The 72,089-nt window shown below is 48.8% G+C and overlaps 1 long non-coding RNA gene across 1 annotated transcript; it reads right to left on the bottom strand.

Annotated features, from left to right (window-relative positions):
* Positions 1-40,948: 40,948 nt before the first annotated feature.
* On the bottom strand, positions 40,949-46,768 carry LOC143935632 (uncharacterized). Its single transcript, XR_013263564.1, has 3 exons — positions 46,494-46,768; positions 43,188-43,280; positions 40,949-42,199 (listed from the first exon to the last, which is right to left on the bottom strand). It is a non-coding gene; the product is annotated as an uncharacterized LOC143935632 (long non-coding RNA).
* Positions 46,769-72,089: the final 25,321 nt, after the last annotated feature.

The following is a 72,089-nucleotide window of genomic DNA, read 5'->3' as shown; positions in this document are numbered from 1 at the left end:
GCTTTCTTTTTTTTTAATGCACAATAAAAAAAAAGTAGAGAATAATACTTGGCTATGTGTTTTACATCAAATGACAGTTTGGGAGTAGGCAGTTAGATTTAAAAAAATACAATGTAAAATGGACAAGGCACACCAACATAGTTGTATCTTTGATCTTAAAAACTACAGGATAATGGTGTTGTGGTAACTTGCCCCAAAAAAAAAAAAAAGAAAAAAAAAGCATAATAATATTATTCTTGATATTACCAGAAAATAAAAGCCTTTTAAAATCCGTTTAGCAGAACTCCGTCAGTATCAGCAGCAAAGCAGCTTCATTATTATCCCATTAAAGAAGAAAAGAATTTGCGCTGCATTTTCAAGATTTCATAATTTGAAGCGTCACAAATCTCAATTTCCAATTATGAACGCTAGTTTACAAGACCAACCTCTTCTGGACGTCCTTGCTTCCGAGCATGTGTGTTTGTACTTTGGACTTGTGTCCGACGGACTTATGTGCACACACTCAGAAAATTCGACAACAGACATTTGTCCACGGAAAATTTTAAAGCCTGCCATCCAACATTTGTCCACGGAAAATCCGACAATTCTCCGATGGAGCATACAAACAGTTGGATTTTCCGCCAACAGCCTGTCATCACACAATTCCCATCGGAAAATCCGATCGTGTGTACGAGGCTTTAGAGTCTCTGAGAGGCCATGGCAATATTGATATTTAAGGACGGCCTCATTCCACCTAGTGTCAGCGGACCACTTTAAAAAGTCCACAGTCTAGACCTCAACCGGGCATTTTCCTTGGAAGAGCGTATGCAAGATGATTTCAGCAGTAGCTGTATGATGTGGATCGTCATACAGTTGAGCCATAAATTTAAAAAAAGTATCCACAGAATTTAACAGAACTCTTTTGCTCAAGAAAGTTATGGGCCCATGCGTGACGTTCCTCAGACAGCAAGGAAATAATGAACCCCACTTTTGCAGTCTCTTCAGAAAAAGTTCTGGTCTGGAGGGCTAGATACAGCAGGCAAGCATTCTTGAAGGCTCTGAACTTCCTTTGATCACCCCAGAAATCGTTCATGCATGGGAACCCTTGGTTTGGGGGGAGTCATCACTAAGGTAGGTCCTGCGCTGACCCGTTCTTATGAAGAGGAAGCTAAGGTCCCACTGGCAGATGATGGGTCCAGGTCTGTAGGAGCAGGTCAGATACTGGAGACGTCCTTCTAGTTGGAAATACCCCCCTTGAAGACTCTGTACTGCCTGGGTGAGGGCAGTGACCTGCTGGCATAGGGCCTCCAGCAGGGAACCAATTTTGTCAGCCTCTGACATGCCTGGGTTGTACTGTCACATACCTTATATGAGGCCAAGATGTTGAGAGAGACTCTCCTTACAGCTGAGTGCAGTATACCCCTGAAGGTGGTACAGAGGGTATAATGCTTAAAGAAGCACGGGTTGCCAGCAGGATGTGTAGGACTTGAGCAGGTGATCACTTGAAGACTACTTGAGGCTGTAGCAGGAGTGCAGGAGGAAGTCATTAGTGGTCACCAGCTTGGAGCATTCAGGGAGCTCCGTAAACACCGGCAGAGGATCCAACACTGATGATCAGCTGGGAACTTCTTCAAGAGGAGTTGGTGTGGCAATCCAAGGGTCATACACAGGTAAACTGGTGGGTTCAGGCAGAGACAAAGTCCTTGAGGCAAGCCGGGGCCATACACAGGTAAACTGGTGGGTTCAGGCAGAGACAAAGTCCTTGAGGCAAGCCGGGGTCATACACAGCTAAACAGGCAGACAAGCAGAAGAGAAGTCCTTAAGACGAGCCGGGGTCAGAGCCCATTCCGTCATGCACCCGCAATCGCCATTCTTTCATGCATGCACGTGGGAACCTGCCGATATTACCTGTTAACAGTTCCGCTAATGATTCTATTGCCATTTCCCTGACACCATCCATGCTGGAGGAAGGGTGGTCTGTACTGAGGGGTCTGTACTGGGGAAGGGCAGACTGTACTGGGGGAAGGGTTGTCTGTACTGGAACAAGGATAGTCTGCACTGGGGGAGGGGTGTCTCCATCTATGCTGGGGGGGGGGGGGGGGGTAGTCTGTACTGAGGGGTGTGTATTTGGGGAAGAGTAGATTGTACCAAGGGGTCTGTACTGGGGGAAGGGGACACTGTGCTGAGGAGTCTGTACGGGGGGAAGGGTAGACTGTACAGAGGAGTCTATACTGGGGGAAGGGTAGTCTGTACTGAGGGGTCTGTTCCTGGGGAAGGGTAGACTGTACTGAGGGGTCTGTATGGGGGGAAGGGTAGACTTACTGAGGAGTCTGTGCTGCGGAGATGGTAGTCTGTACTGGGGAGATGGTAGTCTGTACTGAGGGGTCTGTACTGGGGAACAACAGTCTGTACTGAAGGGTCTGTACTGGGAGAAGGGTGATCTCTACTGAGGGGTCTGTACTGGGAAAAGGGTAGTCTATACAGAGGGATCTGTACTGGGTGAAGAGTAATCTGCACTGAGGGGTCTGTATTGGCTGAAGGGTAGTCTGTACTGAGGAGTCTGTACTGGGTGAAGGGTAATCTGTACTGAGGGGTCTGTATTGGGGAAGGGTAGTCTGTACTGAGGTACTGAGGGGTCTGCACTGGGGGCAAGGGTAGTCTGTACTGAGGGGTCTGTACTGGGGCAAGGGTAGTCTGTACTGAGGGGTCTGTACTGGGGGAAGGATAGTCTGTACTGAGGGGTCTGTATTGGGGAAGGGTAGTCTGTACTGAGGTACTGGGGGGTCTGTACTGGGGGGAAGGGTAGTCTGTACTTTTTAACTATGTTTTAAGCGCTTTCCCTTCAATTTGGCCACACATGTTCATTACTTCATAACATTTTTGGGAGGAGGCAGGTGTTTTAAAAATGTTCAGCCCTGGTTGCTGGGTATCCTAGGTATGCCATTGAGAAGCAGGTGCCGCTTCTACTGCTTTCTACGCTGCATTCCTACATGCTATCTGCTGCTTACTCTATGCTTGCTACCTGAATCATCTGCTGCATAGCCCAATTTGCACACTATCCCATGGTTTATTTCTATCACATAGGATTTCTCCTCTATGCGAATATCATGGCCCTTCAGATTGGGTCATTAGCCTGGTACGCTGAATATGTGTGTCGTCAGTAGCCCAGTCCACTGAATATGTGTGTCGTCAGTAATGTCCAGTGGCGATCCATCCACTCAGCAATATAGCCATGGGCGTCCGCAGAACTTTTTCCAAGGGGGGGCATCATTTTAAGGCCACTCATGCTGCACCCCTTTTCGACAATCTCATGAAAATCTTTCCACTGGTAATACATATGTGTTATATAACTCATAATTCATCTTCACTTTGTATTGGAAGTTACTCAGGCGGCTGTGTTCCATGCCCATATAGCCTAGAGAATGTACATCTTTTTACATTGCAATACATCTGTTGTGGCCATATTTTGATCTCATACTGTCACTGTATAGGCTATTTTCATCAAGATAAAAATATGGCAAAAACAGATGCATTACAATGTAAAAAGATGTACATTCTCTAGACTATATGGGCATGGTACGCAGCCACCTGAGTAACCTTGCGAATGCCCATGCTTTCAAAAACCAGCCCTGGAAAAAATTTCATACCAGCCTCACAGCATTATTATACCAGCCCAACAGCATAACATCATTATTTTCTTGTTCATGAAAGGGAAAACCATACATTTTACCAGTTAATAGTGGTAAGTGATCAATCATCAAGGGGGACCCCAGGAACTCAGAACGTGGGGGGGGGGCCACCTTCTGCAGAAAGAATACTCAAAGGTAAGGGGGGTGGGTTACTAATATAAGGAGGAAACCCTTTATATCAGTGCCCCTTACATTATCGTATTCACTCCCCCCTTACATCAGTGACCCCCCCCCCCCCCCCTGACTGACCTGGCGGTGCTTTCACTGACCTCCTCTCAGGTGCACTTTGCAGGGCTCAGTCAGTCAGCTCCAGCTTGGTGGGTCTGGTTTTATCCTATAGTTTCCTGTCCACAGTCCACACAAGTCTGACTTTTCCCATGACCCCCATCCCGGCAGTGCTCCCACTCTTGACTCCTCTCCAGACTCCCTCAGAGACTGCAGACATGCTACAGGAGATGGACAGAGACTGTAGACTTGATGCAAGAGCTCAATGCAGCCTCACCAGTGCCCATCAAATGCAGCCTCACTGTGCGCACCAAATGCAGCCTCACTGTGCCCACCAAATGCAACCTCACTGTGCCCACCAAATGCAGCCTCACTGTGCCCACCAAATGCAGCCTCACTGTGCCCACCAAATGCAGCTTTACTGTGCCCATCATTGCAGCCCCTCCTGTGCCCCATGTCCCAGTCTGCAGTCCCTGTCTGTGGGAAGGTGTGTTGTTGATGCTTGGTACGGTACCTTGCATGCCAGCAGGATATCCATGATGGGCAGCAGCAGGCAGGGTCTGTTCTCGTTTTGGATGGGGACAGTGTTCCTTCCAGAGGATCTGTCTGCTGTGAGATGGAGTGGTCCCTGGCCACCTGCACCTTCAGCCATCCTTATTTTCTGGCCCCAGTCAGCCTGTCCTCTGGTCCTGGGGAAGTGGAGAGCACTGGGTGGGAGCTGGAGAGAAGGGGGAGCGTACTAGAGAGTAGAGAGTACTGGCGGGGTTGGAGAACACATGGGTGGGGGCAAAGAGCGAGGGGGAGTGGAGATCACAGGGGTGGGGAGCAGAGAGTGCTGGGTGGGCCAATAAGAACAGGGGTAGAGAGCACGGTAGGCTGAGAGCACTGGGGGGGCTAAGAGTGTGGGGTGGCGAAGAGCAGGGGAGGAGAGCACGGGGGCTGGAGAGTACTGGGGGGGTACAAAGAGCAGGGGGTAGTGGAGAGCACCAGTGGGGGCCAGAAAGAACAGGGGTGGAAAGCACTGGGGACTGGAGAGCACTATGGGGGGGTGGAGAGCACTGGTAGGGTTGGAGAGCACATAGGTGGGGGCAAAATGCAGGGGTGAAGAGCACGGAGGGTAGAGAGCACTGGGTGGGGGCTGGAGAGCACCAGGGGGGCAGAAAGAACAGGGGTGGGGAGAATGGGGGGCTGGAGAGCACTGGGGTGGGGGCTGGAGAGTGATGGGGAGAGCTGAAGAGCACTGGGGGGGGGAAGAACAGGGGGGAGAGCACGGGGGGAGCACTGGGGGGGGAGTGGAGAGCACTGGGGGGAGAAAGAACAGGGGGGAGAGCACTGGGGGGAGAACAGGGGGGAGAGCACTCGGGGGGAGAGCACTGGGGGGAGTGGAGAGCATTGGGGGGGGAAAGAACAGGGGGGAGAGCACTGGGGGGAGAGCACTGGGGAAGAGAACGGTGGGAGAGCACAGAGGTGAGAGGACTGGGGGGAGTGGAGAGCACTGTGGGGGGAGAGCACTGTGGGGAGTGGAGAGCACTGGGGGGGAACAGGGGGGAACAGGGGGGAACAGGGGGGAGAGCACTGGGGGGGGGGGGAGAACGGGGGAGAGCACTGGGGGGGAGAACAGGGGAGAGCACTGGGATGGTGGCTAGAGAAGGATGGGGAGAGCTGAAGAGCAGGGGGGCAGGAGAGTGTGGTGGTGGAGGAGAGCACGGGGAGACAGGAGAGTGTGGTGCGGTAAAGAGCACTGGGGGAGCAGAAAAACAGGGGTGGAGAGCGTGGGGGCTGGAGAGTACTGGGGGGGTACAAAGAGCAGGGGGGAGTGGAGAACACCAGTGGGGGCAAGAAAGAACAGGGGTGGAAAGCACTGGGGACTGGAGAGCACTGGTAGGGTTGGAGAGCACATGGGTGGGGGCAGAATGCAGGGGGAGTGGAGAGTACAGGGGTGGGGAGTGGAGAGTCCTGGGGGAGCCAAAAATAACAGGGGTGGAGAGCACTGGGGGGGGGGGGGCTGGAGAGCACCAGGGGGGGCAGAAAGAACAGGGGTGGGGAGAATGGGGGGCTGGAGAGCACTGGGGTGGGGGCTGGAGAGTGACGGGGAGAGCTGAAGAGCACTGGGGGGGAAGCACTGGGGGGAGTGAAAAGAAGAGGGGGGAGAAAGAACAGAGGGAGAGCACTGGCGGGAGTGGAGAGCACTGGGGGGGGAAAGAACAGGGGGAAGAGCACAGGGGGGAGAGCACAGAGGGGAGAGGACTGGGGCAGCAGAGAGTGCTGTGGGGGGGGGCGGGGGGAGCACTGGGGGGGGGCATAGGGGGAGCACTGGGATGGTGGCTAGAGTGTGGTGGTGGAGAGAGCACTGGGGGGCAGGAGAGTGTGGTGGTGGAGAGAGCACTGGGGGGGCAGGAGAGTGTGGTGGTGGAGGAGAGCACTGGGGGGGGCAGGAGAGTGTGGTGGTGGAGGAGAGCACTGGGGGGGGCAAGAGAGTGTGGTGGTGGAGGAAAGCTCTGGGGGGGCAGGAGAGTGTGGTGGTGGAGGAGAGCACTGGGGGGGGGGGCGGGAGAGTGTGGTGGTGGAGGAGAGCACGGGGGGGGAAGCAGGAGAGTGTGGTGGTGGAGGAGAGCACTGGGGGGGGGGCAGGAGAGTGTGGTGGTGGAGGAGAGCACAGGGGGGGGGCAGGAGAGTGTGGTGGTGGAGGAGAGCACTAGGGGGGGCAGGAGAGTGTGGTGGTGGAGGAGAGTACTGGGGGGGGCATGAGAGTGTGATGGTGGAGGAGAGCACTGGGCGGGGGGGGGCAGGAGAGTGTGGTGGTGGAGGAGAGCACTGGGGGGGGCAAGAGAGTGTGGTGGTGGAGGAGAGCACTGGGGGGGGCAGGAGATTGTGGTGGTGAGGAGAGCACTGGGGGGGGCAGGAGAGTGTGGTGGTGGAGGAGAGCACTGGGGGGGGGGGGCAGGAGAGTGTGGTGGTGGAGGAGAGCACTGGAGGGGGGGCAGGAGAGTGTGGTGGTGGAGGAGAGCACTGGGGGGGCAGGAGAGTGTGGTGGTGGAGGAGAGCACTGAGGGGGCAGGAGAGTGTGGTGGTGGAGGAGAGCACTGGGGGGGCAGGAGAGTGTGGTGGTGGAGGAGAGCACTGGGGGGGGCAGGAGAGTGTGGTGGTGGAGGAGAGCACTGGGGGGGCAGGAGAGTGTGGTGGTGGAGGAGAGCACTGGGGGGGGCAGGAGAGTGTGGTGGTGGAGGAGAGCACTGGGGGGGGGCGGGAGAGTGTGGTGGTGGAGGAGAGCACGGGGGGGAAGCAGGAGAGTGTGGTGGTGGAGGAGAGCACTGGGGGGGGGGGCAGGAGAGTGTGGTGGTGGAGGAGAGCACAGGGGGGGGCAGGAGAGTGTGGTGGTGGAGGAGAGCACTAGGGGGGGCAGGAGAGTGTGGTGGTGGAGGAGAGTACTGGGGGGGGCATGAGAGTGTGATGGTGGAGGAGAGCACTGGGCGGGGGGCAGGAGAGTGTGGTGGTGGAGGAGAGCACTGGGGGGGGCAAGAGAGTGTGGTGGTGGAGGAGAGCACTGGGGGGGGCAGGAGATTGTGGTGGTGAGGAGAGCACTGGGGGGGCAGGAGAGTGTGGTGGTGGAGGAGAGCACTGGGGGGGGGGGCAGGAGAGTGTGGTGGTGGAGGAGAGCACTGGAGGGGGGGCAGGAGAGTGTGGTGGTGGAGGAGAGCACTGGGGGGGCAGGAGAGTGTGGTGGTGGAGGAGAGCACTGAGGGGGCAGGAGAGTGTGGTGGTGGAGGAGAGCACTGGGGGGGCAGGAGAGTGTGGTGGTGGAGGAGAGCACTGGGGGGGGCAGGAGAGTGTGGTGGTGGAGGAGAGCACTGGGGGGGCAGGAGAGTGTGGTGGTGGAGGAGAGCACTGGGGGGGGCAGGAGAGTGTGGTGGTGGAGGAGAGCACTGGGGGGGCCAGGAGAGTGTGGTGGGGGAGGAGAGCACTGGAGGGGGCAGGAGAGTGTGGTGGTGGAGGAGAGCACTGGGGGGGCAGGAGAGTGTGGTGGTGGAGGAGAGCACGGGGGGGGGCAGGAGAGTGTGGTGGGGAGGAGAGCACTGGGGGGGGGCAGGGAGCACAAGGTGAACTGGGGACAGTAAAATAAGTTGGATACCCCCCCCGATCCTCCTATCCAGGCACTGTGGCACATAGGGCGGGCTGTACCTGCAGCATCTCCTTCTCTTGATCATAGTGCTGGATGGCTCTGTGTACTGCGGCTGCTCTGTAACATTGCCCCGCCCCCCCAGACCGGCTCATGTGATAGGCGGAACGTTGATTCTCTTTACTATCACACGAGCCGGTCTGAGGGGGCGGGGCCATGTTACACAGCGGCCGCAGTAAACAGAGCCATCCAGCGTTCTGATCCATAGGAGTCGGAGAGGGCGGCCAGCGGACAAAAAAAATGAAAAAAAGTGAAAAAAATGCAGCATGGCTACGGCAGACACCTTGGGGATTCCGGGGGGGGGGGGGGGGCACTTGACTCCCCTTGCCCCCTGCTGCGGACGCCCATGAATATAGCCATCATGGTTCAGCTAGTTTAGGCTATCCTCCCCTGGATTGTTTTAGTGTAGTTCACCTCTGTGGTGCATATCCCACTTAGGCTTTTTATGCACCCGGAGACTCTTGATATTGGCGCTGCGGCATTTACGGACAATTTATTAGCCCCATGCTGACTTGTTGAATGTGTCCTTGGGCCTTAATCCCTATGGTCCTGTCTTTGCCGTACTGTCATATCTCTGAGTCATGTCAGGTGGCCTCGTGTATACACTGTTCCTCACAGTCTATTGCTATTGTTAGCTTTATTGCATATGTCTGAACTGTGGAGATGAGAGTGTGGTGTCCGGTGCAATTTTTGTAAATATTAGACAACGTTGTCTTTTTTACTGGTGATGGAGGGTGGTTTCTCTTTTTCCATTATATTGTTGTGATTTGGATTATTTTTACCAATATAAAGTGATATTTTTTCTAGACAATCTTGTAGTTTCTTGCACTAGCAACCATACCCTGGTGACCCATATGTATGGTCCTTAGGCAGGTCTGCTAGTTCTGGCTTATTTTTATGCATTGTTCTTTTGGCCATAGAGCCCCACTTTATTATAGTTAGTGGGTAGATTACCTGAAATTTCATGCTGCTTATTATTTTGTAATTTCCCATGTTTTTTACCACTAAAAACAGGCACCTGGTAAAAAGCCAGTCACATATTTTTCCCCAACCTCCCATTCTGGAAGTTTTTCCTTTGCTTACTTCCTAAATGACAGCGGTTACCAGGGTCAGAGGGGGTGAATCTCCTCTCTAAGGGCCCATTTACACTTGGGGTCAGTGGGCTGTAAAAGCAGGCATTTGAATTGCAATTTTACCACCCCTCTTATAGGCAGCTGTATGGGGATATACACATGCTGCAGTTTTGATGCAATGCTTTGCTTTGCAGCCTCTGCAAAAATTGTACCCCCTGTCAGGTTCTGGTTCTGAGACTAATTAAATGCAGATAAGGCACCAAGTGAGTTTAATTACCACCTTAATCAGCCACAGAACCTGTGCAATTAATATGTGTTCGAGTTTAAAGGGATGAGATGGCAACCATAGACATATTGCTTCCTCGCTGCCTGTTAACCACCTCTGAAAACTGATCCTCTACAGCAGGGATCTCCAAACTATGGCCCTCCAGCTGTTGCAGAACTACACGTCCCATGAAGCATTGTAACATTCACAGACATGACTAGGCATGATGGAAATTGTAGTTCCTGAACAAATGGAGGGCCATAGTTTGGAGACACCCTGCTCTACAGAATCAGCTTCAGATGGGAGATAGATTTCAGGCAACATATACCTGTTATAAACGCAGTCACAAATTTAATTCAAATGAACATATAACTGGTTGAATGCACAGTGGTCACAATCCATGGATAACTCTGGAATAGATATATGTAATACAGAAGGTCATAAATCCAATAATAATCAATTTAGTGCAAAAACTAGGCATGTATTCCAAATAGGGCTCATATTGACTCTCCAATTCCTGGGAAAACATCCACTATTTCATTATCTAGTCTATATATAATTTACTAGCGATGTTAACCACTTCAATACAGAGCATTTATACACCCTTCCTGCCCAGACCAATTTTCAGCTTTCAGCGCTCTCACATATTTGAATGGCAATTACTCAGTCATGCTACATTGTATCCAAACAAAATTTTTATCATTTTGTTTTCACAAACAAAGCTCTCTTTTCATGGTATTTAATCACTGCTGTTTTTTTTTATTTTTTTGCAATATAAGCAAAAAGAGAGAGAACATTTTGAAAAAAAAAAACACTTTTTTTTAGTTTCTATCTTAAAAGTTTGCAAAGAAGTAATTTTTCTTCATAAATTTGGGTCAAAATTTATACTGCTACATATCTTTAGTAAAAATAACCAAAATTTGTGTATATTATTTGGTCTCTGTGAAAGTTATATAGTCTACAAGCTATGGTACAAATCATTGAAAATTTACCACACCTGATGTACTGATGGCCTATCTAATTTCTTGAGACCCTAACAAGCCAGGAAAGTACAAATACCCACCAAATTACCTCTTTTTGGAAAGCAGACATTACAATGTATTTAGTAAAGGGCATGGTGAGTTTTTTAAAGTTGTAATTTTTTCCCACAATTCTTGAGAACATTAAGAAATGTATTTATTTTTTACCCAAAATTGTCATAATAACAAGTTAGTTTTCTCACACAGCATATGCATACTTAAAATGACACCCCGAAATACATTCTGCTACTCCTCTTGAGTATAGCGATGCTACATCTATAAGCCCTTGTACACACGGTCGGAGAATCTGTCGGAATGAGTCTTATCGGACCGTGTCGTCAGATAATCCGACTGTGTGTGGTATGCATCGGACTGATTCCGTCCGAATCTCCGTCAGACCCAATTTTCCAACATGTTGGAAATATTTCCCGACCAACTGGGCCGGACGGACCTAATCCGATCATGTGTAGAGCATTTTCATCGAAACAAGTGCCATGCATGCTCAGATCAAATTCCTACATCAAAGCTATTGGCTACTAGCCTGAATGTAGTCCCATCGTAACGAAATTACGTCATCACGTTCTGAAAGATCGGATTTTTCGCCAACTTGGCCCGACCGTGTGTATGCAACAGTTTCGGACACAATCCGTCGGACTAAATCCGACGGGCAAAATCCGACGGATTTGGTTGGCAAAATCTCCGACCGTGTGTACATGGGCTAAGACTTTTACACAGCCTGGCCACATACAGAGGTCCAACATGCAAGTAGCACCTCCAGGCGTTCTAGGAGCAGAAATGACACATCTCATATGATGACACCTATCATGCTTTTGAAGGCCCTGGAGCACCAGGACAATGGAAACACTCACAAAATGACCCCATTTTGGAAAGCTAACACCCCCAACGTATAATCTATGAGGCATAATGAGTTTTTTGAAAGGTACATTTTTTTCCAGAAGTTTTTGGAAATTGTGGAAAAAAAAATTAAAAAGCATTTTTTTACACAAAGTTGTCCATTTATAAGATATTTCTAACACACAGCATGTACATAGTAAAAATGACACCCCAAAATAAGTTCTGCTACTCCTCCTGAGTATGGCAATACTACATGTGTGAGACTTTTACACAGCGTGGCCACATACAGAGGCCCAACATCCAAGTAGCACCTCCAGGCGTTCTAGGAGCATAAATTACACACACAAATTCCTGCCAACCTAGAAGGCCCTTTATATTTCTAACCCATAGAATGTACTGTACATACCAATTGCAAACCAAAATACATTCTTCTGAGCGAGGAGTAAAGAAAAGATTACCTGCGGTTTTAGTAGTGCAGTGATTCACAGAAGAGAGCATTGGTCCAGGTAGCAGGCAGGGATGTGGTCAGCGAAAGGATCGTCCATGCAGCAGGCAGGAATACTCTCCATAGTACAGGCAGCAGGCAGAGATATGGTCAGTGCAGCCAAAGTATTGGTCCAGGAAACAGGCACATGGTCCATGAAAAGTCCTGGGGCAGTGCAGGTAGAGTTATTGTCAGCACAGCCAAAGTATTGGTCCAGGCAGCAGACAGCACCATCGAGTTTAGGGCCTCGGTCAGGGAAGAATCGGGACAGGGGTAGAGGCTTCTCCCACCCAAATCACTTTGAAGCCTCTGGACAACCAGACCCTGTTCTGGGAATTACAAAACAAAGAGAAAACCAAAAATTGGTTTTCTCAACTCAGAACACTATTCTGGAGCACCTCACATATGTGAGACCCCTGTGTAGCAGGGTGAAAGATCAGTCCAAGGGGCAGGCAAAAGTATGGCTAACAAGCCAAGGTCAGTGCAGGTAAAAGGCAGAAACAGACAGAAGGCAGAGGCATTGTCGATAGTCCAGGATCAGGGTCATGTGAAAGGCAGAAAAATGGGCGGATAAACAATGCAGATGGCAGGCAGAGGCATAGTCAATAAACAGGCCAGGGTCAGTTGAGTTGAGGCACTAGGTTGATTGGTTGGTTGAGGCACCAGAGAAATAATCAGCACAGAAATTGAAACCGGGGAAATGGCAGTCTATTTGAAATTTGGGCTAATAGTTCACGACAGTGTGATAGCGCTTGAAGCATTCTCCGATGCATAGGCCAGGTTGGGAGGGACATCGGGGACAAACTGGTGTCTTTCCTAACTCCTCTTTTGCTGCTGATGGTGGAATATTTTCAGGAAAATGGCGCTCATGCAGTCTGCTGACACAATCGGAGCAAATGCTTTCTGGGGGGGAGCCTTGCTGATAGATCAGGGCAGTGACAATATTTTCGATAAATTTGATAAAGGGGTTGGGCATTTCTCTTGATTTTTGAAAAGTTACATGTCACAAGAAGTACTTACAGAGGCCGAGATGCCGAGGGCGGTTTACCCTTGCAACTACACACACCTCGTCCCCCAGAGGTGGTACAGGGAGCGGGTGGCATTCAGAGGTACGGGCCACCAGCTGAGGTTCAGAAACTGGCTGAGGGTCCGATGCAAGGTTTAGCAGACCAGAACACAGCAAGGGGTCAGGCACAGGAGACAGTAAACAAGTCCATGAAACAAGCCAGAGGTCAAATCCGTGTAAACAAGTAAGCAAGTCCGTTGGGCAGGCCGAGGGTCAAACCCATGTAGGCAGATCGAGCGTCAGATCGAGGAGAACAGCAGCGTAATCAAGAACAGTCTGGCTCACAGCAGGTAATCAGATATGGCAAAAACAGGAAGCAGGTACAAACAGGAAGCTGACAACAAACCAACAACCTGTTTGGACGCCAGAGCTGTCTGAAATAGCCACGCCATAGCGTGTGCACCACGGTGCCATTGCACACACTCGCAAGCCACTGCATAAACATGTGCGCGCCTCACCATCGGGCCACGCACAAGCATGCGCCGGGGGACCAATCCGCCGCACATGCGCACAATAGCATGGCGAGCGTGGGTGGAAAAAGTCCTTCTCTGACAATGCATTATAAATGGCCAAATGGAAGAAGTATATTGCGACTTTTTTGTACCAAAAGAGGTACTTTCGTGTTGAAAGATAGGGCTGCAGGATTTGAGCATTTAAATCCACCCCCCCATGAACTTATTGTATTCGTTGATACAGCAAGGCTTTTGAACGGGACCGCGTCTTCTGTGAAGTTCCACCAAGGTGTCATTGTGGATGGTGAACCTGATGTAAACATCTTTATTATCCCTCTGTCAGGGCTGGCTTAGCCCTTCCTTCTCTGGGCTGGATCTGGAAATTGAACTCTGGCCTGGCTGACTACCGGATCCGGTTACTGGACTCTGGCTATGCTTTGACTACGCATTCTCTATTTATCTTTTTATTTTTATTAATAAACAAGTGTGATTTAATTGTACTTCTGTCTTGGTCTGATTCATGGTTTCTGACAGTAGGTGAAGGCCATGAATTCAGAAGATATTCAATCCACTTGTTGGTAATATTTTTCCCAGATTGGATGAGCAAGATCACCGCATGGATCAGTTTGCCATGGCGGTACAAACTCTCCTGAGTCGCGCGGCTCACCTGGAAACCCCCACTGTGGCTGCTCCGGTACAACCTGAGTCACAGGCCGTCCCTGCTGCTACGCCAGTCTCTGTGCAGGCACCCTCCTTGAGTATTGCCTCTATAAGAGGTATGTCTGGTTCCGCTCTGCTTCCCCAGCGATTTGGGGGTGATCCAGTGCAATGCAGAGGTTTTCTCAATCAGGTTGAGATATACTTTGAGATGCTGCCCCAGGCGTTTCCCACGGACAGAAGCAAAGTAGGTTTCGTGATATCTTTGCTTTCTGAGAGAGCCTTGGCCTGGGCTAACCCTCTATGAGAGACGCAAAAACCTGTTGTCTTGAGGCACCCTCAGTTTGTGGCCTCCTTTAAAAGGGTATTTGACGTTCCCGCACAGACTACGAGAACTGTTGCCGACTACGCCACTGAATTCTGTGCTCTGGCAGCTGAGGTTGCTTGGAACAATGAGGCCCTCATGGCTGCTTTTTCTCATGGTTTTTCGGATTCCATCAAGGATGAGATAGCAGCCCGAGATATACCTACTGAGCTGGAGAGCTTGATCCTCATTGACTCCAGACTCAGAGAAAGACTTTCTTTTAAGGAGGGCTTGCTGAAGCCTACTGTACGTTTGCCTCCAAGCTTTGCAGTTCCACCCCTGCCTCCCTCACCTCCCATGCCTCCTGGTACCGAGTCGGTCAGTGAAGATGAACCCATGCACCTGGGCTTCACACGTCTCTCTGCGGATGAGAGAGCCTTTAGGAGGAGGGAGAGTTTGTGCCTTTTTTGTGGCCAGACAGGTCACTATTTGAAGTCTTGTCCTTCCTGTCCAGGGAATGCCCGAACTTTGAGGTGCTGTCATGGACAGACCTTAGGTGGCGTTGTTTCGTCCCCAGTTATCCAGAAGGATAAGCCCCTAGTTTCGGTCACCCTTTCTTGGGCTAAGTCTTCCATTGAGATACAGGCTCTAATCAACTCTGGGGCTGCAGGCCTGTTCATTGATGCTGCATTTGTTTTGCAGCACTCGATCCCGCTGCAGCTGCGTGACACTCCACTTGCCATTGAGGCTCTTGATGGGAGACCTTTACAACCTGCCCATGTGACTCATGAGACGGTTCCTTTGTCCATGGCCGTAGGGGGCTCTTCACCATGAGATAATCCAATTCCAAGTTATTTCCTCACCCAGGTTTCCGCTGGTTATTGGTTATCCTTGGTTACAGGCACAACCCCTCTTTTGATTGGCTCTGTGCTGAGGTTCTCTCCTGGTCACCACAATGCAGTGAGACATGCTTCCTGAAGGTATTCAAGGTCCTGTGCACTGCTTTACTCTCCTCCCTGCCGGAAAAGTATCGAGATTTTAGCAATGTCTTTGACAAAGGTCAAGCCGGTAGTTTTCCTCCACACCGGTCTTATGATTGCACAATTGACCTTCAACCTGGTGCGATACCTCCTCATGGCCGGGTTTACCCTTTGTCAGTCTTGGAGGATAAGGCCATGGAGGAGTATGTTGCAGACGCACTTTCTCAAGGTTTCATCTGCAAATCCTCATCTCCTGCTGGTGTTGGTTTCTTCTTTGTGAAGAAGAAGAGCGGTGAACTGAGACCTTGTATAGATTATAGGGGTCTCAATCATGTCACGATTAAGAATGCCTACCCGATTCCATTGATTACAGAGTTATTTGACTGCCTCAAGGGAGCAACAGTTTTCACGAAGCTTGACTTGAGGGGCATACAATCTCGTGTGCCATAAGGAGGGCGTTGAGTGGAAAAGTGCATTTAATACCAGAACAGGCCATTATGAGTACCTGGTAATGCCTTTTGGCCTTTGTAACTCGCCGGCAGTTTTCCAGGAATTTATTAATGATGTCCTCCGAGATTTGTTGCAGTTATGTGTGGTGGTTTATCTCAATGACATCCTCATATTTTCCAAGTCCCTGGAGAGCCACCACACAGATGTCTGTTGTGTGCTTCAGAAACTGAGAACAATCTCTATTGTAAACTGGAGAAATGCGAGTTCCATCGCAAACAGGTTACATTCCTGGGCTATGTCATTTCCACTGCTGTTTTTTTCGATGGACACAGAGAAACTTTTGGCAGTCCTACAGTGGCCTTGACCTTTGGGTTTACTTCCTCTGCAGCATTTCCTGGGCTTTGCCAACTACTATCGGAAGTTTATTCGTAACTTCTCGTCTCTGGTCAAGCCCCTGACTGATATGACCAGAAAGGACAGTAATCCACAGAGTTGGTCTCCAGAGTCCATTAAGGCCTTTGAGACTCTCAAGGCTGCCTTTGTTTCTGCTCCTGTATTGGCACACCCTGATGCTACGTTGCCTTTTATCCTAGAAGTTGATGCTTCTGAGACTGGAGTTGGCACCCTTCTGTCTCAACGTCCTAACTCTGAGAGCGCTATGCATCCGTGTGGCTACTTTTCCAAGAAATTGTCACCTGCTGAATGCAATTATGAGATTGGTGACAGAGAGCTGTTGGTGATCATTTTAGCCCTGAACGAATGGAGACATCTCCTTGAAGGTACCACTGTGCTGGTTCTTATTTTTACTGACCATAAGAATCTTACATTCTTATCTGAGGATAAGCGCCTCTCTCCCAGAAGGGCGCGATGGGCTCTTTTCTTGACGATTTTAATTACATTGTTTCATTCTTACCCAGTACTAAGAATGTAAAGGCTGATTCCTTGTCACGACAATTTTCCTCCATTTCCAAGTCGGAGTCGGTTCTGGTTCCTGTGATTCCTCCTGATTGTATCTTGGCTACGGTTCGCACCAGTCTTACTTCTCCTTTGGGTGACAAAATTCTTGCTGCTCAGGTCCATGCTCTTCCTGAGAAACATTGAGACCGCTGCTTTGTCCCAGAGAGTCTCCATACTGCCGTGCTCCAGACTTACTATTCTCCCAAGGCAGCTGGCCATCCTGGGAAGAATCAACTCAATTGGGCAATTTCCCAACAATTCTGGTGGCCTAGTCTACGGGCTGATATTACTGCCTTCGTAGCTGCCTGTTCTGTGTGTGCTCAGAGTAAGACTCCACGACACCTTCCTGTGGGCCTCCTACAACCCATACCCAATGGAGAGAGGCCCTGGATCCACCTGTCAATGGATTTCATTGTGGAGTTTCCCAACTCCCAAGGCAACACTGTTATCCTTATGGTGATTGACCAGTTCTCAAAGATGTGTCATTGTATTCCACTTAAGAAGTTGCCTACTTCTAAGGAACTGGCTTCCATTTTTGCTCGGGAAATCTTTCACTTACATGGGCTACCCAAGGTGATTGTCTTGGACAGGGGCAGTCAGTTTGTCTCCCGGTTCTGGCAAGCCTTTTGTGCACAGTTGGGAATCCAGCTTGCTTTCTCTTCTGCGTATAACCCGCAGTCTAATGGGGCCGCAGAGCAAGCCAATCAGTCCTTGGAGCAATTCCTACGTTGCTATATTTCTGACCACCATAAAAACGGGTCAGACCTATTACCATGGGCAGAGTTTGTTCACAGAGTATTCCTGCGTTAGAGGAGCATCTCTGCGGTCTTCGTTCCACTTGGATACAAGTCCAGGAGGCTTTGCGTCATGCTAATGATAGGTACAGACTCCATGCTGACCGCAGACACCTGCCTGCATCTTCCTACCAGGTTGAGGACAGGGTCTGGCTGTCATCTCGCAACCTCCGACTTCGTGTTCCCTCACTGAAGTTTGCCCCTTGGTTTATTGGGCCTTTCCGTATCCTTTGCAGGATTAACCCAGTGGCTTACGCGTTGGACCTTTCTCCTAGTATGCACATCTCAAATGTATTTCATGTCTCCTTATTGAAACCGTTGGTCTGCAACCGATTTACTACCTCGGTGCCACGTCCTCACCCCATTCAGATTGAGAACCATGGGGAGTATGAGGTACAATCCATTGTTGACTCCCGTAGGTTCCGTGGGCGCTTGTACATCCGAGGATGAAACCCAGGAGCGTTCCTCCAGACCATACCACTTCCAATGCACCAGGTACTGCAGGCGCCCACAGAACCTACAGAACTCACTGTTCCAATTTCTCCTTCTCGCACTGGATTGGTGTGTGAGGAGGAGAACCCAGCAACAGCTGTTACACTCGGGTTTGTTTACACTTGTAACCGGCTGTGATTCGACACAGCCGGTCATGTGATAAAGAGCCAATTTCATTCCGATCGTGTGTGGGCTTCATCAGACATTTTTTTCAAAAAATCTGATGGACTTAGAAATAGAACATGTTTTAAATCTTTCCGACGGAATCAATTCCTATTGGGAAAACCGTTTGTCTGTAAGCTATTCCGACAGACCAAAAAACGACGCAAGGGCAGTTATTGGCTACTGGCTATTGAACTTCCTTTTTCTAGTCCCATCGTACGTCATTGTGATCTAAATGAACAGACTTTGGTGTGATCGTGTGTAGGCAAGTCCGTTTCAGTGGAACTCCGTTGGAAAGACCGTCAGAGTTTATTCTGATGGAAAAAAACGCGTGTGTGTACACGGCATAAATCTGATTCCACTAGATTTTAGTTAGGGGTATCAATTGCCTTCAGAAGTCACCTAATTAGTAAATAGAGTTAGGGTTAGGTTACAAAACAAATATCCCAAGCTTTGAACACTTCACGGAGCACTGTTCAATCATCTGAAAATGGAAACAGTATGGCACAACTGCAAACCTACCAAGACATGGCCGTTCACCTAAACTGACAGGCCGGGCAAGGAGAGCATTAATCAGAGAAGAAGCCAAGAGGCCTATGGTAACTCCAGAGGAGCTTCAGAGATCCAGATCAGGTGGGAGAATCTGTCCACAGGACAACTATAATGCTGCGTACATGCGATTGGACATTTCAACAACTAAATCCTGGGCCCACCAGTGGCGACTGGTGCTCAAAATTTTTGGGGGGTGCAAACAAGCTGAAAAAAAAACATCAATTGCAGCTTCTGTGCCATCAAACGCAGCTACTGTGCCATCAAATGCTGTCACTGTGCCATCAAACGCAGCCACTGTGCCCATCAAACGCAGCCACTGTGCCCATCAAACGCAGACACTGTGCCCATCAATTGCTGATGCTGTGCTCATCAATTTCTGCTACTGTGCCCCATCAGATCCTGCCAGCGTGCCCATCAATTGCCGCTACTGTGCCCCATCAGATCCTGCCAGTGTGCCCATCAATTGCTGCTACTGTGCCCCATGAGATGCTGTTAGTGCACCCCATGAGATGCTGCCAGTGTGCCCCATCAGATGCCGCCGGTGTGCCCCATCAGATGCTGCCCGAGACTTACCTATCTCAGAACGGGTCAGCGGTGGTCTCCTGCATGTCCTCCATGTCTTCTTACATCCTTTCTCAAGCATCCAATCACAGTGCCTGACGGTTCAGCCATTCATGTGACCGGTAACAGACTGGGCAACCTGATTGGCTCAGAGGCAGATTCAGTCTTAGCAAAGTGAGTTCCTTCACTTTGCTAAAACACAACTGAGTGAAAAGCGAACGCACAGCATTACGCCTGCTGTTCACCTTTTTGGGCGCCTATTAGAGCCTACGGCTCTAATCAGGTTCCTTCAAAAAACACCCCCACTGCTGTAATTTAAATGCCCGACGTGCAAAAATGGGCCGGACACCTGAATAAGGGGTGTCAGCAGCGACCATAGATAGAATTATGCAATGCCTGAATCTATCTATGGTGATTAGAGCGGTGCAGGAGAGAGGGGGCGGTGCTCCTGCCCCCTTTATGGATGCACTGTCACTGCCGTCCATCTAAACTGACAGGCCGGACAAGCGGAGCATTAATCAGAGAAGCAGCCAAGAGGCCCAAGGTAACTCTGGAGGAGCTGCAGAGATCCACAACTCAGGTGGGAGAATCTGTCCACAGGACAACTATTAGTTGTGCACTCCACAAATTTGGCTTTTATGGAAGAGGGGTAAAAAGAAAGCCATAAGAAGTCCTGTTTGCAGTTTGCGAGAAGCCATGTGGGGGACGCAGCAAACGTGTGGAAGAAGGTGCTCTGGTCAAATGAGACCAAAATTGAACTTTTTGGCTTAAAAGCAAAATGCTATGTGTGGTGGAAAACTAACACTGCACATCACCCTGAACATGCCATCCATCTTTTCTTCAGCAGGGACAGAGAAGCTGGTCAGAGTCTATGGGAAAATGGATGAAGCCAAATACAGGGCAATCTAAGAAGAAAAACCGTTAGAGTCTGCAAAAGACTTGAGACTGGGGCAGAGGTTCACCTTCCAGCAAGACAATGACCCTAAACATACAGCCAGAGCTACAATGGAATGGTTTAGATCAGTGGTCATCAAACCTGTCCTCAGGGCCCACTAACAGGTCAGGTTTGCAAGATAAGGGAAATACATCACAGCTGATATCATTTGCTGCTCGGCGATTGCAGTATTCTAGTCTACATCTGCCCAAGGTAATACATAAAACCTGGCCTGTTAGTGGGCCCTGAGGACAGGGTTGATGACCACTGGTTTAGATCAAAGCATATTCATGTGTTATGAGTCTTATCGGACCGTGTCGTCAGATAATCCGACTGTGTGTGGTATGCATCGGACTGATTCTGTCCGAATCTCCGTCCGACCCAATTTTCCAACATGTTGTAAAGATTTCCCGACCAACTGGGCCGGACAGACCTAATCCGATCATGTGTAGAGCATTTTCATCGGACCAAGTGCCACGCATGCTCACATTCAAATTCTGACACGGAAGCGCTCGTTCAGGTAAAACTACCACTCGTAAGCGATATAGCACATTCGTCACGCTGCAATGTTAAAAAATCATTCATCAAGCGCATTCTCTTGTTCTTTACAATGCTGCAAGAACCAACTTCTTTTGATGCTCATAGTCACACACACTTCTCCCGAACGGATTTCATGACTCTTTTTTAACCATTTCAGCAATACAATTTTAGTTTAAGTCACATCTACACAATGTTTTTTTTTTTTGGATGTTTTTTGGGGGGGGGGGGGATTCCCTAAAAATCTCCTTTAAAGACACTGCTCATTTCTCCCTTTTTTTTACTTTTTATTTTTGTGTGTAAACTTACAACAACAACATTATTGTATTTTTTAGATTTTCTTTTGCTTTTTTAATCTGCAGGAGGTTGTTTAGTGTTGGTACCCCTTGTTATTTATTTCACTTTGTATTTTGGAAATGTACCTGCCTGCTCACAAATAAACTCTTCTTTTTGAAGGAAAACACATTACACAAGTATTTCATCAAACAAAAATACAATTTATTTTTTTTCCTCGAAAATAAAACTAGGAACGCAGCACTGGAGAAACTTCTTAACTTTGGTGCAGCCTTTGGCCCCCAGGGCAGACATGACTAAATGAGATATAAAAAAATTGGTGGCCTGAGGAGTAGATACCTTAGGGAGAGAAGTCTGCTCCTGAAGTCCTAGAGAGCAGGAAATTCAGATGCCATTTCTGTCCCCAGGATGGTGATCTTGAACAGGCTGCATCTTCTGGCACACCAGACTCATCCCAGGCCATCACTCTCTGATCTTCCTTTGCGACTTCCCACCAGGCATCCTTCCAGGCTGTGTCTGGGCTCCTGTAGCTGGGGCAGGAGGAGGAGGGCGTTGTTGGACCTGCTGGCTGCCACTTGCCACAGCCTCCCCCCGACTGGGGTCTTCATGTGTATGAAAAGGGGACATAGTTTTAGTTTTTTGATCATCAATCACAACATTTTGTGCTCCTGGCTTTTGCTATTTGACTGTTACCAAATAGAACAGACTATCATTCTGACACCAGCATTTTTCTTTCCCGTCCCAATCATTTTTGGTCACTACTGTCTATTGAGATGTAAACCACAACTTACTGATCAATAAGAACATCTAGTTAACATCATTAAATGTAACACAAGAAATATGTTCAACAATGCCATACCTGTTTCAACCTGGGCCCCACCACATGGTGCTGCCTGAAAGGCCCAGGTTGGACATCAGAAGCCTCAGCTGGGGGTGAAGGATGCCTTGGAGGAAGCCTGGAGAGTGGTGGCCTGAGTGGTGGCCTGGGTACCCCTTGGTCTACCAGAAAATGCAGCCTGTCAAAGTGCACCATCCTGGTGTAGTAAACAGCATCTGGATCTCCTGCTCTCAAGGACTCCAGGTGCTTCTTTCTCTCCCTGAAATATGTAAGCTTCATGGCCACAATTTTGCGATTCAGATATGTCATGTCTGCCGTGGAGACCATGATCTGCACCAAAGCAAGCAGTTTCTCCAGTGCTGCGTTCCTCTTTGATCTGTCATAATAAAATTTGTTGTGGAACTGCCACAGGCAGGGCATCTCCATGTAGAGCTCGAGAAAGAGCCCCATAAAGTTGGGATTGTTGAATGGGTCCATTTTGTCTGCAAGACACAACACAAGACAAACCCTCAAATACTAATAATGCAATTAAAATCCCTCCTAATCTTGTCCCAACAGCGGCCTAGATACAAGCAGTCTAGTCTAGTGAAGCACAAATTTAAAAATGTTACCTTCGTTTCGACGTTCGCCGCGTCCGTGACTCACACTCTCCTCCCAGATCGTACGGACGATACACATGTGTGGCGTTTTATATACAGTGCGCATGCGTGAAACTCCGCCTGCCCCTGACGTTCTTTCCAGACAATTCCCCGCCCCTTTGCTTCATGTGCAGTGGGGAGAGCACATGGCGGAGAGAACGCAGGTGCGCAATAATAGTTCCACTAACGAGGAGGAGGGTGAGGAAAGCCCGGAGCCTGAAACGTCCCGATCCAGGAAGACAAGATTTAAGGCCTCAAATATGTCTTTTGGAGAGATGTTGGAGATGGTCGACATAATTGAACAGGACCGACTATGATGGGAAGTATGGACCTTACCCAAACCCAAATATCAGAAAGGCCAAGATCATGAATAAAGTTGTGAAGAGTCTTCTGAAGAATTTTGGGGTACGCCGATCCAAGGATCAACTGAGAAAACGCTGGTCAGACCTGAAACTGAGCACGAGCAGTACCTAAGGATCAAGCGTGTTCTTAAAAAAAGTAAGTAGTTGTCGTGTGTTCATATGATTATTCTTGCTTGCATACATGCTCCATGTGCTTTGATTTCATGTTGTGCATTTTAAAATGGCCACTTTCAAGGTCATGGTTTCGTTCGTTCGTATGAAACATCGTTCTGCAGGGAAGTATTCCAGCTTAACAAAGTGGCCCCAATAATGTTCTCACCTTGTAACTCGGCCCAAAAAAACAAGTATGAGGACACCAGGGACCATGAGGACACCAGGGACCACACCCCTCCCAAAGAAGGGCAACTTCCAAAAGAAGAAACAGAGGAGCAGGAGCAGGAGCAGGAGGAGGAGGAAGAAGGAGAGATCGTGGAGGTTGGCCAAATTGTCACCACAACAGGTGAGTGTCGGAGAACACAGCTTCCGGTAAGCTCATCAATGTATATCACCATATTTGGATTACATGGTGTGTTTTTTTTTTTTCTAGGTGATGTGGAGGAAGATTCCTGTTTTACCAGTGAAAGTGCCCAGATCTTGATCGGGGAGATAATGGGGTGCAATAGGGATTTGGAAATTGTACAACAAAACATCAATGATGTTAAAAATAAAATGAAGAACATCATTGATGTTTTGGGGAGAGTGTGAAAACGAAAAAGCTAGATAGGGTTTTATTTATATTTTATTTTTTTTAAAAAGGTGTATTTTGCATAATTCCAAATTTGGAAGATGCACTGAGTGTGTAAACATGCGCTATCTCACATCATGGGGGATCAATGTACATGTTTTGTGGAAAGTGTCTGAGATGAAGGGGTTGCAGCCCCAAAGCATGGACATTGATCCCCCATGATGGGAGATAGCACATGTTGACACACTGTGTGCATCTTCCAAATTTGTATTTTTCAGGGGGGACACCCCATGTGATGAAGGCAATATCAGCCCAGTTTGTACATACTCGGGTCTGATATTGTCTTCACTTTTCCAAGTTGAACTTTGTAAGTTCCTGTGTTCTGTATTTTACGGTTTGATACATGCCTGTTTACACAAAAAAAAAACAAGTAAAAAATAAATATAATTAAACTGAGTTTTGGATACCCAAAATATCTTGGTTTGTTGTAAAAAACCTTTACTAAACGCACATATGAATGTGCTTGTTTTAAAAAGTTGAATTCTCAACAATGTGTGGCTTCCTTTTTCATTGGGCTTAAAATGTATTTGTAGTGAAATTTGAGTTTGTGCTGAGAAGGAGTGTGATTTACTAAAGGCAACTCCACTTTGCACTCCAAGTGCAGTTTCAGGTGTACTTTTGCAGTGCACTTGTAGTGCATATTGGATGTGCCTTTAGTAAAAAGCACCCAGAGTGAGGTGTAAATTTGGGCAATCATGCCATTTTCCTGCCATGGTGCTGAAAATGAGCATGATTTAGATCAGTAATGCACTACACATTAGTTAACAAAAAGAAGGTGTGTGTGTAGCAGACCCACAACATAATAAGATTATCTGAAGAAGAGACTGTCCCCTCATCTCACTCTGAACTTGGGTTTGCACTGTTGCTGAAAAAGGCACAACTTGACGAAAAATGGCAAAGTGGGAGGCCACAGTCTGCCATTCCTGTGGCGTTGAAGGACACTGTGTAGTGACACAAGAAAAAAAAATAGTAATTTTACAAATCAACATTGCATGCAGATTAGACGCACACATTTTTGGACAAAATTAGTATAACATTTTTTTAAAATGAGTATTTAAAGCCTAAAGTATAAGGTCCCCTTATGAGAGTCCTAACCCCCCCCACCCCCCCCCCATCTGATGGGCCCTTGATAAAAAACGAGGGGGGGATGTTTAGGAGAGGTAACCCTCTCCACTTGATTGAGAGCTGAATGCCTAAATAATGTGTGATACTTTGTGAAGCCCCTCCTTAGTTACACTATTGGCAGCCCACCGGACAGGTAAGAAGTGTCATAATAACAAAATGGAAGGACATTTTGACATTCTGCTATTACATAGCAAGAAAATGAATGTGTTAAAAAAATAAAACTAGCATTTGAAAGTATTGAGGCCCTTACACTACATGCTTTGGTGAATTGTTCCATAAATGTGATCATGAAAAAGGTATTTAGAGTGTGTATTGGGTTGGGTCAAATCATCAGATAGAAGATTGCTATCAGCTGAGGTAACATTTGGGGAGAGGGGGGTTACTAATGAGTTTGGCACAACTCCAAAAAACAATAAAAAGGTCACTTTGCATGAATTGAAGCACACACATCACATTTGTAGAGATTTTAGGGGGTGTTTAGGGTAAAGCAATACTATGGTGCTGCCAAAAGACATTGTCAAGTGACTAGACTATTGTTTTAGGGGCCAAGAAGAGCATGGTGGGGAAGTTAGTGAGGCAAATCCGCATGAGGACAAAGGGGCAGAGCATATGAATTATAGCATATTGCAATGATGGTAATTAGGGAATGAGGAAAGAAATGCAAGACATTAGCAATCATGAAATACATAGAATGTGATGTTTAAGGTTAAAAATTTGCATAATATAGTCCTTCAGCAGGAGCTGAATGATGGCAGAACAGGACTCTGGAATAATGATCCCCAGAGCCTGGGGGGAGATGCCTGTAGAGAACTTGAGGTCCTGAAGGTTTGTCTACGTACTCATCGTACAGTTTGTGCTGTGCAGGGGTTCTTACTTTGACTTTGACACAAGCCCTTTGGCTTGTGTCAAAGTCAAAGTAAGAACCCCTGCACAGCACAAACTGTACGATGAGTACGTAGACGAAACATGTTTGGAAAACGGTCAGGTGGGCAGAACGGACACCAGAAAGCAACGCTAAACAGCAAGGCCTGAAAGGACGACCTGAATAGCAGAAGCAAGCAGACAATAAAAAATGCCTTTCAAAGCGTACTATAACAAGATAGAGTCCACAATGAGAAGCAAATACTTAATGACTGCACGCACTGATTATCAGATACGCAAAGACAAGCACAAACTGAAGAGCAGTAGAGATCTGAATCACTAATCTGAAAAGCGCAAATCGTCTTTCACCAAACTTCTACTAAAACACGAGATCAGCAGAAGGAGCCCAAAGGGTGCCGGACGTGGTGCTGAACTTCCTTTTTCTAGTCCCGCCGTACACGGCTTACGTCACCGCGTTCTTGGCAACCGCTAAATCAGACAACTTGGCCCGACCGTGTGTATGCAACAGTTTCAGACACAATCCGTCGGACTAAATCCGGCGGGCAAAATCCGACGGATTTGGTTGCTAAAATCTCCGACTGTGTGTACGTGGGCTTAGAATGGTCCAGTCAAAGTCCAGACCTAAATCCAATTGAGAATCTGTAGCAAGGCTTGAAAATTGCTGTTCACAGACGCTCTCCATCAAATCTGACAGAGCTTGAGCTATTTTGCAAAGAAGAATGGGCAAAAATGTCACTCTCTAGATGTGCAAAGCTGGTAGATACATCCCCAAAAAGACTTGTAGCTGTAACTGCAGCGAAAGGTGGTTCAATAATGTATATTTATTTGTAAAACACTTTGAAAAACATTTATCATTTTCCTTCCACTTCACAATTCTGTGCCACTTTGTGTTGGTCTATCACATAAAATTCCAATAAAATACATTTACGTTTTTGGTTGTAACATGACAAAATGTGGAAAATTTCAAGGGGTATACTTTTTCAAGGCACTGTAGATTACTGTGCGAGCATGCCTGGATGTTGAGACTGGGACAGCAGGGGTGGAGGAAATCACTAAGGACTCATATTTTTGTTTATCCAGTCCTGAAATATACACAGCCCAATCAAACAGCACATCCAGCCTAATGACCCGACTTTTCTCGAACCCAATAATAATTGGTGCCAGTTTATGCAATGTAGTTCCACGAATTGACATCAGTTCCTTCAATAATCCTCAGCATTAGCACTAATTTACGCAATAATAACCCACTGCATTGGTGTTAGTTTTTTCAGTAATAACCCCTAGCATTGGTGCCAGATTACACAATAATAATTCAAAGCATTGATGTCAGATTATGCAATAATAACCCCCAAAATTGGTGTCAGTTTATGCAATAATAATTCTAAGCATTGGTGCCTAGTAATAGCACCTACTGTACATTGATGATCAGTGATGTTATGCTATTATAACCCCCTTCATTGGTAGCCTTCTAACTTTCCTGCATTGATAGTCAGGGGCAGGGCTAGTAAACCGCACCATTTCTTTTAAACCCTGTAAGGTAAAGACATAAAGTGCTGCTATGCATCGCATACCAGCACATTATGAAATACAAGGCCCAGGCTTAGAGCAGCACTTTGCCTGGGGGGGGGGGGGGGGGGGAGGGGGCCGCATGAAAAGAGTCCCCAACAGCTTGCACTGTTAGTGTAGCGCCAGTCTTATGGGGCGGACTGGGCTGAAAGGCAAATTAGTCTAGTGCCCCCATAAAGTGGCCGCACTGCTTCCGGTATGCAGGAGTCCAGCATTCCACAACTGTGGAGGGGGGGCGCCGTTTCTAATTTTGACTGTCATATCATCCTGGACCACAAACCTTCCTCACTGTGCTATATGTTTTCTGCTGCACCATTGGCATGGTTATATCTTCTTAGTCCTCTCCATAAAATTATCAGAAATTTGTGCTGAAAGTAGAACTATGTGTAACACTTTTTTTTTCATTTTGGAAAGAGTATATCTGCCAGGTGCTGTGCGACTAAAGTTTGCTCTGATGTATTGGGGTAGACTTTAGCAGCAGCCTGATAGTAGCAGTGATGTTTATAATGCTGTTGCTGCCAAAGCGTGCTGACCTCTCCGCGTACCTGGTCTCTTGGACGGGCATTCGTATAAAAGGCTTGCTAGCTGGTAAGCCTTTAATTTTTTACGGTGGTCACATCGGTGGTGGATTCACACGAACACTTATTTCCTTTTTTCTTTTCACAATTGAAGGTGTTTTTGGCGTTATTATGTTTATTTAGAAGTCATTTTAATTGGACTTTTTTTTCACTTGAATTGGATTGTTTTCAATTGAATTGGACTTTTTCATGAATTTATCTATTTATTTATTTATTTATTTTCCATGTAAAATATATTTTTGAATTTTTTTATTTATATTTAATTTTAATTTGCGATATTCACTTATCAATTATTTGTGATATTCACATATCATACCATTGTTGGTTATATATATTTTTTTAGGGAGTAACACCGTTTCACACTAAATGATCTTTGTAATTATGAGATTTGATCATATTTTTGTTATATGAGTTGATTTTTTATTTTTATTCATTTACATTGGGTTCACATATAAATTTTTGTTTCCTTTTTTTAGCGCTGCTACACTTTTTTCTTATCTATCTTTCTGTGTATCTCACCTCTAGCAGCTGCTTAGTGATTTTTTGTTTAGCACGGTATTCACCTCTTTTTTACTATACAGGAAGACTAAAGCCCCATACACACTATCAGATTGTCTGCTGATTTTTTCCATCAGATTTACCAAAACCATATAATATGAGGTCAAACCTTAGGGGTTTCAATGTGTATGCAATCAGGCAGGCCCTTGTACTACATGGTTTTGGTAAACCTGAAGGAAAAAATCAGCAGACAATCTGATAGTGTGTATGGGGCTTAAGGGGACCCCCCCCAGGCACAATATTTAAAGGAATATTAAATTTTTATTGTTTCAGTTTAAGAATTTTTAAAATCACTGGTCCTGAAAACACGTCCGCTTTAAAAACTTGTTTGGGCAATAACTTGCATACAAGCCTTTAAAATTAACATTCGTGTCCCATAGACTTTAACGACGGTCGCACAATTTTTTTTGGTGCGAACTGACCCCGGGGGGTTGTTTGGCTCATTCCTATTGCTGAAAAAAAAAACACGGGCGGACTGTTCGCCCAACTTTGTCCGCTGAACAGTGTTTCAGCGGACAGTCCGCTCGTGTGTGGGCTTCAGCGGACAGTTTCAGCGGACAGTCTGACGAACAAAGTTTTTCGGAATTTCCGTAAGACTGTCCGCTGAAACTTGGTTTGAGCGGACAGTCCGCTCGTGTGTAGGCTTGTTCGATAAACTAAGTCTCGCGCATGCTCAGAAAGAATTTACACGGCGAAGGTTGCATTGCAGTGTATTGGACTTCGAATTTCTCGTCCCGTCATACGTGCCGTTCACGTCATCGCGCAAGTTTTCAGCGGACTGTTCGTTCGTCGTGTGTGGTCAAGTCCATTCATGCTAATTTTGAACGGACTGTTTGTCAAACTGTTTGACGAACCTAGTTGGGCGGACAGTCCGCCCGTGTGTACGCGGCCTTAGGAGTGAGCCAGCAGAAGCTGCACATCGAAGAACTAAGTTTGTGCAGGAGGAGGTAAGAAGAGAAATCTGTAAATAGGGAGGAAGTTGTCCCTGAATTTCTGTTGTTGTCACACTGAGCATATTCCCTTACCCCACCCAGGTTATCATTCCCTAATAAAACTACAAAAACAAGCCAAAGACTGATTACTGTGTTCGGATGAAAGAAGAAAATGACTGGTCGTGTAGCAGTGGGGAACCCTGGCTTCAGGAACTCCTATGGGGTAATGCTATGCTGTGTACATATCAGTGGCAGCCCATGCATTGTGGGCACATGGGCGCTGCCCCCACTATTCCTGCTGCCGCCCCTCTATCCATGCACCCAGCCCCTTTCAGGACACCGGACTCATGGACTCCTATGGCGAGGGTGGGAAGGGGTGTGTTTTTTTAATCAGCTGATTAGAGTCAGAGGCTCTAATAGGCTTCAAAAAAGGGTGGGCTTGGGGCGCAGAGAATGACCTCCAGATCCCAAATGTGTGACCATAGCATGTAAATTTTCAATATCTTTACGCTACAGTGTCTCCGCGCCAATCAGGAGGCAGGTCAGTGAGACCTGTTTCCCAATTGGCCAAAGCACCAGGAGATCTTATTGGATGCCCAGCGCTTTGGCGGAAGAGGAGACACAGAGAGCAGAGGAAGCATGAGGAGCGGACTCCTCCACCACCACCACAGCTGCCTGCTGCCTGCACTGGAAGAGACACAGCAGGAGAGCCACAGCTCGGTAAGTGCCGTACCTCTCACATGGTGCTGTGTGTGCTTTCAGTGCCAGGAGCCATGAGTAGGGGGGTGCTATCAGAGCTGCAAGTCCCGGAGGGGAGGGGGGATGTGCTGTCAGAGCTGTCAGCTGCCTGGGGGGGATTTCTGTCAGAGCCGTGATCCAGGTGCTGCCACAGCCATGAGCATAGGGGGAGGGGAAGGGGTGTGAGTGTTATATACCAAATTTATGACCTATATATATATATATGTAGCGCCGGTACTCCTGAAGAGTGCGCGCTATGTCTGTAAATTTATTTTTTCCCAAGACTATAGTTGATTCTTGGGGTTAATTGTTCTAAATTGTGGTTTTGGCATCAGTTTGGCAAGGCTGTACTAATGTTCTGCCTGGTCATGGGTGTAGTTAGCACCTTTGACAGGCATTGGAATGCAGTCTGGTTGGATGCATTGGGTACCAATCTCTCTCTATGAGCCAATCAGTGGGTGCGTTGTCTCGCTGTGTATTCCGGGAGAGGGTACTTAAGGTGCTGAAGTCACATGGTTCTGGGTTCTGGTCCAGAAATATGTTCTGACTCCATGGTCCTGGTCCTCTTGACCAGCCCTCAGAGGCCCTGGGGTCCGGGTCCGGATCCATACGTTTCCGAGTCTCGGAACTGGCTAGTCCGAGGCATAGTAACTGAAAGGAGGATTCAGTAAAGTAAAGTGGTCCAGTGCAGTCTCGGATTTTGTAGAGGCCCAGCAATACGTCATGCAACCAGGGAAGGACTCTTCGGAAGAGGGCCACGCACAAGGCTGGCTGCTCAGTAAGAGCCTGGATGTTGAGCTCTATGGACACTAATTGAATCCACATTTCTTACGGTATCGCCGGACCAGCTGCAAGATACTGGTACCGCAAGAAGGTTCCTATTTCTATCCTTCTGTTACAACTAAGTTCCTGTGAGAGACTTTCTGTGTTCATCTAAAAGTCTGCAACCAAGTCTGTGGCAGAGACTTTGCTAAGTTTGATTCATGTGTCGGCTGCTAAAGCCCTAAACCAGGATTTATCCGACAGTGGAAATATCCAGTTGCGAGTGGCTACTCCCTGGATTACGTAGAGAGAGACATTCATTAAGTGTCATCAGTTTTCAAAGTGCCTGAGCTTCCATACCTATACCCTCTATTCCCAACTGAGAGACCGTGTTTCTGTTCAACGTTTTAAGCAAATAAAAATTCCAAAAGGAGTTCAGGTGTCGGTCTCTGCAGTTATTGGGCCATCAACCTCAGAAACCCCTAGACAAGAATGATGTGCTACAAGGCGGAGGAGGTAAACGGTAAGCCCAAATCAAATCAGCCACTCCTTTGGGGGTAAATGCTACATATATATACCCTGTATTGTACTGTAATGCTGATCTATATACCCAAGGCTGAGGTATATACTCTATCTACAATGCTGACATATAAACCCTATGCTGACCTATATAAAGGGTGGAGCTTATAAGAAGTGGGATGGGTCAAAAGGAAGGGCGGGGTCTGACCCCCTCCCATACTAAAATTTCACCAGCTGCCACGGATATATATATATATATATATATATATATATATATATATATATATAAAAAAGTATCTCACAAAAATGAGTACACCTCTCACATTTTTGTAAATTTGTTATTTTATCTTTCCATGTGACATCACTGAAGAAATTACACATTGCTACAATGTAAAGTAGTGAGTGTACAGCTTGTATAAAAGTGTAAATTTGCTGTCCCCTCAAATAACTCAACACACAGCCATTATTGTCTAAACCGCTGGCAACAAAAGTGAGTGCACCCCTAAGTGAAAATCCATCAGGGTTTACTTCCTCTTTAAGGTGCTGGAACTCAAGTGGCTAAAGTACATGTCAGGATAAAAAATAAAAAAAACGTATACAGGACACCTCAGCAATACATACACGTCTCCGGTTTGTAGCCTTTGAAGACCCTGAAAGTACAGAAATATACCTGTTGATCTGCCAGAAATGCATTCAGCTCCCAATTTTCCGTTGAGTGTTGGCGACACACAGCATTTCTGAGGACTTAACACTGTCAGACCTGCCCAGTTGTCTATTGCTAAATTCCCTCCCGCTTTCCTCATCACCACAGCATAGGATCTACTTGATCTCTAGCTACTATGAAAAGGGGGTCCACCCAAAAGTGGAACTTCCCCTCATTTGTCTCCCCCCTCCTGTGCTACATTTGGCACCTTTTGGGGGGTGGGGATACCTGTCTTTGACAGGTACCCTGTCCCCACTTCTGGGAGACCGGGACATGGCAAATTACGACAGCAGCTCGGCTTCCTCCTTCCCCCTGCTGTTGGGCCGGTAGGAGAGCGCAGTGGTGCCTCGCACATGCACAGTAGGGACTCGACGTGAAGCCGCAATGCTTCACTACTGGGTTCCCTTACCGGCAATGGCAGCGGCAGCACTCAACAGCTGATGGAAGCATCAGCTGCGGTGTCGACAACGCTGGACTCCAGGACAGGTAATTGTCTTATTATTAAATGTCAGCAGCTGCAGTATGTGTAGCTGCCGGCTTTTAATTTTTGCAGGGGTGGGCAGCCTCCTCTTTAAGAACCGAGTATAGTGTGAAATGCGTTAGCTGTATTATTATTATACATGATTTATATAGCGCCAACAGTTTACGCAGTGATTTACAATGTATAGCGGGGGGGGGGGGGGGGGACAACACAATTACAATACAGTTCAATACAAAAGGTACAGGAGGGTATTGTATGCTATATCTCCTTCCCTTGTTGTGGTTAGGGAAAAGTTAAGGAAGGGTTTTGAGGACTGGATTTGGTTGTTCTCTTTAGGTCATTCCCAGCCTCCCTAGTCTTGAAGTTATGCTTCCAAGAAATACAGCCAAGCATTAGGCACAACCAGAACATTGCCTATAGGACATTGGAGGTTGGATTGTCCAGGTTTAATCTAGGGTTTTTTATTCCAGGGAAGCGGTGGCCTGTTCATACTGGGTGCAGCCCCCCAATCCATGCACCCCAATACATGCAGGGCACTGAATGCATGGATACCAGTTTTTTTTTTTTTTTTTTTTAGAAGCACATGATTAGTGCCAGAGGCTCTAACTGGCTTTAATTTAAAAAAATTGTTGGGCTCTGGGAGCAAAGCACTGTGCCCTGAGCTCACCCAGTTGTGTGACAATAGTAAACTAATATTTGCTATTGTCTTCCTGATTCTCCTGCCGGCCAGTCATGAAGCAGGTGCTGAGACCCAATTGGCAGAGAGGAGAAGCAATGCTTTTGGACACCAAGGAGGAGGAGACGCAGGAGAAGCTGCCGTGAAGCCGAGGAAGAAACGCAGGGTGAAGCCACCAGTGACCTAGATGGGGTAAGTGTGGGTAGTGGACTGACCAACAGGAGCAGCAGCCACCACTGTTCCAGGGATTTTCTTAATCACGTGCCTACCGGGCAATTTTACCCACTCCTGCCCAGGCCAATTTTCAGCTTTTAGCGCTGTCGCACTTTCAATGACAATTGCGCGGTCATGCAACACTGTACCCAAACAAAATTGTTATTATTTTTTTGAGACAATTAGAGCTTTTGGTGGTATTTAATCAACACTTAATTTTTTTATTTTTTGCTAAACGAACAAAAAAAGACAGAAAAACCTTTTTTCCCCAACATTTTCAGACTTGGGGCAGCATTGATGGGCACTGATAGGCGACACTGATAGGCAGCAATGGTAGCCATCACTGCTAGGCACTGACAGGCAGCACTGATGGGCACTGATTGGCAGCACTAGAGGGCACTGTTGGGGCTGCACTGGTGATCAGGGCACTGATTATCAGTGTAGATGTCCCCTGTGTCAGCTTGAGGAGAGGAATGCCGATAACCAGCAAATCCTGTTTACATTGTGATCAGCTGTGATTGGATACAGCTGAGCACGTGGTAAAGGGCTACTGTGATTGGCTCTTTACCATGACTTGTGATCAGCAAGGACAAGAAGCGTGATCACAGGAGGATGTCATATGATGCCCTCCCCCAAATGTGCGACCATGCTGCAGCGGCCATTCAGCTATAGCATGGTCGTGAAGAGGTTAAACCACTTTATGGAATCCGTATCAGGATATGTAATGGTTTGGGCATTTTTATGAGGGTTGCAATTACTACAGAGAAGAAAGGAAGTGATGGAAAATCTCCCCAATGGGACACGGAGCTTTTAAATGTTCCCTACTGTATCCAAAATGAAAAAATGGAGGGAAAAAAGTTTTTGATCCCCTGCTGATTTTGTATGCTTGCCCACACCCACTGACAAAGAAATGATCAGTCTATAATTTTAATGGTAGGTTTATTTTAACAGCGAGAGACAGAATAACAACAAAAATATCCAGAAAAACACATTTCAAAAAAGTTATAAATTGATTTGCATTTTAATCAGTGAAATAAGTATTTGATCTCCTAACATTCAGCATTATTTCTGGCTCCCAGGTGTCTTCTATACAGATATCGAGCTGAGATTAGTACTCTCTAAGGCTTGATTCACACCTATGCATTTTTAGTGCATTTTGCAGATTTGCACTACAGAATGTGTTCCATAGGAAACCATGTTAAATGGACTGCAGTGCAAATCTGCAAAATGCAAAAAGCACTAAAAATGCATAGGTGTGAATCCAGCCTTAAAGGGAGTGCTACTAATCTCAGCTTGTTACCTGTATAAAAGACACCTGTCCACAGAAGCCATCAATCAGATCCCAGTCTCTCCACCAAGACCAAAGAGCTGTCCAAGGTGGTCAGGGACAAGATTGTAGACCTACACAAGGCTGGAATGGGCTAGAAGACCATCACCATGCAGCTTAGAGAGAAGGTGACAACAGCTGGTGCAATTATTTGCAAATGGAAGAAACACAAAATAACTGTGATGCCGCGTACACACGATTGGAATTTTGGTCGGAAAAAGCTCTGATGGTTTTTCTGACAGAATTCCGACGGGATTCCACACAAACTGTCTTGCATACACATGGTCACACAAAAGTTCTCTGTACTTTCGACCGTCAAGAACGCAGTGACGTACAACACTACGACGAGCCAAGAAAATGAAATTCTATGTTTCCGAGCATGCGTCGAATTGTTTTCGAGCAGGAGTAGGAATTTTGCACGTTAAACTTTGTACAGACGATCGGAATTTCCGATCTGAACTTTTTCTGATCGAAAAATTGAGAACATGCTCTCAAACTTTTGCTGGCCGAAATTCCACCAGAAAAAGTTCAATGGAGCATACACAAGATCACATTTTCCGACCAAAAGCTCTCATCGGACTTTTGCTGGCGGAATTTCTGATTGTGTGTACAGGGCATCAGGCCTCATGTACACTGCTGCTGGTAAGCGGACGTTTAGGAGAAGTTGGGCATTTTTTTTCAGCTACCCCTGAACTATATGTTATCTTATCAGTACATGTTCACAGGCTCGTTTATAGTCGTTTCTAGGCAGTTGAGTTTAGAAGCATTTTTTGGAACGCAAAAAAATGGATTCAGATAGATGTTCAGAGGCATTTGAAACACCAAATGCATGTAGAAGCCTGTAAACGCAGCAACTCAAGTTTAGCAGCGTTTCATTTACAGACGTTTTGCATTTTTAACAAAAAAAAAACACCCACGGGTAAATGCGGCTAATTGGACATTTTTAGACGTTGGTTTCTAGCTGTCAAGTTACTATAAATCGTTCAGGAGAGGTTAAACAATGTCCCATGTACATGAAGCCTCAATCTCGCTCGGTATTGGGGCTCCATGCAAGTTCTTACCTTGTAGAGTTTTAATGATCATGAGAACGGTGAGGAATCAGCCCAGAACTACACGGGAGAATCTTGTCCATGATCTCAAGGCAGCTGGGACCATAGTCCCTGAAAAACAATTGGAAATACACTACGCCATGAAGGATTGAAATTATGCAGCGCCCGAAAGATCCCCCTCCTTAAGAAAGCACATGCAGAGGCCCATCTGAAGTTTGCTAATGAACATCTGAATGATTCAGAGGAGAACTGGGTGTTGTGGTCAAATGAGACAAAACTCACGCTTTTTGGCATCAACTCAACTCCAACAATGTTTGGAGGAGAAATGCTGACTATGACCCCAAGAACATCATCCCCACCGTCAAACATGGAGGTGGATTTGGAACGGATTATGACTAAAGTGAAAGCACAGTGTGTTTGTCTCCCCCTACAGTGCAGTGCCCGGAAGGAAGAGGAAAGGTAAAACACTGCCGATTTTTTAAATTTTACTTGTATCCATGTATGTACATGTGTGTGCATGTATGTGTTTGTGTGTGTGCATATGTGCATTTATATATGTGTGTATGTATATGTGTGTATATATATATATATATATATATATATATATATATATACCCTGTTTCCTCTAAAATAAGACCTAGCCTGATTGTCGGTGTTGGCTGCAATATAAGCCCTACCACCCAAATAATCCCTACCCTGTTTCCTCAAAAATAAGCCCTACCCTGAAAAGAAGACCTACAAGGACTTTAACTAGGGCTTATTTGGGGGGTAGGGCTTTTATTGCAGCTATCACCGACAATCACACTAGGTCTTATTTTAGGGGAAACAGGGTATGTATGTGTGTTTGTACGTATGTGTGTGTGTTTACTTGTATGCATGTTTTATGTATGCATGTTTAATCCTGACCTCATATATGTGTGCAATCAGAACTTATTTTTTTTTTCTTGCTTCTGCATAGTACCAGCAAAAAAAATGCTGTTCCTCTGAAAAGCAATCCATGCTCAGATCACTTTTCGGAGTCATTTGACAGCCAGTAAAGAGGCAATATGTTGCCTCCTGACCGCCTGTTTTAACCCCTCAAATGCATCATCACTATGCTGCAACTGCATGCAATGCGCACAGTTGCAAAGTGGTTGCAGTGCAGCCCGATTCACCTAGGCGTATACTTCAAGGGTGTCCTGACTGCATGAGATTAAGAAACACCGGCATAGAGGAACGGATCTCTCCATTTTCATCCTGCAGCCGCTGAATTTCTGTGGAAGGGAGAGGAAGAGAAGCAGGGGGAAATGGAGAAATCGGTTCTGTTAAATCCGATTTAGGGTCTTCAAACAAAAGATTTTAGATGAGATAGTGAGCCCAGATCTTAAGATAAGATAAGTAGATGCTTTTTATTCACTGCAGTGGAGAGACGTAACACATTGATATTCAGCACTACCAGGCCGAACGAAGAAGGAAGTGTCTCTGACTTAAAAACATCAAGTTTAACAATATATACTTTATGAATATGCATATGCATAAGCACTAGGCGTGTTATAGGTGTGATTATATAGTTTAGTCTAATCAACATTCTAAGTAGCAAGGGAACAGTTAAATGGGTGGTTACATCATGTGACTACCAAAAAAAATAGATTTGGCAGTATATGGTCAGTTCAGACTGGTTTTGGTATGAAGGCCTATTTTGAGCAGCTTTCTGGGTTCTTTTCAGTGTGTGTGCGCGTCATCACATATCCAACATTTTTGTTTTCCAAGGAATTGAAACAAAGAAAAAGGAGAACATCTAGGGAAAGTAATCAAATCAAGCATATTATCCATTCTTAAAGTGACAGTCACTTTATTTATTTATATATATATATATATAAAAAAAACTCAACATTATCAGACCCCTATAATTTTACTCAGTTCCTTTATATGCAGCCACCCACTTCCGACCGGGCCCTGCTGTTCCACCACCAGGCTTGGAGGAAAGGGTCCTGTCCGGGGGTCAGGGGGGCCCTTCATGGTTTCTTGCATCGGGGCCCTGAAGGCTCTAGTTACAACACTGGCTTTGGGGGTGTTTTTCTGCTAAGGGGACAGGAAAACTTTACTGCATCAAAGGGACAATGGACGGGCCCATGTGCCCTTAAATCTTGGGTGAGAACCTCCTTCCCTCAGCCAGGGCAAAATGGGTCATGGGCGGGTTTTCCAGCATGACAATGACCCAAAACACATGGCCAAGGCAACAAAGAAGTGGCTCAAGAAGAAGCACATAAAGGTCCTGGAGTGGCCAGGCCATTCTCCAGATCTTAATCCCATAGAAAATATGTGGAGGCAGCTGAAGGTTCCCAAACATCAGCCTTGAAACCTTCATGACTTGGAGAGGATCTGCAAAGAAGAGTGAGACAAAATCCCTCCGGAGATGTGTGCAAACCTGGTGGCCAACTACAAGAAACGTTGGATTTATTTCACTCAACCTTTTTTGAAATGCGTTTTTTTCTGGATATTTTTGTTGTTATTCTGTCTCTCACTGTTAAAATAAACCTACCATTAAAATTGTAGTCTTATCATTTTTTTGTCAGTGGGCAAATGTAAAAAATCAGCAGAGGATCAAAAACTTTTTTTCCCTCACTGTATTTCAGCTGTAGAGAATGAGATACATAGAGATCTATAACCTGTGTGTCTCTTAAAGTAAAAAGAAACCTCATCACCTTTGCTGGAACAATAATTCGAAAGAACTGAAGCAGATGGCCCCTTGAATTGCAAATGTTTTACAGAGTTAAATAAAAAAAGAGAAAGCAGTTGTTGTTTTTTTTTTTTTTCTTATAAAGCTGTGCAAAAATAGAAAATATAAATTCCGCACAATTTTCAACGTGACTATTTAAAAAAAAAAAAAGCAAGGTCAGCCATACGAATGTCTATAGATAGAGTCTATAGATTCTCAGCAAAAAAAAAGACTATATGTAGTTACTGTATAATGAAAAAAAATCTAGGTATTAACCATCCAATACCTACTGTACATTAACCACTTGCCGACCAGCTCACGTACATTTACTGTGGCAGGTCGACTCTCCTGTGTGAACCGATATACCTGTATATCGATCAGTGCATGTGAGATTGCCCGTTCATGAGCCCACTGCGAGCTGCAGAAGCATGCCCACGGGACCGGCGGACTTGATGTCTGCCGGCCACCCACAATGATCCTTATGCATGGAGGCAGAACAGGGATCTGCCTTTGTAAACAAGGCAATTCCCCATTCTGCCAGATTACATGACAGAGATCTACTGTTCCCAGTGATTGGTAACTGTGATTTGTCATGTTCCAGTAAGCCAGGCATGTTCAAAGGTCTGGTTTTGAACGGCCCGCCTGGTCTTTCTCAATTTAGTGTCCCATGGGATCAGGGCTGTCAGATGAGCCAGATCCCTGACACTGTGAGAAGCTCTGTCAGCTTCAAAAGTGAAAGTAAAGTGCAGAGGAGTGTGCTGTGCTCTCTGCTTCCCCCTACAGTGCAGTACCCGGCTGAATGAGGAAGCTGCAAAGGTACTGTACTATGCTACAAGCTAAATTAGTGTTAAAAAGGGCTTTATTCATGTGTGTGTGTGTGTATGCATGTATGTCTGTATGTGTGTGTACGTGTCTGTGTGTGTGTGTGTGTGCACATGTATGTGTGTGTGTGCACATGTATGTGTGTGTGTGTGTGTGTGTGCACATGTATGTGTGTGTGTGCACATGTCTGTATGTATGTCTGTGTGTGTGTGTGTGTGTGTGCACATGTGTCTATGTTTGTCTGTGTGCATGTGTCTGTATGTGTGTATGCATGTGTATGCATGTGTGGCGTGCATTTGTCTGTATGTGTGTGTGCATGTGTCTGTGTGTATGTTACTTTTAATCCGGACCCTCCCCCCCATTCTTGTACAAACTGCTTTTGTTGCCTCCTCACCACCAGTTTTAAGCCCGTAAATGCAGCATCACTATACCGCAACTGTGTGTACTTGAAGTGCAGGCCCATTCACCCTGGATATACCTCCAGCTGCAGCCACAGCATGTGTACACCCGCAGCTGCTCCCTCTGCAGCTAAAGGGGGAGAAGTTGGGGGTGGTAAAAACAGCTTTACAATGTGGTTTTACTGCCCTTCCAACCTGACATGTGAACAAGCCCTTGGTTCACATCTGTGTGGCTGCGTACTGTGTGTAGGGCAGCCCATTCATTTCAATGGACTTCCCTACTCACAAAAATGCAGGGAAAGAAGCCCCCAAGCTTTTTTTTTTAACTTGCACTGCACCAAAAGCACCCTACATTTTCCAATGTGTAGGGCACCATTAAGAATTAATGGTACCCCCTAAAGTGCAGAGCATTCGTCTATGTGTTGGGAACGAGCGCGACAAAGGCAAGAGAATTTTTGTTGGGCCGTGTATTAGTGTTCGGATGGACACACTAAGGCCGCGTACACACGGGCGGATTGTCTGCCCAACTAAGTTCGTCAGACAATCCGACAGACAGTCCGTCCAACATTTGAATGAACGGACTTGACCACACACGATGAACAGACAGTCCGCTGAAAGCTTGCGCGATGACGTGTACAGCACGTACGACGGGACTAGAAAAACGACGTCCAATACACTGCAATGCAACCTTCGGCCGTGTAAATCCTGACTAGTGTAGTCTGAATGTTCCCCTTATACTATTCCTTATCTATTAGAAACGAGACCACACCATAGGTTGGAGTAAACTGGCCACAACAGCCTTTATTAAACATAACTCAAAATTACTCCAATAACTTGTAAATATGAAAATATATAAATATATAAATATATATATAAATATATAAATATAAATAACTTTATTAACATTAAACCACATTTTAATTAACATTAACTGCCCATTCTGGTGATCTCTGACGGTGACCACACTTAAGCCAATACCCAATCACTGCGGTACACCTGACCAACTTCCCAAAGGCCTCCACCTGTGACCGGTCGGAGACAACTTCCGCCAGTGAACATAACCGTATTCCCTCCAACGTTCAGGAATACCCAGAGGGGCCGATCGTTAGATGAGCCCCCCACACCCTCAGATCCCTTCTGAGTACCTGTCTACCGTCAGAAACCACCAGAAAACACACCGCCAACACGAAAAACTTTCAGCTGCCGTGACAACCGACGAAACCTGCAAAAGAAGAAAAGACCAGCAACAAAACACCACAAAACAAACACATAACAATAGGGCGGGAGGGTGGGAAAAACTGCCTCCTCTGTGTCACACTGGGCTCCGAATGATTCCTTAAAGCCACACCTCTCCCTTTTATGTGACCCCTCCCCTACACTGAACTTGTTTCCTGCAAACCTTTTCCTGAACTCCACCCATAAAGCTTAACCCTCTGTGTCCCTCATCCACACTGTCATGTCCAGCACTCCTTATATCATTGCATTCATAATCCGTGCTTCTCTTGACTAGTGTAGTCTGAATGTTCCCCTTATACTATTCCTTATCTATTAGAAACGAGACCACACCATAGGTTGGAGTAAACTGGCCACAACAGCCTTTATTAAACATAACTCAAAATTACTCCAATAACTTGTAAATATGAAAATATATAAATATATATATAAATATATAAATATAAATAACTTTATTAACATTAAACCACATTTTAATTAACATTAACTGCCCATTCTGGTGATCTCTGACGGTGACCACACTTAAGCCAATACCCAATCACTGCGGTACACCTGACCAACTTCCCAAAGGCCTCCACCTGTGACCGGTCGGAGACAACTTCCGCCAGTGAACATAACCGTATTCCCTCCAACGTTCAGGAATACCCAGAGGGGCCGATCGTTAGATGAGCCCCCCACACCCTCAGATCCCTTCTGAGTACCTGTCTACCGTCAGAAACCACCAGAAAACACACCGCCACAGCCCGAAAGGGTGACCCCCTCAACCTTGAGGGCCGCCCCACACCCGAAGAGCTTTCTGTATGCCCTCCTGTAAGCCAAAGGACCAGAGGTCAATCCCCACATCCGATAGATGAACGCCATCCCGCCTAAGATAAAGCCCTACATTAACCTCCAATTCCCTGTGTCTTACCACAATGCCCCCGTTCTGCACTACAAACCGCCCAACAACCTTATTAACCCTAATCCTGGTTTTCTCAAGGCTGGCTAAAGACCTGGCCCCCCGCCACACCGTTCTGGCCACAATGTCTGACCACACCAAAATGGTGCCCGGGAAAAGGACTCGCATGCGCAACACATCAGCCTTGATATCCGCCAAAATGTCCTTCACTTTCCGAACTCCCAGGTCATTGCCCCCCGCATGAACAACCAGCACATCCGGGGGCCTATCCCTCAAAGCGAAACGCTCCACCTCCCTCATGACACGCTCCCACCTCATGCCCGGGAAACCCAACCACATCACCCTAGCTACCTCCCTGGGGATACCTAGTTGCCTGCCTGCTGGTAGAGAATCACCTCTCCTGGCCCCCCAGCAGACGTACGAATGCCCCAGGATCCAAACGAGGCGTTGAGAACCTCCATCTGGAATGAAAACAAGAGAAATAACACAACAACCAAAGGAATGTTACAAGCACATTCCTCCCCCCCATAAATCCCACAGCAAACAACCCCCAGCCGCACCCTCCTTACCCCAGTAGCAACTGCGGCCGGACATAGGACCGGAACCTCCGGGACTCCCATCTACCAATCCGGCGAACCACCGCCTCCTCCAGCCCACATCGAGCCGCCTCCGTGGCCGCCCCAATCCGAAAAGAGTGGGACGCGTAGTCCCGCTCATCCAAACCCACCGCCCTCAGGCATTGCCGAAAGACCGACACAAACTGAAAACGGGATAGAAAAGAGCCCTCCTCGTGCACCGAAAAGGGGCCCGCCCTCCCAGGCCGCACCGCCCGGAAAGCCCGTACCGCCGCCACCGGGCACACTACCGAGCCCGGCAGGGCGAGCAGCGTAATCGCCACTCCCTTGCCCCGTTGATCAGTCTTAGACCTACGCAACCGTATACTCACCCGATCCGCCACCACCTGCACATCCTGATCCAACAGACCCCCAGCCACCCGTTTTGAGCGACACACCAACTCCCCAATCCTAAAAGCCCCATAAAACGCCAACGAAAACGCTGCCGTAAACAGGACGGTCTCGTAAGCAGACGAGCAAACGTCCCCCAGCCGAGAACAAATTGCCACCAGATTGTCAAATGACACCGGCCGGCGCGCATCCCTACCCTTCCAATCCCTCCTGTACCCCTTCAACGTTTGCCTCACCCAAAAATCCTTCGTCCCATCCGGCTCCCCCCACAGTTTGAACAAAAAGGCCAACCCCGCCAGCTTCCGCTCAATAGATGCGGGAGACAGGCCCGTCTCAATGTTCCGGGCAACCCAGTACAATACCACCCAGCGCCGGTCGGAGCCCCGACCAGCCACTCCAACCTCCCGCAGGAACGCCCACCATTCCGCCCACACTATAGAATAAGCGGACCATGTAGCCTCACTCAACGACCTTTTTAACCAACCTGCGGCGATTCCAAGGGAAGTTCCCACATCCACCCGGGGCATGGCGCCCCCGACTCCTCCGCTCCCGGCGCCAGCTGCCGGAACTTGTCCCACTGAAAACGAGAGAGCGAGTCAGCCAAAGAATTCTCCACCCCAGGTATGTGCACAGCATAAACGTAAACATTGAGCCGCAAACAGCGAAAGACCAGGTGTCGCAGCAGCCGGATGACCGGGGGGGAAGAAGCAGTCATCCGATTGAGGACCTGGACCACCCCCATGTTATCGCAATTGATGCGTAACTTCAAATTACGAAACTCTGCCCCCCACAACTCCAATGCCACCACTATCGGGAACACTTCTAGCAAAACCAAATTGCCCAACAACCCCGCAACCTCCCATGAGCGTGGCCAAGGTTCCGCACTCCACCGACCCCGGAAAAATGCCCCATAACCCGTAGAGCCAGCCGCGTCAGTAACCAACTCCACGTCGAAGTTGCTCACTGGCCCCGACATCCACATAGCCCGCCCATTATACGACTCCAAAAATTCATGCCAAGCCCGCAGGTCCTCCTGGTGTTCCCTTCGCAAACGCACGAAGTGGGTAGGGGCGGTTACCCCGGCAGTGGCCCCCGACAGCCGTCGGCAGAACACACGGCCCATAGGGATGATCCGGCAAGCGAAATTCAGCTTGCCCAACAGGGACTGCAGGGCCCGAAGCTGAACCTTCGGCCGGCCCTGCATGCCTGCCAACTCCGCCTGCAGATCCCGTAATTTATTCTCTGGCAATCGACACTCCATTGCCATAGAATCAATCACGATTCCCAGAAAACTCAATTCCGTCACCGGGCCCTCCGTCTTATCCCCCGCCAACGGCACCCCGAACCTGCCCGCAATGTGCTGCAACGTGGACAGAAGAATCGCACACACATTGGAGGCAGGCGGGCCCACGCACAGAAAATCATCCAAATAGTGGATGACCGACTCCAGGCCCGAAACATCTCTCACCACCCATTCCAAGAATGAACTAAAAGCTTCAAAATAGGCGCATGAAATGGAACAACCCATGGGCAGGCACAAGTCCACATAAAACTTGCCCCGCCAATGGCATCCCAACAGCCGGAAGCTGTCCGGGTGGACCGGCAGAAGGCGAAACGCCGATTCCACATCCGCCTTGGCCATGAGAGCCCCACGACCATACCGCCTGACCCACCGTACCGCCGCGTCAAAAGACGTGTAGGAAACCGTACACGCCTCCGGGTCAATGAAATCATTGACCGACCCCCCTTTCGGAAAAGACAGGTGATGAATCAAGCGAAACTTCCCCGGCTCCTTCTTAGGAACTACACCCAACGGGGAGACCACCAGGTCCCCCCACGGCTGCACTTCGAAAGGACCACCCATCCGGCCCAGCGCCACCTCTTTACCCAATTTATCATCCACCACCCCCGGGTGATCTAAAGTCGAACGCAAATTCCTGGCCAACGGCGGCACCCCTCCCAAAGAACAGGGAATCCTAAAACCGTCCCGAAAACCCAGAATTAACCCCCGCGCCGCCGCACCATCCGGATACCTATTTAGGAAAGGAAGCATCCTTCCCAGGTTCACCGGCGTCATCCCTTTTTTGACCGGCGGCACCGGCACGCTGACCTTTTTTGAAACAGCGGGACAGGGGGTGGGTGCCGCCGCACCCGGAGCACTCATGCTTGAAGCGGCACGCGCCTCCGAATTTACAAGCCCCTTCATTGAAGGGCCAGCACACCCCCCACTTCTTTCCGGCCGGCAGTCCCGAGGAAGACGCACTCCCGGCCCCCCCCTGAAGAAACGGAGTGGGCGCCCGCGGAGCAGACATAAGCCTCATCCAGAGGCTTATGTCCTTGTGATCCCACCGCAGGTCAGCCCGCACTGCCTTACGCTGACGAAACTGCTCATCATAGCGCAGCCAAGCCAGCCCTCCATACACTCGGTGAGCCTCCCCAATCGCGTCCAGGTAACAAAATAACGCCGAGCAATGCTCGGGGTTCTTTTCCCCTATCACGCTAGCCAAGATAGCGAACGCCTGAAGCCAATTTGCAAATGTGCGCGGGATCAGCCGATACCTACGTTTTTCCTCGTCGTCCTTCTTGGAACTGTCCGGCTTAACCCTGTCCAAATTAAATTTCTCGAGGGGGAGCAAAGAGAAAATCTCCACATACTCACCCTTGCCGATCTTGTCCCGCACCTCCTGCTTCAAATGCGCCCCCAATGGGCCTTCGAAACAAACATAGACTTCGCACCGGGCAGCATCCGCGATCCTAACCAGGTCAGACCGCGCCCCCGGGTCCGCGGGCACCGGGGGGACCCCCGAGCCCACGGCCCCCGCATCCATGCTCCCCGACACCGCAGCAGGCGGTAAATCCCGCGCAGGAATGACCTCCGCCCCCCCGGCCCCCCCCACATTACCCGTCCAGGGGGCCACCTGAGGCGACCCGGAGCCCCCAGCAAACTTACCAACCAGGGCCTGCAGCCCCCCCAACAGCTCCTGCAACTGACCTGACGGCCCCCCCGGGGCCACAGGCCCCGCCCCCTGCGCTGAACCTGCCGCAACCCCCCCCAATACGTCCCGGGATCCCGTGGGTACCGCACCCCCCTGCGCCACCCCCATCAGATCCCGCAAGGCATCCGCCAGCAATGTAGACTCCCGCAACTTACCCGGGCCCCCAGGGGCCTCGGCGACCGGTACGGGTGCAGAAAAGGACCCCTCCTCCTCCTGGGACAGCTCGCTCTCCGAACCGACCTCTCCAGCGCGCACCGGGGACGCGGCCATCCCCCTGTGCTCCGCGCGGTCCATCCGGTCCCTGCGATCCGGGACTGCAGGCAATGTCCTCCTCCCCCCGCCGCCCCCGGCATGCCGGCGTCTAAAACCAGCCCTGCCAGGCACCTTGGCAGCCTTCTGCGACCCACCCTCCCCCCCCTCCAGCATGTGACCCCCCCGGAGCGCCCCCCTCCCCCCCACCGCGCGGATGCTGGCCCCAGACCCAGCATGCCGCAGATCCCCCGCCACGTGCACCCCCCCTTGGCCTGCCGACCCAGAGCCATCCACACTCCCCCCCACCTCCACCGGGCCCCGAGCGGTCCCGGCGCCATTTCCATGCGGCCGCGAAGCCCCGCCCCCCTCCGGTCGGCGGCGCAACGACCGCCCGGACCGGGGGGAGCCGAGAACCTGCCGTTTTGCCGGGGGGACCGATCGGTCCACCCCCGGGCTCCGGGAGTCACGAGGCGGCCGAGGAGTAGGCCCAGGAGAAAAACGCGCCGGAGGCCGAGACCTCCGCGCGCGCAGTGGAACCTCACCTGTCCCGCCGCCGTCCACATCGCCGTCCGCCAGGTCACCCACACGTTCCCGCAGCCAGTCCGCACCGTGCACCTCCGCCGCCCGTCGCAGCCGCGCGAAGAGTCCCTCGAGGTCCGCCATAGCAGAGGAGCAGCGAAAAACTGCCTCCTCTGTGTCACACTGGGCTCCGAATGATTCCTTAAAGCCACACCTCTCCCTTTTATGTGACCCCTCCCCTACACTGAACTTGTTTCCTGCAAACCTTTTCCTGAACTCCACCCATAAAGCTTAACCCTCTGTGTCCCTCATCCACACTGTCATGTCCAGCACTCCTTATATCATTGCATTCATAATCCGTGCTTCTCTTTTCTGAGCATGCGCCATACTTAGTCCGTCCAACTTGCCTACACACGAGCGGACTGTCCGCTGAAACCAAGTTTGGACGGACAAAACCAAGTTTGGACGGACAAAATTACGGAAATTCCGAAAGACTTAGTCCGTCAGATTGTCCGCTGAAAAAGTCAGCTGAAGCCCACACACGAGCGGATTGTCCGCTGAAACACGGTTCAGCGGACTAAGTTGGGCAGACAATCCGCCCGTGTGTACGCGGCCTTAGACCGAATTTTCAATGGTTCAAAGAATGTCAGGCAAAATGGTTGGCCCGCAGGCATGTTCACTTCATCAAATCTGGCCCTCTTTGAAAAAAGTTTGGACACCCCTGCAGTAAGCCAATCCCCCCTACAGTTAGAACACACCCAGGAAACTCCTTGATCACCCCCTAGTGTTAACTCTTTCCCTGTCAGTGTCATTTATACATTGATCAGTGCATTTTTATAGCACTGATCAATGTAATAATATCACTGGTCCCCAAAAAGTTTTATTTTGGGTCAGATTTGTCCGCCGCAATGTCGCTAAAAAACACAGATTGCCACCATTACCAGTAAAAAAATAAAATAAAATTTCCATTAATAGACGCAATAACTTTTGCACAGACCAATTAACATACGCTTATTGCTTTTTTGTTTACCAAAAATTGTAGAAGAATACATATTGGCCTAAATTTATGAAGAAATTGTCTTTTTTACTTTTTTTTTGGATATGTATTCTTGCAAAAAGTAAAAAATATATGTATATTTTTTTTCAAAATTGTCGCTCTTTTTTTGTTCATAGCCCAAAAAATAAAAACCGCAGAGGTGATCAAGTACCACCAAAAGAAAGCTCTATTTTTGGGAAAAAGGGATATCAATTGTTGTGGTGGTGCTGAGGTTGTGATGCCCTTTTGCTAGTGGCGTTGCTATGGCGGTGCGGCCCGCACCGGGTGACACCCACCAGAAGGGTGACACCGGGGCCGCCACTAAATGCTATAGCTTGGAGCGGTGCGAGCAGGGAATTCAGCCGTGCAGGGGACGGGGGGAGGCTGCCTATAACACTCCTCAACTGTCACTCAGGCCAGGATCTCCAATATCTCCTGTGGCAGCCGGATTAGGTGGGTGGAGCTGGGGGTGTGGCTGACTCCTCCACTTCTCCCACAGACCCCCTTCCTGCCGCTCCCACAGCTGAAGGAGATAGAGCTGAGGACACAGCAGCCCTGCCCACCCGCCGGAGTCTTCATCTGCAAGCATGAGGTAATCAGAGATATGATATAAGTTACTGCACAGCACACTGTCACACATCCCTACCTGCCTTGTACCACCCCAAACCTGCCCTGTGCCACCCCAACCTGCCCTGTACCACCCCCACCTGCCCTGTACCACCCCCAGCTTGCCCTGTACCACCCCCAAACTGCCCTGTGCCACTCCAACCTGCTCTGTACCACCCAACCTGACAATATACCAATCCAACCTACCCCATACCACCCCAACCTGCCACTATACCACTCTATAATACCCTAACCTGTGTCACCCCAACAGGTGACACCAACCCTAGTGACGTCACTGACTTTTGCTGCACAGATTTATATTGTTTAATTATATTATAATTGTATTATTATTTGAATTTAACACTTCACATAAAAGCCAGCACCTCAACATACACAGCATAAAATGTAAGGCTCCATGCACACTGAAGCTCATAAACGGCGGTTTTTGGGAGTTTGATTTTTTTTAACAGCACATATACTCCCCTCTAAGTTATCCTATGTGTCCATGCACACATGGACGTTTTTGGACATTTATCAGCAGTGGAGTTTATGTGCTGTTTTCTGAAAGCCCTAATATCCCATTCAGGAGTCGTTTTTCTGACCACTAAAAACACCAAATGCTGATAAACGTCGAAAAAACACTCAAAAATAGGGATCAGCCGAACACCCCCCGGTTCGGTTCGCACCAGAACTTTCGAACGGACCCCAAATTCGTATGAACTTTAGAACCCCATTGAAGTCTATGGGACTCGAACGTTCGAAATTAAAAGTGCTAATTTTAACGGCTAATATGCAAGATACTGTCCTAAAAAGGGTTTGGGGACCTGGCTCCTGCCCCAGGGTACATGGGTAAATGCCTAAAATGTTTTTAAAAACGGCCGTTTTGGCGGGAGCACTGATTTTAATGATGATTAAAGTGAAAAAAAAAGTGAAATGTTCCTTTAAATATGGTGCCTGGGGGGTGTCTGTAGTATGCCTGTGAAGTGCCACGTGTTTCCCCTGTTTAGAACAGTCCCTGCACAAAATGACATTAAACGGAAATAACATCCCCCCCCCCCCCTTTTTTTTTTTTTCTTTTTTCTCTTTTTTTCCCTCCGCACTGGTATTTTTGGTAGGGGTATGTGGGGGATTTGCATGTGAGCTTGCTGTATGGACACACTCCTTTTTCTTTTTCATGTGCAATTTTGCTGTTCTGGCTCATTTGTTATGTCATGGTATTCTTGGATTACTTCTGTGCTGTACCAGTCTGCTGAGATGTATGCATATTGCTTGTTATGTTCTGTCTTCTCAATAAAACCAACCGTGTTGTTAAAAAAAAAAAACGGAAATAACATCATTTAAAACTGCTTGCGGTTTTAATGTTATATCTGGTTCCTGCAATATGGTTGAAAATCATTGAGAAAAATGGCATGGGTAGCCCTCCCTGCCCATTACCAGCCCCTTTGGGTCTTGTACGCATATTAAGGGGAACCCAGTACCCATATTAAAAAAAGGAAATGCGTGTGGCCCCCAGGCCCTATATACTCAGAACAGCAGTATACAGGCGGTGCAAACAAGACAGGGACTGTGTAGGTTTGTTGTGTTAAGTTGAATCTGTTTGTAATTTTCAACTGGTACATTTTTAAAGTGTAGCTCCAGTCAAAAAAAACTATTTTTAAGCTTTTTGGAAAACATAGGGAAGGGTTATCACCCCTGTATAATTTGTTTTGTCGTCCATCTTTTTTCATCTCACTTGCTGTTGTCTCCTTCCGTTTGCAAGTAGGAGATGTTTGTAAGTTGGATGTTTGAAAGTAGGGGCCTGCCCTATATGCTCTGCAGAAATGGTGGAACAAGATGTTGGTTTTGCCACAACATTGTAAGCCCTCAAAGTGACTCTTGGTGGGTGCTGGAGCGCCCTGCTGTGAACGATTATATCAAGAATTGTAATTACATGCCATTGTTCAACAGTGGTAGAAAAATTGGCCTTTGGTGGTTGTGGTGCTGGTGCCACAACACTATAAGTCCTCACAATTACTCTGGGTGGGCACAGGAACGGGCCCTCCTGTGAAATATTATATCAAGAATTGTAATTACATGTCCCTGTTAAACAGGGGCAGAAAAATTGGGCCTTAGGCACTGGTGCTGGTGCCACCACACTGCAACCTCTCCCATATACTCTAGTTTTATTGCAGGAATTAGCCCTGCTGCAAAGCATTGCATCAAAAATTGTAATTAAACGCCCCTGTTAAACAGGGGCAGAAAAATTGGGCTGATGGCATCACCCAGAACCAGAAATGTTCTTCCAACATATCAGCGGAGGAGGAAGAGGATAGACAATCAACATAACAGGACAGTCACTCAGCATCAGCATAGGCAGTCTTGAAGAGATGTGATATTTCAAAAAAATATTATTCGGTTACATCAGCTTCAGGTGCTTGGTAGCTGTGGGTGATCCAAGACTGATTCATCTTGATGAAGGTCAGTCGATCAACTGATTCGGTGGACAGGCGCACCCTGTGATCGGTAACAAAGCCACCAGCAGCACTGAAGGTGCGTTCCGAAAGAACGCTGGATGCAGGACAGGCCAGTAGCTCAATTGCATACTGTGCAAGCTCTGGCCAGTGATCCATCCTCAAGACCCAGTAAGCCAGAGGATTTTTGGTGGGAAAGGTGTCCAAGTCTGACCTTGCCCCTAGGTATTCCTGCACCATGTAAATCAGACGCTGGCGATGGTTGCTGAAACCGATCATACCTTGGGGCTGCAGACTAAAAAATTGTCTGAAAGCATCAGTCAGATGGCCACCTTCTCCACCGCTCCTTCTGACCGATGCCTCAGCAACACGTTGTCCAGGACCAGGAGTTTGTAACCTCCCAGTCTCTGGGAACGTGTTGCACAGACCTTTCTGCAAGGCCTCCCGGAGATGTCTCGTCCTCTGCTCCCTCTGCGATGGCAAGATAAGGTCGGCAACCTTACCCTTGTACCGTGGATCAAGGAGAGTGGCCAGCCAGTAATGGTCCCTCTCCTTGATCCGAAGAATACGAGGATCCTTCTGCAGGCTTTGCAGGATCAGGGAGGCCGGCCATGCAGCGTAGGTTAGCTGAGGCATTCGGTCCGGAGTCCTCTGGGTCACTAAGGACAACATGATCCGCAGCTACCTCCTCCCAGCCACGTACAAGTCCACGTGTTTCTTGGGACTGTAAATCATCCCTACAAGACTGCTGCTGATGCTGAGTGCCAGCCTCCACCTCCATGCTGACACAATCATCCTCCTCCTCCTCTTCCTGTGTGATGGGTGACACAGCAGGAACACTGTCTGGATAAAGGGGGCCTTGAGAGGCAAGGAAGTCCTCCTCTTTCTGCCTCAAGTGCCCTGTCCATTATTCCACGCAGCGTATGCTCCAAGAGGTGGACAAGAGGTACAGTGTCACTGATGCATGCACTGTCACTGCTCACCATCCTTGTGGCCTCCTAAAACGGTGACAGGACAGTGCATGCATCCCTGATCATGCCCCACTGGCGTGGTGAAAAAAAACCGAGCTCCCCTGACCCTGTCCTGGTGCCGTAGTCGCACAGGTACTCATTGATGGCCCTCTGCTGCGTGTGCAGCCGCTGCAGCATGGCCAACGTTGAGTTCCACCTGGTGGGCATGTCACATATAAGGCGGTTCTTGGGCAGGTTCAACTCCTTTTGGAGCTCAGCCAGCCGAGCACAGGCATTAAATGATCGGCGGAAATGCACACAGACTTTCCTGGCCTGCTTCAGGACATCCTGTAAGCCGGGGTACCTGCCCAAGAACCGCTGCACCACCAGGTTAAGGACGTGAGCTACACAGGGCACATGGGTCAATTGTCCCTGTCGGAGGGCGGAGAGGAGGTTGGTGCCATTGTCGCAAACCACCATTCCTGGCTTAAGCTGACGTGGCGTCAACCACCTCTCGGCCTGCCCCTGCAGAGCTGACAAAACATCCGCCCCAGTGTGGCTCCTGTCCCCCAAACAAACCAGCGCAAGCATGGCATGGCATCGTTTTGCCTGCGTACTTGCGTAGCCCCTGGAACGCCTACGGAGCACCGCTGGTTCTGAGGACAGAGCACTGGAAGAGGCCATGGAGGAAGAAGAAGAGGAGGGGGTGGAGGAGAGAGGTGTGTCACTACCAATAGTAGCATTTTGGAGGCATGGTGGCGGAACAACCTCCAACACTACTGCACCTTGTCCTGCATCCTTCCCAGCTGCCAGAAGAGTGACCCAATGGGCCGTGAAAGACAGGTAATGTCCCTGTCCATGCCTGCTGGACCATGAGTCAGCGGTAATATGCACCTTACCGCTGACCACCCTGTCCAGCGAGGCAAGGACATTGCCTTCCACATGCCGGTAGAGAGCCGGAATCGCCTTCCGTGAGAAAAAGTGGCGTTTGGGGACCTGCCACTGAGGAACCGCACATTGTACAAACTCACGGAAGGGGGCCGAGTCTACCAACTGAAAAGGCAGCAGTTGAAGTGCTAGCAATTTAGCCAAGCTAGCATTGAACCGCTGGGCATGTGGATGGCTGGGAGTGAACTTCTTTCGCCGGTCCAGCAGCTGGGGCAGGGACATTTGCCTGCTATAATCGGACGGTCTACTGCTAGCAGAGTGCCCGGAAGCACTTGGCTGTGACACACCTAATTCTACACCTTCATTCCTCTCAGAGCAGGTTTCAGAGAGGACTGAAGGTCTAGTGGGGTTGGAGATGCCAGCTGATGAGGAGCAAGGAGAGGTCCGCTTTGTTCTTTGGTGTGGGTCTTTGAGGTACGCTTGCCAACGAGCTGCATGGCAGGTCAACATATGTCTGGTCAAGCATGTGGTGCCCAAGCGGCTGATGTTTTGGCCACGCGAGATACACTTGAGACATATGTTGCAAATAGCAGTGGTGCGATCTGATGCACTCATCTCCAAAAAGGCCCACACCAAAGAACTTTTAGAATAACGTGCAGAGGCAGCGCCCTGCACAGGCGGAGCTCTGCGGTGTGATTCAGTCGGTGTGCTGCCCCTAAGCTGGCCCCCGGAGGGCATCCTGCCTCGTTGGACATGTGCCTCCTCCTCCTCCTCCTCCTCCTCCTCCTCCTCCTCATCCTCTCTCCTACCAGGCACCCACGTGGAGTCAGTGCCCTCATCATCCCCTCCCTCTTCATCGCTGTAGCAAACCTGGCAATATGCTGCAGCTTGTGGAACATGACTGCCAGATTGCTGTCCTTGAGCATCCCCTCTCTCTGCATTCACGCTACTGCCTTCCTCTAGCTGAGTGTCATCATCAGAGCCTACAAAACACTGGGCATCCTCCTGGAGCATGTACCCAACACTGTGCTCAAAGAGTTCAGGAGACTCCTCAGGAGGACGTGGTGGGTCTAGGGAAGGAGTCACTGATGATGACATTGAGACGAGGGAAGACGATGCGTTGGCAGCTGCTTTGCTAGTACCCTGAGACTGGGTGAGAGAGGATGAGGAGGATGAAGAGGGCTTGGTCATCCACTCTACCAAGTCGTTGGCATGTTGCGGTTCAACATGTCCAGCTGCCGAAAAAAAAGGACAAGCGTGTCCCATGGCCACGTATTGATGACAATGCACCGCGTCCACGACCAGCACTGTTGTCTCTAGACACAGAGCCTGCTTGTCCTCTTTTATCGGCTCGCGCCTGTCTGCCTCTCCTTGCTGGCCTTCCAGACATGGTAATGGCCTGAAGGGAGTTGGGTAAAACAGCAGTTGGGTAGTGTGTATTGTGCTGGAGGCACACAACACCCACTAACTCCTGCAGATGCCTTTATTATAGAACACCAGAGATAAAGGGGTATACTGTAATGGAGTCACACAACACCCACTAAGCCCTGCAGATGGCTCTATTAGAGAACAGCAATAAAGGGTAGATACAGGTGTATATTGTGCTGGAGGCACATAACACCCACTAACTCCTGCAGATGCCTTTATTATAGAACACCAGAGATAAAGGGGTATATACAGATGTATACTGTGCTGTGCTGGAGGCACACACAACTTCCAATAACTCCTGCAGATGGCTCAAATAGAGAAGAGCTATGTAGGTGGATATAGCGGTGTGTACTGGGTACAGAGCACGCAGACAGCACGCACAAGCTCCTAACACTACTGACTGCAAGCTCTATTATAAAAGATAGATCACTAGCTATATATAGGTGAGGTGAATATAGCGGTGTATACTGCGGTCAGGGCACGCAGACAACAACCACTACAGAAGAGCAAGATCAAAAATCGGCCGATACCGATCGGTGTATACTGTGTTGAAGGTACACAGAACACCCACTAACTGCTTCAGACGCCAACACACTACACAAGGCCGCCGCGCTGGCAGCCTTATATAGTGTGGGGCGTGTACTACACAGCCTGAGCTATGATTGGCCACAGGCATCCTGCCTGTGGCCAATCATGGCTCTCCTCACTGCTAGCGCTGTGATTGGCCAAGCATGCACTGTGACCCCGCATCATGAGCCAGCAATGCACTGCGATGACGCAGTGCATTGTGGGCCCTGAGCGCCACACGAATTTGGCGCGAACGGCCCATAACGTTCCGAATTCGCCGAACGGGCGAACAGCCGATGTTCGAGTCGAACGTATGTTCGACTCCAACACGAAGCTCATCCCTACTCAAAAACATGGCTTACCAGCGATTAACGATTTTGATCCATTGAAAAAAAAAACGCAAAAAAAAAAAAAAACACTAACGTGGAAAAACTCTAATAAAGGCTATTGCAAATACATTTAAAAACTTTGAAAGACTCACTGCAAAGCTATTGGCATTTTTATAATGTTATTTTAATGTAAAGTGTGCATGGAGCCTTTTATTTTCTAGGCACACTTCAGTAACAGCATTCATCAGCAGGTAGGGCTGCAGGTTAAAGAGGACCTCTCAGTAACTTCACATCAGCGTGAAAAATATTCCTGACATTTAAGCGGGTGCTTCCAAGAGGTTTTAAAGCAGGGGTAGGCAACCCCCGACACAACGCCTCTTTTGGTGGCACCCGACTCCCTCCCCATCAGCAGAGCTGCGCAGGGAACTGTCAGTGAGACACTAATGCATTCCAATTTCAGAATTCCCCACGCCACACCTGCACTGAGGGGGAGGCACTGTTCCCCCACACATTGTAAAAGATGGGAAACATGGTTTGGTTCTCCAATGTTTCTCCTCATTTCCGCTGAGCGGATCGGTTCGGGTAGGTACTGTTTGGAAGTGTTAGAATGGTCCAGCCTATTCAGGTGAGCGTTTCCACTGCAAGTTAGGCCACCAGGGGCCATACAGGGCTTAGAAAAAAAGCCTGGCGTCACACTGATTGGCAGGCGTTTTTCTGGCCGCCAATCAGTGGAATGTATCGTAGCTCCACCCTAACCGTACCATACCATTTTCTATGGCCCCACATCTGAAGCAGGACCCTGAATGGTGCGGTATGGTTCGGTTGTATGGGCCACTAAAAATAGCATACCATACCAAACCGATCCACTCAGTGGAAACGAGGCATAACTTTGCTGTAGCTGTCATCGGCAGTTTTTGTGATGGGAAAGAGATTGGGTGTAGTTCTGCTGGGGGGGGGGGGGTGTCCCTGTTTCCAGGAGGAGGAGGACTGTCATTGGCCACTTCTAAAGCCAATCATGGTCCTGCTAGCCCCGACCCACCATCTGGAGGAAGATGAATTGTTGGTTGCCCCTACCGATCTCAGAAAGAAGGGATTTCACTGTGATTGAGAAACCCACAATCAGGTGAAAATTTGTGGAATTACTGTTGAGCTTCTAGGAAATTTGTTGAAATTATTCCTGAACATTTGTGTCACTTACTACTGAACCCCTGCACTCTGTGCCCCTTTAAGCCACAGCCAATATTCAGCACAATGAAAATCACACCCAACCACTTTTTCTCAGCTGCGGGGTTCCAACTTATGATCCTGCACACAGGACCACTGCTTTCAGAAAATACACCTGACCTGAGCTCATCATTGCGCATCCATTCCAGATGCTTGTATGCGACATCCTATACATCACATACTGTACATCACATACAAGCACGTGGGCTGGATGTGAGGGGTGGATCAGCAGGATGAGTATGCCAGGACAGGTAGATGTGTCTCATCTCTGCTTCCTTTCACCACTCTGCATATCACACATATCATAGATGAGAAGAGGGTGCAGAGGTGGACCAGATGAACAGGAGGGTACAGCGGTGGGGAAATTGAGCAGGAGGGGTTCCGAGGTGGGACAGATGAGCAAGAGGGTGCAGCTGTCGGGCAGATGTGCAGGGAGGTACAGTGGTGGAAGAGAGAAAGGGGTTCAGTGGTGGGACAGAAGTTAAGGGGGGTTCAGTGTTGGGCCAGATGAGCAGGGGGGTTCAGTGATGGGCCAGATGAGCAGGGGGGGTTCAGTGATGGGCCAGATGAGCAGGGGGGGTTCAGTGTTGGGCCAGATGAGCAGGGGGTTCAGTGTTGGGCCAGATGAGCAGGGGGTTCAGTGTTGGGCCAGATGAGCAGTAGGTTCAGTGTTGGGCCAGATGAACAGGGGGGGTTCAGTGTTGGGCCAGATGAGCGGGGGTGTTCATTGTTGGGCCAGATGAACAGGGGGGTTCAGTGTTGGGCCAGATGAGCCGGAGATAGAGCAGTGGGGCAGATGTTAAAGGAGGGGTATTGGTGGGACAGATGAGCAGTGGGTTACAGTGGTAGGACAAAAGAGCAGGGGGGGTACAGAGGTGAGACAGATGTGCAGGAGATACATTGGTGGGGCAGATGAAAAAGTGGGTTACAGTGGTGGGGCAGATGGGTTCAGTGTTAGGACAGATGAGAAGGTGATTCAGTAGTGAGACAGAAGACCATGAGGATACGGCAGTGGTGGAGATGTGCAGGGAGGTACAGTGGTGGGGCAGATGAGAAAAGGGGGTACATTTGATGGGGCAGATGAGCAGGGGGTTACAGTGGTGGAACAGAAGATCAAGGGGGTACAGTGGTGGGAGGCAGATGTGCAGGAGGTACGGTGGTGGGATAGATATAGATATGTAGCGCTGGTATCCTTGTCTACTAATGTGTATTAGCATTTACAATGAAAGTCTATGGACGTTTCTATGGCTTAGTGTTTGGCGCCATCTAGCGGCCAAACATTGAAAGTGGACCTAAATGATTTTTGCTTTCACAAGCATTGAACTATTTACGGGAAGTGACTGTTATTTACATCGAAGAGTTGACCTTTTTACCCAGGATGCCGGGTGATCTACCCATGGACACCCTCTCTTGTATTGCATGCTGGGTAGGACATAAAAGGACCCCAAGCGGCCATCTTGGGTCTCTTGGGAACACATGGCCTGGCTGTGAGGACTTGTGAGGAGGCCTCCTGGAGGATCCGGCCTATTGCCCTTACGGAGCATAACTCTGTTCGATTGTGTGAGTGACCGGAAGTGCCAGAGACACAGTGATCATATTTGGAAGATCCAGAGACACCTGTTTGTGCATCGGAAGAGCAGGTCCACTTATCAGAACAGAAAGGAGTGAAGGAGCCGGCTGACGTAGAAGCAAGCTGCAAACACCGGACTAAAGTTACCATACCGAGCTTCCGATCCAGTGGGTGAGCCGGTTGCGGCCTACAGTTTTCTAAACTTTGCACCTAGTCAGACTTATATACAGGGCTCGCTGTGATCTTTAGTCCCACGGAGGAGGAGTATAGCAACTGACACTAGGCAGGCATAAGGCCTACTTACTATCGCATCTCAAGTATTGTATTATAATTATGGAAGCAACACTAGGATCATCCTTAACTCAACTTTAATTACTTAAACCCTTGGATTACAAATTATAAGGAATTATCATTGCTAGCGAAGACAAGAAGAGTAAAGACTGAGTACTTTAAGTGAGATCTCACGCATAGCTATAAAAGTAGGGGGAGCTCCCATATATATAGTTTATAACTGTTTTATCAAAATTCATTGTCCTGTCATTCTATGTTGGGATGTTTACCAATATATACAGTAAAATATACTTTGGTTAAGCACCCTGCTGTGAACGATTATATCAAGAATTGTAATTGCATGGCATTGTTGAACAGTGGTAGGAAAAATTGGGCCTTTGGTGGTCGTGGTGGTGGTGCTGGTGCCACAACACTATAAATCCTCACAGTTACTCTCGGCGGGCGCAAGAACTGGCACTGGTGCTGGTGCCATGACATTGCAACCTCTCCCATATACTCTAGTTGGAGTGTAGGAATGAGCCCTGCTGCAAAGCATTGCATCAAAAATTGTATTGCATGCCCCTGTTAAACAGGGGCTGAAAAATTGGGCCTTAGGCACTGGTGCTGGTGCCATGACACTGCAACCTCTTCCATATACTCTAGTTGGAGTGCAGGAATGAGCCCTGCTGCAAAGCATTGCATCCAAAATTGTAATTACAGGCCCCTGTTAAACAGGGGCTGAAAAATTGGGCTGTGGCGTCACCCAGAACCAATAATGTTCTTCCAAGCTATCAGCAGGATCATTGAGGCGGAAGAGGATAGTCAGTCAACATAACAGGACAGTTACTCAGCATCAGCATAGGCAGTCTTGAAGGGATGTGACATTTCAAAAAAAAATATTCAGTTACATCAGCTTCAGGTGCTTGGTAGCTGGTGGTGATCCAAGACTGATTCATCTTTATGAAGGTCAGTCGATCAACCGAGTCGGTGGACAGGCGCACCCTGTGATCGGTTACAAAGCCTCCAGCAGCACTGAAGGTGCGTTTCAAAAGAACGCTGGATGCAGGACAGGCCAGTAGCTCAATTGCATACTGTGCAAGCTCTGGCCAGTGATCCATCCTCAAGACCCAATAAGCCAGAGGATTTTCGGTGGGAAAGGTGTCCAAGTCTGTCCTTGCCCCTAGGTATTCCTGCACCATGTAAATCAGACGCTAGCGATGGTTGCTGGAATGATCATACCTTGGGGCTGCGGACTAAAAAATTGTCTGAACGCATCAGTCAGACGGCCACCTTCTCGACCATTCCCTCTGTGACTGACCGAAGCCTCAGCAACACTTTGTCCAGGACCAGGAGTTTGTAACCTCCTAGTCTCTGGGAACGTGTTGCACAGACCTTTCTGCAAGGCCTCCCGGAGATGTCTCATCCTCTGCTCCCTCTGCGATGGCACGATAAGGTCCGCAACTTTACCCTTGTACTGTGGATCAAGGAGAGTGGCCAGCCAGTAATGGTCCCTCTCCTTGATCCGAAGAATGCAAGGATCCTTTCGCAGACTTTGCAGGATCAGGGAGGCCGGTCATGCAGCGTAGGTTAGCTGAGGCATTCGGTCCGGAGTCCTCTGGGTCACTAAGGACAACATGATCCGCAGTCACCTCCTCCCAGCCACGTACAAGTCCACGGGTTTCTTGGGACTGTAAATCATCCCTACAAGACTGCTGCTGCTGATGCTGAGTGCCAGGCTCCACCTCCATGCTGACACAAGCCTCCTCCTCCTCGTCCTCTTCCTGTGTGATGGATAAAGATGGACGAACTTCCGACGGGACGTTTCGCGAACCGCGAACATGGCAAAAAGTTTGCGAACCGCAAATTCGCGACGGGCCCCATTGACTTCAATGGCAGACGAACCTTAAAAACCTACAGGTCATATTTTCAGCCACAAAATACTTACTAGCTGTGCACACATAGTCCCACAACATGGCCACTGACATAACAAAAGTATGAAGTGAATCTGGGATTGACAACAACAAGCATTCTTTTTTTATCTGTGAAATAGAGAGCACTGACACCAGCACTGTGATAGAGAGCACTGACACCAGCACCGAGATAGAGAGCACTGACACCAGCACCGTGATAGAGAGCACTGACACCGGCACCAAGATAGAGAGAGAGCACTGATACCAACACCGAGATAGAGAGCACTGATACCAGCACTGTAATAGAGAGCACTGACACCGGCACCGAGATAGAGAGAGAGCACTGACACCGGCACCGAGAGAGAGAGCACTGACACCAGCACCGAGAGAGAGAGAGCACTGACACCAGCACTGTAATAGAGAGCACTGACACCGGCACTGAGATAGAGAGAGAGCACTGACACCGGCACTGAGATAGAGAGAGAGCACTGACACCAGCACCATAATAGAGAGCACTGACACCAGCACCGAGATAGAGAGCACTGACACCAGCACCGAGATAGAGAGCACTGACACCAGCACCGTGATAGAGAGCACTGACACCAGCACCGTGATAGAGAGCACTGACACCGGCACCAAGATAGAGAGAGAGCACTGATACCAACACCGAGATAGAGAGCACTGATACCAGCACTGTAATAGAGAGCACTGACACCGGCACCGAGATAGAGAGAGTACTGACACCGGCACCGAGAGAGAGAGTACTGACACCGGCACAGAGAGAGAGAGCACTGACACCAGCACCGAGAGAGAGAGCATTGACACCAGCACTGTAATAGAGGGCACTGACACCGGCACTGAGATAGAGAGAGAGCACTGACACCGGCACTGAGATAGAGAGAGAGCACTGACACCAGCACCGTAATAGAGAGCACTGGCACCGAGATAGAGAGAGAGCACTGACACCAGCACCGTAATAGAGAGCACTGACACCGGCACCGAGATAGAGAGAGAGCACTGACACCAGCACCGTAATAGAGCGCACTGACACCAGCACCGAGATAGAGAGCATTGACACCAGCACCGAGATAGAGAGCACTGACACCAGCACTGAGATAGAGAGCACGACACCACACCAGCACCGAGATAGAGAGCACTGACACCAGCACCGAGATAGAGAGCACTGATACCACACCAGCACCGAGATAGAAAGAGAGCACTGACACCAGCACCATGATAGAGAGCACTGACAACAGCACCAAGATAGAGAGCACTGACACCACACCAGCACCGTGATCGAGAGCACTGAGACCACACTAGTACCGAGATAGAGAGAGAGCACAGACACCAGCACCGAGATAGAGAGCACTGACAGTGCACTGATACCAGCAACTCGCTGCGGGACCCAAAAATATGACACTGCTCAACCTCTTCAAACAGGAGGGTACGGGCATTTAGTGCAGTGTGCTTTTTTTGTACAAGGAAGTGAGCCAAAGGTAGAAAAAAGGTCCATGTGCTCGATTAAATAAATCGTTTATAGAGTTATGCATATACATGGAACGTCCTTTCGGGCAGGACACTGAACGAGGGGCAAGCCAACAGTTCCATTGCAAATTGGGCAAGCTCTGGCCAGAGGTCAAGCCTGCCCACCCAGTAGTCCAGGGGTTCATCACTCCTCAGAGCTTCCACATTGGCCGTTAACCCGATGTAGTCGGACACCTGTCGGTCTAGGCGTTCCCTGATGCTGGATCTGGATGAGACCTGTCGATGGGTCGGCTGAAAGAATGACCTCATATCAGAAGTCACCAACACATCTTCAAACCGCCCTCTTCTTGCAGGCGCTGTTGGATTGGTACCCGCAGCTCTTTCTCTGGGAGTGGGAATTCCTCTGCCAGCGCACACAAAAGCAGAACTCAGCATTTCTCGAAGCAAGGCCTGGAAGTGCTCCATTCTGACAGCTCTCTGTGATGGTGGTAACATTTCCGTCATTTTGTGGTTGTACCGGGGGTCTAAGTACGTTGTCACCCATTACTGGTCCTTGACCCTTATGCTTTTTATACGGGGGTCCCTGTTAAAACACTGGAGCATGAAGGCCCCCATTTGCACTAAACTGGAAGCGGTGTGGTGGCCTGGCTCCTGCTCATCATCCAGGATAATGTCGTCCTCGTTCTCCTCTCCCCATCCACGCACAACAACAGGGATCCCAGAAAGGTTTAAAGCATGCTCTTCTTGCTCCTCCTCATCCGCCCCGGCACCATCCTCCTCTGACTCCTCTTCAGACTCCTGTTGTTGACTTGTCTCAGATAGAGTAGCCCCCCCTGGGAATTCATCCAGCATTGCGACTTCCTGCTCCTGCTCCTCCACGGCTTGATCAATGGCGCGATGCAATGCACGCTCCATAAAGAAGGCATAAAGTACCATGTCACCGATGGCGCCATGGCTGCGACTTACCAGTTTGGTGATCTCATTAAATGGCCGCAGAAGTCTGCATGCGTCGTGCATGAGCAGCCACTGGCGCAGTGAAAAAAACCAAGCTCCCCAGAACCTGTTCTGCCGCAGAGTTCGTACAGGTAGAAGTTAACTGCACGTTTCTGCTGTCGAGCATATAGAAGGTTGAGTTCTATTGCGTCGGGCAATCGCAAATAAGTCGTCTGACTGGCAGATTGTGTCGCCGCTGAATGTCAGCAAGGCGAGCCATGGCCGTGTAAGATCTTCTGAAATGGGCCGAGATTTTCCTTGCCTGCCGCAAGATGTCCTGGGCCCCAGGGCATTTGACAATGAATCGCTGCACGACCAAGTTTAAGACATGTGCCATGCATGGCACGTGCATAATTTTGCCCTGTTTCAATGCACTAAGCAGGCACCGTTGTCACACACCACTTTACCAACTGTCAAATTGAGCGGTGTTAGCCACTGATCTGCCTGTGAACGCAAAGCTGAAAGGAGTGCAGTGTGGCTCTTGGCTTCCAGGCACAACAGATGCAGCACAGCATGGCAACGTCTCACCTGGCATGTCGAATAGGTTCTGGGGAGCTTGGGCGGCACAGCGGAAGAGACGCTAGCAGCGGAAAAGGAGGAGTCAGCCAAGGAGGAGAGGGAGGAGGATGGAGTAGGAGGAGGAGAAGAAGAGCCAGGCCTGCATGCAATCTGTGGCTGTAAAACCAAATCTACACGGGTGCCACGCGTTACATGCTTGACGGCCGTCAGAAGGTTCACCCAGTGGGCAGTAAAAGTGATATACCTTCCCTGCCCCTGTTTGCTAGACCACGTGTTTGTGGTCAGATGTATCTTGGCACCGACACTGTGTGCCAGAGATACATTCATTTGCCGCTGAACATGGCCATATAGCTCTGGGATGCCCTTCTGTGAGAAATACTTCCTTCCTGGGACCTTCCATTGTGGTGTTCCAATGGCCATAATTTTTCAAAAGGCCTCCGAGTCCACCAGTTTATATGGCAGTAGTTGACTGTGCTCAAAGAGTTTGGTGGACTCCTCAGGAGGACATGGTGGGTCTAGGGAAGGAGTGACTGATGACATTGAGACGAGGGAATAGGACACGTTGGCAGCTGCTTTGCTATTACCCTGAGCCTGGGTGAGAGAGGATGAGGAGGGCTTAGTCATCCACTCTACAAAGTCTTCGGCATGATGTGGCTCAACATGTCCAGCTGCCGAAAATAAGGACAAGCATGTCCCATGGCCATGTGCTGATGACGATGCACCGCATCCATGACCAGCACTGTTATCTCTAGACACAGAGCCTGCTTGCCCTCTTTTATTGGCTCGTGACTGTCTGCCTCTCCTTGTTGGCCTTCCAGACATAGTAATGGCCTGCAGGGAGATGGGAAAACCAGCAATTGGGTAGCTTTATGTGCACACTAAGCAGATGAGCAGATGACACAGTACACTGACTGTAATTACTGCAGCTGCCTTCTGTGTTACAGAAACCGAACAACACCAGCAATAAGGGGTAGCTTCAGGTATATACTGTGAAGGAGGCACACAACACCCACTTTAAATGCTGCAGATGCCTGTATTACAGAACACCAGTAATAAATGGTAGCTTCAGGTGTATATTGTGCTGGAGGCACACAACACCCAATTTAAATGCTAGCCCAGGTGTACCGAGACCTTAAACAAGAAGGGAAGTCCCCAGAAGAGGGAGTGGGAAAAATCTGGCTTCTGGACAAGGAAGAGAGACTGGTTCAGCCAAGTGAAGTAGTCTGCCTGAGAGCCTTCATCAAGTTAAACTGGAAAAGATCGGGCCCTTTCATTGTTCTTGAGACTTCAAACCAGGAAGAACATAGAGGGTTAGAACTTATCTCCGAAGTATTGCCAACCAAGGCATTGAAGAGGAATCACGGCAAGATTGCAGTCAGTGTCTGCAACACAGCAGCTGTGCCAGTGAGGGTGCCAGCCAGAATACTGTTAGGAAAGGCCAGCCAAGCAACTTCAGTTTCGCCACGTGGCTCAATGGGAGAACAAGCCGGAGAGACTCTCCAGGAAGAATTCTCCCTGAAGAACGCAACTCTTACTCTTGCCTGGATGGAGAGAGCTAAAGCCCAACTCCTGAGATGGAAGTCAACTTTCTCTACAAGTGAGTTTGATGTGGGGCTGGCGAAGAGTGCGACCCACTGAATTCGAAAGGAAGAAGACAAGCCCTTTCAGGAGAGAGTCAGACGAATCCCACTGGGGGATCTTGAAGACTTGAGGGAACAGCTGGCTGAACTCAAAAGGACGGGCATTATTAGAGATTCCCAGAGTCCTTACGCCTCTCCAATAGTGGTGGTAAGGAAGAAGAATGGGTTCCCTACGGCTGTGCATTGATTATAGGACCCTGAACCGGAGGACCATTCCTGACCAGTACACCACACCTTGCATAGAGGATGCCTGTCGGGGGTGAAGTGGTTCAGTGTGCTGGACCTAAAAAGCAGGTACTATCAGATTCCCATGTGTCCTAAAGATAGGGGAAAAAACGCTTTTATCACTCCTGTGGATTTCTTCGAGTTCAATCGGATGCCTCAAGGTCTGTCTGGAGCCCCAGCAACCTTCCAGAGATTAATGGAGAAGAGAGTGGGCGACATGAACCTGATTGAAGTCCTGGTATACCTGGATGATATAGTGTTTGGGAGAACGTTAGAAGAGCACGAAGAACGCCTGGAGAAAGTCCTGAAGAGGCTTCATGATGAAGGCCTGAAGCTCTCCATAGAAAAATGCCAATTCTACCAACCCTCAGTGAACTACCTTGGACACATTGTGTCTGAAGAGGGAGTGGCAACAGATCCTGAGAAATTTGGAAGCTTTCACTTCTTGGCCCAGGCCTACAATTGTGACCGAACTCAGATCATTCCTAGGTTTCTGCTTGTACTACAGGAGGTTCGTGGAAGGGTTTGCCAAAATAGCCACCCACTCACTGAGCTTCTGAAGAACCAGGAAGAAGCTGGTGCAGACTCAGATCAGTCTGGGAAGCCAAAGGAAGGGCCCAGGAAGAAGAAAGGATCCATCCAGGACCAGTGGACTCCACAACGTGAGGAAGCCTTCAGACAATTGAAGTGGAGCCTTACCACTGCTCCGGTTCTGGCCTATGCAGACCCGGCCAAACCTTACGAGCTACATGTGGATGCAAGCCGAGGTGGGCTAGGAGGAGTGCTCTATCAGGAATATGATGGACGTCTGCGGCCCATTGCCTATGTGAGCAGAAGTCTCCTTCCTGCTGAAAGAAACTATCCTACTCACAAGCTTGAATTTCTGGCTCTGAAGTGGGCAGCGGTAGACAAGCTGAAGGATTATTTTACAAGGGCAGAGTTCATAGTTAAGATGGATAACAACCCCCTTACATATTTGCTCACCACTACGAAGCTGGACGCCACCGGCCACAGGTGGTTGGCTGCTCTATCGGCGTTTACCTTTTAGCCTGAAGTACATACCAGGGGTTGATAACCGAGATGTGGACGCCTTGTCAAGGAGGCCCCATGACTCCCAAAGCCCCTCAGAAGACTGGACTCAACTTACTCCTGAAGGAGTAAGAGCCCTCTGTGAAGGGACAGGCCAGCAAGGAAAAGGTGGGACCCGAGCTGAAGAAGTGGGAGTGTCCTCAGTAGGGGTGCCCAGGTGTTATTGTAATGTCTTACAGATTATGCAAGAGGGTCTTCCCAAGCTATCTAAAAAGTCCTCAGGAAAGACCAGGAGGAAGACTCACTCTGTGGGCTAATACTGAAGGCATTGGAGAACAAACTGCCTGATCTGCTGCAGAAGAGCCCGTGGAAAGAAGTTACTACTGAAAGAGTGGGATCGATTGCAGTTACAACAACGGGTGGTCTACTGAAGGGGCCCCTCTGAAGATCCCGAAGAGAAGTGGCAACAGCTCCTGCCGGTAAAACACAGAGAGAAGGTGCTGATCGCTCTGCACGACCACCATGGTCATTTGGGAGCTGAGAGGACTCTTCAACTCGGAAGGGACAGGTTCTACTGGCCTCACATGAGGACCGAAGTGGAGAACTATTGTTATTCCTGCCTCAGGTGCATACAATGGAAGACTCTGCCCCAGAGGGCTGCCCCAATGGGCCACTTAGATAGCCAAGGGCCAATGGATCTGGTCTGCATAGACTTCCTATGATTGGAACCCGATCTGTGTGGGCAAGGGGACATCTTAGTAGTTACAGATCACTTTACCCGCTATGCCCAAGCGTTCTCTACTAGAGACCAGCAAGCAACCACAGTAGCAAAGACTCATGTGGAAAAGTTCTTCGTCCATTATGGTCTACCTCGACGGATACAAGAAAGCGGACCAAGGAAGAGACTTTGAGAGCACACTGATAAAAAGACTGTTGGATCTACTAGGCATACAGAAGTCCAGGACTACTCCCCACCACCCAAAAGGGGACCCTCAACCGGAAAGGTTCAACAGAACCCTCCTGAACATGTTGGGGACTTTGACTGCAGAGCAGAAGCCCCATTGAAGTAGGCACATCACTGCATTGGTTCATGCCTACAACAGTACCAAGAGTGACGCTACTGGATATTCACCTTATAGGCTAATGTTCGGGTGTGAAGCCAGGTTACCAGTAGACCTAGCCTTTGAGACCTCTCTGGACCACACATCAGAGAAAAATCATCAATGGTATGTGCAAAGACTGCAGAGGAACTTAAAGATAGCTTATGAGCAGGCTTGAGCTACCTTGAACACCAGAGAGAATAGGAATAAGAGGAAAGTAAGAGTTCAGGATCTCCAACCAGGTGACTGTGTCCTACTAAGGAATCTGGCCATCCCAGGCAAACATAAGTTGGCTGACCGCTGGAGACCACAGCCATATATTGTGTGCCGGAAGCTCCCAGGACTCCCAGTGTACGAAATCAAGCCAGAAGGAAACACTGGGCCAGTGAAAACCTGGCATCAAAATCATCATCATCATCATTATATATATATATATATATATATATAATATATATATATTTATAGTCTAGAGCCCTCTGACCGATACGTATAAGGATGACAAACAAGGTTAACATAAACTCCCTTCCTAGAAATGGACCTGAAAGTGTGCCCTGGTCCAACGTACGGTATACCAAAATAAGGGGGCATACCCTAGATAGAGAAATGGGTATAAATGAGATGACTATGAAATGGAGTGAAATGAGTACTCTCATGAGGAGTATAATGCCTGAGAAATGCCCTAAAAAGGGGATGGGTGGGTGGGTATCGCGCACCGGAACCGACGAGGAAGGCAGGCGAACGGGCTAGTTATATACCCCACCGGGCTCCTCCCATAATTCCAGGCCACCATACTGGCCTTTCTATTTATGGTCTAGAGCCCTCTGACCGATACGTATAAGGATGATAAACAAGGTTAACATAAACTCCCTTCCTAGAAATGGACCTGAAAGTGTGCCCTGGTCCAACGTACGGTATACCAAAATAAGGGGGCAAAAACATTCAGGTAGGGGTTGTATTTTATTGTTTCCAGTTTGAGACTGGGTGAGTTTAACAAAGGCCTGGGCCATCTCCACTAGCGGGTTGGGTATGTAACGGGCGAAACAGGTGGACTTCCATCTGCCCAACTTCTTGATAACCTGGTCCGGGACCCCTTGGTGGGAGGCGGTTGAAGCTGCTCCGATACGGAAAGAATGTCCAGAGTAGTGAGTAGGATTGAGGTGAAGGATGCCCAGAAGTATCCTGACATGTTCCAAAAACTGGGCGGCGTTCAGTGGTTTAGTGTGAAATGGCAGAAGCGGGCCAGACCCTGGTTGACCGGCCAAGAGGTTTAACAAGCGGGTGAGAATGGCGACCGGGCACCAGCGGTTGTTGGTCTTTATAGAAATGTATGTCAGTACCCGAGCCAAGCTGCTGCGTCTTGGAGACTGCTAAGTGTAGAATATAATGATCTTCGGACCAGGTGGTGCTTGCACAGCATGCGTGCTGAGGGGCCATTACAAGTAAACTCGCCTTGCCGTAAGAAGCCGTAGAAGGCCAGGTGTATGGCTGCTTGCAAGACGATACTTATGCGGAGACCAAAAGGTGAAGTGGCCAGAATATCTGACATATCTCTAAAAACGTCTCCTGTAATAGGCAGCCGTTTGGTGTGGGCCACTGGCTGGCGCTTCTGGATGCCGCGCATAAGAGCCCGTACGGCGTGATAAGAAAATAAGGAAGGTTCGGTAGGGTCCTGGAGGGACGAGAAATGTTGTACACCGGCCAGATATAGCCGGATTGTATTAAAGGACAACGCCAACTCCGAGTGGCAGTGGGAAATGAAGCCTAGGACTTGCTTGACACGGGACGTCTCTGTGCTGTGACACGTCATGAAGCGGTTAAAGGCCCTCCAGGCCGATTGATAGGCCTTGAGGGTATTGCGTGAGAGGGAGTGCTCGATGAGTTGGGTCGCCGCTAGGAGGTGTGGTGCTAATCCAGGGTCAGCTGAGACCAGTCCGGGATAGCTGCTGATGTTGGTCCAGCTCCGGGTACCTGATCAAAAAAGAGACAAAGTTAAAGCGGGAGAGGGCGTCCGCTGCCTGATTGAATTTACCGGGGATGAAGGAACAATGGATATTAAACTGAAATGATAAAGAAAGCTGGACCAGTCGACGAAGGAAGGACATAATTGCTAGAGAGTTGGATCTGCCTTTATTAATGATCTCCGCAGTGGCTAAATTATCTGTAGAAAAGGTCACCGTTTGCCCCGACCAACTGCGGCCCCATGTGTGAGCTGCAGCTACGATAGGGTACAACTCAAAGAGGGAGGACGTCTCGGCGAAGCCAGGAATAGCCAGTATCTGGGGAGGCCAGGGAGCTGCGAGCCACAGATGGCCAAAAATAGCTGCAAAGCCTGTGGAGGCCGCTGCGTCGGTCACCACCTGGGGTGAAAGGGAAGACACAGAGGGAATGAACAGGGACACGCTATTCCAAGAGGATAGGAACTCCTCCCACATAGCAAGGTCTGCTATCGCCGCGGGATCCAGGCTGAGGACTTGCTCCGGGTCCTGTGAGAGGGACAGTAAGACTAATAGGCGTGACACGAATGCGCGACCCTGAGGGATGATGCGCATGGCGAAATTCAGCATGCCGAGTAGGGACTGTAGCTGTCTCTTGGTGCAAGTTCTGGCACGGGTGAAGTCCCTCAGGACCGTCCTGATGCGGGCCAGTTTGTCCAGGGGGAGGCTAGCCTGCATGGTGTTGGTGTCTAGGTTGACCCCGAGAAAGGTGATGGTCTGCGTTGGACCATCCACCTTGTGCTCGGCAATGGGGATGTTGAGGTTACTGAAGACCGCCCTTAACTTATCCAGATCTCCTGGAGGTGAGCCGGGTGGCTCGATCCGCAGGAAGTCATCCAGATAATGTATGACTCCCCGACACTGGGCTACGTGCAGCAGGATCCACGTGAGAGTCTGTGCGAAAGTATCGAAGAGCCAGGGGCTGCTCTTGGACCCGAATGTTAGTTTGGTGGCAAAATAGTACCGCTCCTTCCACTTGATGCCATGCCAGCACCAGAGAGATGGGTGGATGGGAAGGAGCTTGAAGGCGTCCGAGATGTCGGCCTTGGAGAGCCAGGTTCCTGTGCCTGTTTTGAGAATGGCCTGGATGGCCGTGTCTACAGATGTATACTTGAGGGAGAACTCCTCTGAGGGGATAAGGGAATTAAGACTGGGGACAGATCTGACTGTAGTAGTTGGTCAATGGCTCGTTCATCCATAGCTGCTGACCGCAGGTTCTGGCATTTGTGCGTGAGGTGAGGGAGAGAAATAAGTCCAGTGTGAAAGCCCTGAGTGAAGCCCTGGACAAGGTAGACGGATAGTGAGGGGGTAGGATGATTGGTAAGGTAGATGCTGAGCCACGAGACGTTGACCCGGCTTAGTCAAGATTCTTAATCTGTTTGACCTCACACATAATCCTGGGATGAGCCCTATGACACTGCGTGCATACGTGGAGCAGCCTGCACTGACTGAAATTGCATGAGCCGCTATTATAATTGTTGCAGATTGCTGCACCCCCCATGGTCTTGACCGGGCGCCCAAATTTATCCGTCTGCGGCAGGCGTGCCGGCGCCTGTGGGCCCTGAGCGGTACCTGAGGTAGAAGGGCCGTCTGAGGGCGGGGCTGCCACTGAGCTAGCGCACCAAGTCGTGGTGTGAGTAGCCGATTGGCAAATCGCACAAAGAGGAGACCGTAGCCCCGCGAAGTGGCGGCAGAATAGCTCTGTATCCATGACGCTCCAATCAGTAGGCGTCTGGAACTGGACGAGCCTGGCGGCCGCCTTAGCGGAAGAGGAGCGGTGGAAGTCGTAAAATGAAAAACCGCCGTATTTATAACCTAGATCTACTACCACATGGAGGTAGCAATCCAGCTCCTCCCTCCTGCCAGGGGAGACTGAGCAGATGATGTCCCTCATCATGCCGAAGGCCAATGTAAATTCGGTGACAGAAAGCTTCCTGTCCAGCCTGGGGTCTTTGGTCTTGAGGACCACCGACACGTCCCCCCATGTATAAGCCTTGTTTTCTGCCAGTTCATGAATGGAGATGAGAAGCGAAGCCAGATTGACGTCCTTGCCCTCTAGGATGTCCTTCCTGATGCTAGCTGATACCAGATGAGAAGGGTACACCACCGATGTACACCCGGTGGTACCTGCGAGAGGGTTAGTCACTGCCTGGGATGCTGGTACTGGAGGAGACACGGGCGGGCGGGTCTCGAGGAGGGCCACCCGATACTGGACCTCTGACATTGAGGTCGACAGGGAAGACACCAAGGTATGGAGCTGTGAAATAGAAGAAGCGATAGAGCCCAGTGAGGCCTGCTGGGTACTAGCCTCAGCCGCTGCTGGGGGAGGAAAGAGGAGCCTGAAAAGCTCAGCCTTTCTGGCTGTTGCCGGAAAGGGTACGCCTCTGCGCCTAAGCTCAGCTGTCAGCTTAGGAATAGTCCATGCTCTGGGAGACCGTTGGCTGCCACTCTCTGAGACTAGAGACGGAGATAATGGGGCAGTGAGGTCCTCGCTGCCAGCCCGAGACATGGTGGCGTAATCCAGACCTGGCGAGCCTATTAGTCCTTGGGTTCGGGTTTTCTCCTACGCGGAACCTAAGGAGGCACCGTCCCACCAGGTGCAGGGTGGACCTACTGAAAACTCGACTGATCTGAGGAGATGAAGGTGAAGTTTGAGAGTTCTATACCTGAACAGAAATGCTAGCCAAAATAGTGACTTCATAGAGGTGAGATTTTAGAAATGAAATGAAACAAAATAAAAGAAATAAAACAAACAACAAAATGAAATGTAGCTTCCTTTTTCCTTGACAGATGTCCGGATCGCCATGCCACCATCTTGCGACCGAGGACGAAACGGATTCTGGAGCATGTACTGAAAATGAGGCCTGTCCTAGGGCACGCCGAGACGAATTTGGTGCACGGATGTGACTATTCGTACCGGAGCGTGATAGGTGAGATGAAATGATACCCATGACAAAGACAAGAATCAGAGGATGTGTCCATGAATGAAACAAACAAATCCTGTCTTTGGAGCATGTACTGAAATGAGGCGTGACAGCTGGGCACACCGGAACAAATCGGTGCATCAATAAATGCAACAGGATTCGAATCGGAGCGTGATAAGTGACAGAAAATGATATGCCATGACAGAGACAAGAATCAACGACTGGACAGATGGTTACCACAAAGAATCCTTCTCTGGGGCGTAACAGCTGGGCACACCGGAACGAATCGGTGCATTAATGCATGCGACGGGATTCGAATCGGAGCGTAATAAGTGACAGAAATGGTATGCCATGACAAAGACTAGAATCAGGGATTGTGCCTGAACCTGCGAGTGACTCAGTCTCTGGAGCATGTACAGAAATGAGGCCGAAGAACTAGGGCACTCCGAAGCGAATCGGTGCATGGGGGATGTGACAGGATT

The sequence above is a fragment of the Lithobates pipiens genome, unplaced genomic scaffold (genome assembly GCF_037356315.1).
Source record: "Lithobates pipiens isolate NorthernLeopardFrog02 unplaced genomic scaffold, aLitPip1_a1.2 Scaffold_28, whole genome shotgun sequence".
Lineage (NCBI taxonomy): Eukaryota > Metazoa > Chordata > Amphibia > Anura > Ranidae > Lithobates > Lithobates pipiens.
Note: the sequence above shows the minus strand (reverse complement) of the source record. Positions and strands in the feature narration are given on the sequence as shown.